At 37.7% G+C, this 72089-nt stretch overlaps 1 long non-coding RNA gene across 1 annotated transcript; it reads right to left on the bottom strand.

Annotated features, from left to right (window-relative positions):
- Positions 1 to 3829: 3829 nt before the first annotated feature.
- Positions 3830 to 52211, bottom strand: LOC144334815 (uncharacterized). Its single transcript, XR_013405055.1, has 3 exons — positions 52028 to 52211; positions 31640 to 31785; positions 3830 to 3928 (listed from the first exon to the last, which is right to left on the bottom strand). It is a non-coding gene; the product is annotated as an uncharacterized LOC144334815 (long non-coding RNA).
- Positions 52212 to 72089: the final 19878 nt, after the last annotated feature.

Here is a 72089-nt window from a genome sequence, read left to right on the forward strand (position 1 = left end):
TTACTATTAATAATAAAAGTACACTATTCATACATTTGCTGTAAATTGAATGGATGAGGAAAAATGGTAATAGGTCAGCAAAAGTACATTTCAAAATCACTGATTTAGGAAAGGCTTATTAAATAAAATTGTGGATGATAGGACTTGTATCATCAGTCTTTTAATTTTGTACATTTTGAACATCATCCAAAAATACTAACCCACTGTTGAAATTCTATGAACGGGAGAGAAAAGAAATATTCTACCCGCTGTAATCTTCCAACCCATAGCATTCACATCCTGCTGTAAATGTATCAGTACTAAATCACATTCTTTTTTTGGTTTTGCTTTTAAATCCTTTTGCAGTTTACTGTTTGGCAACATCATGTTTCTAACAGTTCTTTTCCACTTTACGTTCTGATTTACATGAACAATACCAAAAATGAAGACAGAAATGGAAAATTTCAAGCATATATTCAATTAGAAACCACAAAACTTGGATTTTAAAAAATGCTGTTTTCTGTGTTTGGTGTGTTACGTTGGTAAGTTACAAGAATTGTTGCCTATTGAGAAGCCGGAAAATTGATTAAAATTAATTATTTTTACATTCATTTTCATCCTATACCCTCTGCAGACTTTTATCAAAACTGAACAATAATAGTACCATAGCATTCTATATATGGAGGTATGCCTACGTTTTCAAGTTCTTGTATTTTTAACGTCATATCACCATCAGCTAATTATTACAATTTTGATGACAGATATTCTTATTAAATCATCTTTTCAATGTACTGAGGATTCTTTCTTAAAAGCTAATAAAAAATCTCCAATCTTTCACATTCTTCTATAAAGCAGTAAGAAGTGGAAGCATGAGTCCTCCCACAAAGAAAATGATTAAGCACTTGTGTAATGACTATCTGCCCTTGACTTCCACCGAAGTAGCAAGTGTTCCTGTCTCCTGTTTGTTGGGGGAGAAGATGAGTTTGTGTTGTATCATTCAATTGTTCTCCTAATTACAACTAACTATTCACATCAACACATTTATGTTAATCAAGTATGATCGCAGTCAGCACTGTCTTTTTCTCTACAAACTCCTTTGATTGTATAGTTTGATTATTTGTACCTTAATTTCCAATAGCAAGTCCTTTTAATTGTATTGAGGTTGCGTTTGTGAAAACTTTTTAACTTGTTCTTTTCATTGAAATTGATTTTTCATATATGAAAATAGTTTTGGGGGGATTCAAATTAATACTTGATTTTTTTATGTTACTGTAAAAAGGATTCCTCCAAAGCACATCGCCAAAAAAACTAAACACATTGGCTGCACTGTGGCATTAATTAAAATTTTTCAGTAGGTAAGCCCTAATGACATAAGAAGTTACATAAGAAAAACAAGGGGGAGTATAGGTGTGGAGAGAGCTATTGTATAAGCAAATAGGAAGACTGCTCACAATGTGAGAGAACACAAACAGGATGTATAAATTGCAAAACCAATGCCAAAGTTTTCTGGTAGCCAACATACATAGAATTAGAATGATCGTTTCACCTGGTGAGATTCCAAAAGGAAATAAGTAATGGTATTCAGAATTGTTTCTTTAATGAAAGAGGTAACTGAAATCAAAAAGTTACATAACTCTTTGCTGAACATAAACAACTGCCTGAAGGTAGCTTGTACAAATATAGAATACTTTTATTTAGGCTTTGAGAGTATAAGCTCAAATTCTCTTGAATAGTCCCTTACGTACGATTCTCGATTTCCCAATAACTTTTAATGAGTTAAGCTTAATTGTGAAGCAGGATGAAGAGAATATTGTAGGTAAAAATAACATACTATGCATATTTAAACATCACGCATTGTGCTTTATTATCTACATATTTCCCATATTGTCAGTTTCCTAGCTCTTTTCATTGTCAGATTTATAAATGATCAATTTGAGACTTCAATTTGTTTAATTTCATGCATGTCAGGAAGTAGAAATAGTATGCAATAGATAAAACATAACTGAAGTTATTTTTAAATGAAATTATCTGAGCAGCCTGAGTCCGCTTGTAATCTGAAAGGAGGGGTGAAATGGATATAATCTTAGGGTTTTTCAGATAACAAACTCCATAATGCATTCTTACTCATGATTCTATTCAACATTAGAGAAAACACGAGTAGTATCAAAGAGCTACCTTCAGACATCACTTTAAAATTGAGCCCCAGATACTTGGGTATGAAAAATGACCAAACTTTAATGTCCTTTGCCAAAGCCTAGGTGAGAAACTTAATGGAAACAATAAGCTCATCTTACCAAGAAATACTAATGGTAAAGCCAGAGAGCAAGCAGCTGACATTAACTTCTTATTGTGAGCTAGATCCCATGTGGCACTCTGGATATACAAAGACGAACTGCGCAGTCACTTAATAGCTCAGTGAAGGAGATAAAGGAGTAAATACAAATCTCAGCACAGTCATGATAAACACTATGATAAATACTATGAAAGAAATAAGCATAGAATGCAATGAAATTACATAAGAGGGGAATTGTCATAGGCTGAGAAGCTTTCATAGAATAGAAGACATTGATTAAATCTTAAAGTAGGTGCCACCAGATAGAAAACAATTTGTACTAAATTTCTTAGAGAAAATTTTCTCTTTTTTATTTTCTTTGTCATTGTCTTGAGTTCTTTGGTCTTTGTCTTTCAAATGAACTTTAACATCACCTTGTCAAGCTCTATATAAACATACTCAGAATTGGGACTGTGAATTTATCTTTAACACGCAAGTCTTTCCATTCATAAAACAGTGTATCAATTTATATTAGCCTTCCTTAGGTCTTTATACATAATTTAAATTTTTCCATGCAGAAAGACTTGTACACATTTTATTATATTTGTTGCTCTTTTGAATGGAATATTTTAACTACATTTAAAATTTGTTAAAATGAGTCATAGTGTATTACACATTATCTTTTATGTTAATCTTATTTCCAGAAACTATGTAAAAATTTTGAAACTAATTGTAATAGCTTGTTAGACTGTCTCAGACATTATATAGAAATAATCCTATCACCTTTATTTTGTTTTTATCATTCCTTTATAATCATTGTGAATATTTATTTGTTCTGATTTTTATTTTACTGATATAGCCAGGCCCTCTGAAACAATGTTGAATACAAGCCGTTATGGTGAGCATACTTGTCTACTGTACTTCAAAGAGAATGCTGCGAATCTTTCTCCATTAAGTATAATATTTACAGCTTATTTTTCCTATGACATGAATGGATGTCAAATTTTTGTCATACTCGTTTTCTAATTTTTTACTGTAAACATACCCAGAGATGTACAGATATATAGCATTTAAAAAAATAATAAAGCAAGCACCTATGTAAATACCAAGCAGGTTAAACAAAATATAACTATGACAGTATTTTTAAAGCCCCTGAATTTTCTTCTCCAATCATAATATCTTCACTAATCAAAAGCTATAAAGCATCTAGCAAAAACTGGGAAAATCATCTTTGCTGTTGGGGTCTGCCAACAATTTCTTAGACATGACAACCAAGCACAGTTATAGAAGGAAAAGTAAATAAATTTAATTAAGAATTTCTGCTGTTTGAAAAATACTTGTAAGAGAACAGAATAGAGAAGCCACAAAGTGGGCGAAAACATTTGCAGATCATATATCTAATAAAAGACTTGTATGTAGAATATATAAGGAACTCTCAAAACTCACTAACAAGAAAAGAAATTGGCAGGCAAAACATATGAACAGACATTTAACCAAAAAAGATACGTATGGCAAATAAGTACATGAAAAGATTAGGAAAGTTAGCCATTAGGAAAATGCAAACTAAAGCCACAATGAGCTACCACTACCCATCTATTTGGATAGATAAAATTTTGAAAATACTTACCATACCAACTGCTGGCAAGGACGTAGAGCAACTGGATCTTTCACACATTGCTGTGGGAATGCAACATAATATAGACACTTTGAGAAACAAATTGACAGTTTCTTATAAAGTTAAAAATATAGTTATCATACAAACCAGAAATCCCTCTCCCAGGTATTTACTCAAGTGAAATGAGAACTTGTGTTCACAGAAAAACTGTATGTGAATGCTCATAGTGGTTTTGTTATCATTCAAAACTGGAAACAGTCCAAATGTTTGAACTAGGTACTGGTTAAACAAATTCTGGTATATCTATACAACAGAATAATGCCAGGATAAAAAGAAATGAAGACCAAATGCACAAAACGGCATAGGTGAATCTCAAGTGCTTTATGCAAGTGAAGGAAGTCAGACTCAAAGACTCCATCCTGTATGATTCCATTTGTATGACATTGTGAAAAAGCCAAAATTATATGGACGTAAAACAGATCAGTGATTGCCATGGCTAGTGAAAACAAGCTGAATAAATAGGGACTGCACCACGGCACATTTGGCAGAGGGGAAGAGTGATGGACTTGTTCTGTATCTTGATTGTGACGGTGGTTAGAGGTCTGTAGCTATTTGTCAACACTCACAGAACACAGCACAGTTTTTTGAAAGGATAAATTTTACTATATCTATTTTACATCACAATAAAATTAAAAGAGCCAACTTTAATTTTAAAAGATTATATATAGTAAACTTCATTGTGGTAAATGTTTATATGATGTATCATTTTCCTTATATTTATAGAGCACTTCTTTGAAGCAGGACTTGTTTTTTCGTTTTTTCTTCTTTACATTCTTACAATCTTTATTTTTTAAGTGGTGTGTTTAGCTACTTTAACTTAATGTACTTACTAATCTAGTTTAGCTTAAATTTACCTTTTAGTTATTTTTCATTTGGTCTGTGTCTCTATTTTTTATTCTTTCCTTCTTACATTATGTTGGATTAATCAGATATTTTTAACTTAGTTCTCCTCCTATATTTGTATATATATTTTATATATTTTCAGTTATTATCCTACAATTTACAGTATGTATCCCTACATTCTATACTCTATCTTAAATATTCCAAGGAATTTACAACTAACATTTCCATTTCCCCTCTCCCATCCTTTGTGGTATTGGTGACATACATTTTGCTCCTACATACGTGACAATCCTTATAAAATATTTTAGTTGTTGTTTTAAGTAGCCAACATTCATTTATATTTACCCACATGTTTTTCTGCCCATTGTTTTTCTTTCTTCCCTGAAGTTCTATGTTATTTGGGATTATTTTTCTTCACCCTTAAGAATACACTTTAGCATTTTGGGGGATACAGGTCTGCTAGCAATCTAATCTCTCAATTTTTATTTGTCTCAAAGCATCTTTATTTTAATCTTTTATTTTTGAAAGATATTTTTGCTGCATGTAGAATTCCAGGTAAGAAGATTTCTTATTGATACTAGCACACTAATTTTTATTAAATATCTGGTTTTCCTATTTTCTATTGGAAGTCAATTCAGGCTTACTGTTGTTCCTTTGAGGATAACATGTCCCTTTTTTCTGGCTGCCTTTAAGATATTTCTCTTTGACTTTGAGTTGAGCAATTTGAATATGACGTGCCCAAGTGTGGTATTCTCTGTCTGGGGTTCCCAAAGATTTTTGAATCTTGGTTGATGCCTTTCATCTGTATGGAAAACTTTTAGTCATTACTTCTTGATACATTGTTTTTGCTCCACTTTCTCTTTCTCATTGTTTAATATTTCTTTTTCAAACGTATATCTTTTTACTGCTCACCATATGTTTCTTATTCCCTGTTCTTTTTCATTCATGTGTGTGTTCTTTAGCTTGACTCTTTTTTAATTGAACTACCTTCCTGTTTAATCTTGTTTTCTGCTGTGCCCAATAAACTGCCAAAGCCATCTAATTGATACAGAAGGGAAGTGCTGGAAAGGGAAGGGTGTGGTCCCTTTAAATAATAGGGAAGAAGGGAAGAGCCGGGTAGAGAAGGGCACGGTCCCTGGCTAGGGCTTCACCCCTGGGCCTGTGCTCATGGACCTAGGTGAGGACAGGTATTTTTGTTTTCCTGCCCAAATGTTGCATTTCCCAAGACCACTATGGCCTGCCACACCCTCATTCCTGTGCCTATAAAAACCTCAAGATCCAGCAGGCAGACACACAAGCTGCTGGATGCCGAGAGAAGGTCCAGGGGAGCACACTAGCCAAAGAGCACAGGACAGACACCACCATGCTGGCAGGCCATTGATGGGGGAACGAGGCAGAGTTTGACTGGAGCAGTCAGAGGAGAGCCCAGGCTGCCAAGCAGCCTGACTCCAGGGATAAGCCATCTCTCCTTTCTGACTTCCCCATCTGCTGGGAGCTACTTCCACTCGATAAAACCTTGCACTCATTCTCCAAGCCCACCTGTGATCTGATTCTTCCAGTACACCAAGGCAAGAACCCTGGGATACAGAAAGCCCTCTGTCCTTGTGATAAAGCAAGAGTCTAATTGATCTAGTTAGCACAAGGGGCCTACAGACAGCAAAACTAAAAGAGCACACGCCCACTGGGGCTTCAGGAACTGTAAACATTCACCTCTAGATGCTGCCGTGGGGTCAGAACCCCATAACCTGCCCATCTGTATGACCCCTAGAGGTTTGAGTAGCTGGGCAGTGAAGAAGCAAGCCACTCCCCTTGTCACACCCTGCAAGGGGGGACAAGGGAACTTTCCCATTTCACAATGAGTTCTAAATGTAGGAGACTGTATTTTTCAATTCCAGACTATCCTTTTACATTCTTAAATATTCCAAATAACAATTTGAGCAACACAGACAAAAATAGAGGATTTTCTGTGTGTCGTTTTCAGCTTTCCTATTTTCTCAAAAATACTAATTGCAATTATTTTAAAATCTGTCTGATAAGCTTCAATAATACATTACCTTTGGCTCTGCCTTTGAATCTAGTTTTTCCTCTTCATCTTCGTTCACTTAATCTTCTTCTTAGCATATGTTTACATTTTTGTTTAGTTGCTGAATATTGTGAATGAAGAATTGTAGAGGGTTTTTCTGCGGACATCTTCCACCAAAAAGAACTTTTTTATGACAGGAAAATAGGGTACTTATTGAATATATTAATTTCATCAAGAATTTGTTAGAACTGGCCTCTTCTCATTTTTATCTTATTCTTAGGATACAACTCTTTTTTTTTTTTTTTTTTTTTTTTTTGAGACGGAGTCTCGCTCTGTGGCCCAGGCTGGAGTGTAGTAGCCGGATCTCAGCTCACTGCAAGCTCCGCCTCCCGGGTTCACTCCATTCTCCTGCCTCAGCCTCCGGAGTAGCTGGGACTACAGGCGCCGCCACCTCGCCCGGCTAGTTTTTTGCATTTTTTAGTAGAGACGGGGTTTCACCGTATTGGCCAGGATGGTCTCAATCTTCTGACCTCGTGATCCGCCCGTCTCGGCCTCCCAAAGTGCTGGGATTACAGGCTTGAGCCACCGCGCCCGGCCAAGGATACAACTCTTAATCCTAAAGTATGGCCTTACTTTTAAGGCTGTTGCACTTGCATTGGGTCTCACCTAAGAAGAGCCAAGGTTATTTTCCAAAATCCCACCATCATGGCAGGATTTGAGTTTTAATCCCTGTCTTAACACACATGGATGCTGAAATCTTTGTTCAACTTTGCAGCTTCCCATGTTTTCCTTGGATTTTTAACATGCACATGTTTAGCCAAAAAGCTGACCAATTCCTTGAAGGTTATTTAAATGTAGATATTTAAACTTTGTTTCTGTGGTTCCCTACTCTCTAGAAGTTTGCCTGCCTCAGATTCGGACCTCTGTCTTTTCAGTCCAGAAATACAGCCAGTTTTGATTCAAACTCTCTTTCCCTGCGCCTTTGATAAATGTCCTTCAAAGATTGTGCGGGGAATTGGAGGTGTGTGCCTATTCTCTTAAGGATCATAGACTCTTTATGTCACGCCTCTGTTGCTCACCAATACCTTCAGACTTTTGTTCTATGTATATTTGCAGTTTTTATAACAATTTTTGGTGGAAAAGGTAGGGTGATACTTCTTCATGGCTGGAACTGAAAATCTGTGGGAACTTTGTCCTCCTTGAATCTAAGGATTCATATATTTCATCTGTTCCATAAAGCTTCATGTTTAGCAGCTTGAACGTTATTCTTTTCCATTCTTTTTATTCCCTCTTTAAATCATTTTAAATATATTAAAACTAATCATTCTATTGCTCTTTTAGCCATTTAACATTTCTTTCATAATTTTAAATCCTTATACCTTCAAGTTAATCTGGGTGACTCCTCAGCTCTTCCAGAAGCCAATTTCTCTCTTCGGATGGGCCCAAATGGATGTGTTAATTCCTTCAAGTGTGTGTGTGTGGTTTTTTTTTTTTTCCAATTTCAATTACTATATATTTTATTTCTACAAAAGTTTTTGGGTTTTTTCCCTGGAAAAAATGGTGTTTTCTATTTTTTTGTTTTTTAATAATTTATGCTCTTCCTTCCTGATAGTTTCTATTTCTTCTTGTTTACTTTTATACCTTCTTTTAGTTTAATCTCAAGTTCTTGGAATTTAAATTATCTTGTGTTTTGGTGTGCTAACTCCTCCTATAGTGAATCATTATCTTAGATGGTTTGGAATCTTCCTCAGCGCCTCTTCATTAATAATTTTTTGTTATTATTTTTGTTTTATTTTACTGTAATTCCATTCCTGTAGAGTTACAGGAGTGTCCTTAATGAGTGGTTAATATCTCCAGTCAGGAACAAATTGAAGTCTTGGAGTTTCCCCCACAACAAGGATAATGCAAATTCAGAATCAATACCCACCCATGCCTGAGGCCCGGGATTTCCGTTTCCTATGGAAACCCTTTTTTCTCAAACTGTACAAAATTTCCTGTGGCCTGTTTTGGTTGCTGGGTGGATTCTTTTGAATTTTTTTTATTATACTTTAAGTTCTAGGGTACATGTGGATAAAGTGCAGGTTTGTTACATATGTATACCTGTGCCATGTTGGCGTGCTGCACCCATCAACTCGTCAGCACCCATCAACTCGTCATTTACATCAGGTATAACTCCCAATGCAATCCCTCCCCCCCTCCCCCCTCCCCATGATAGGCCCCGGTGTGTGATGTTCCCCTTCCAGAGTCCAAGTGATCTCATTGTTCAGTTCCCACCTATGAGTGAGAACATGTGGTGTTTGGTTTTCTGTTCTTGTGATAGTTTGCTGAGAATGATAGTTTCCAGCTGCATCCATGTCCCTACAAAGGACACAAACTCATCCTTTTTTATGGCTGCATAGTATTCCATGGTGTGTATGTGCCACATTTTCTTAATCCAGTCTGTCACTGATGGACATTTGGGTTGATTCCAAGTCTTTGCTATTGTGAATAGTGCCGCAATAAACATACGTGTGCATGTGTCTTTATAGCAGCATGATTTATAATCCTTTGGGTATATACCCAGTAATGGGATGGCTGGGTCATATGGTACTTCTAGTTCTAGATGCTTGAGGAATCGCCATAATGTTTTCCATAATGGTTGAACTAGTTTACAATCCCACCAACAGTGTAAAAGTGTTCCTATTTCTCCACATCCTCTCCAGCATCTGTTGTTTCCTGACTTTTTAATGATTGCCATTCTAACTGGTGTGAGATGGCATCTCATTGTGGTTTGGATTTGCATTTCTCTGATGGCCAGTGATGATGAGCATTTTTTCATGTGTCTGTTGGCTGTATGAATGTCTTCTTTTGAGAACTGTCTGTTCATATCCTTTGCCCACTTTTTGATGGGGTTGTTTGTTTTTTTTCTTGTAAATTTGTTTGAGTTCTTTGTAGGTTCTGGATATTAGCCCTTTGTCAGATGAGTAGATTGCAAAAATTTTCTTTTTTTTGATTCTTTTGAATTCTTTTACTGAAAGGATAGTCCCTTCAGTGCCCTTGTTTTATGAAAAGGGGGATCAAACTCTAGCTCCTGGACTTAAATAGCAGTCAACACCACACCTCCTGCTCCTTTGTGAATAATTACTCTTCATAATTTTTAGGATGTATATCTATGTCCACTATCCTCTTAAGCCACCAAGGCTTTAGGGAGTTTACAATTCTGACTACAAATTCTTCTTAAGTTCTGGTACCATGTAATTTTTTTTAAAGCCTAGCATTTATTAAAAATGTTTTTAGCTGTATTTTATCTAGCATTTCTATGTGCTTACAGTAAGAGGGGCTCTTGTTAGTTTAGTTCTCCACTGTGTAAAATTCAAGTCAAAAAGGCTTTAAAGGTGTGATAGGAACACTTGGATAATTTAAAGTACTTCTCTGGTGCCAGAACATACAATTAATGGTAGAAGGAGAATGGTGGGAAGTGACAAGTTCAGCAAGAATCAGATCACAAAGGGGCTTCATATGCTGTGCTCAACACTAAGACTGTCCTGGCCAGGGGCGTTGGGGCAGGGAAAGGGGGGGGACTTTTTTTAAACATGAAAATGACATGACCAGAGTTGTAGCTAAGATTATATTGGCTGCTATAGGGATCAAAGTTAATTATCATTGATTTCTGCATGAAGTTAGGGCCTCTACTTCTCTTTTAGAAATCCTGATTCGTGGGGAAAATCTCCAGGATCTTTGCCTTCTCCTTAAATTTTCTCTATTGATTAATAATCATGAGCATGTGTCACTTATATCATCAGAAGAAAATATAAAGCTATTTCCAATTTGGAAAAAAAGAAGAAATCCAAGATAAAACCCACCACCATCACCAATAATGAAGTGTGAACTATATAATTGAAGCAGATGAATGCTGAGGAAGTAAAATAATGCCTTTGCAGGGGTAGTGTTCACAAAAACAAAGTAATCTTTCATGCGTCACTGCCCTTCGCCAAGGGAATGCAGAGGCCATTGGTGGAGCTCACATGGGTCCATTCCTATGTATGTGTAACTCCTTGGGATTTTGTGAGAAACTATTTCCTGGCACCTTGGTTTCCATTTGCCACAAGGCATCTGGTAACAATGGGTTATGAGGGTAGGTAAAGTGGCCCCTGCAGAGTTGTATAACTGTAATTCAGAGTTGCACCTTCTAGAGGAAGCCTTTCTTTTCGACTCCCACCCACAACGGTCTGCCCTTTCTCTGAACTTATATTGTACCATGAACCTTGGCATTTGTTTTCTAAATATTAAAAAATAATATTGCCAAAGTGTACAGTTTATTAGGTTTTTACTAGATTCCAGAGGTACATTGTGCCCTATGTACATATATGTAATACGTACATGGTTTCATTTATTTTTAACTACTCTGAGATTGAGCAATATTTTTTTCCCATTTTACAGATGAAGAAACAGAAGTTCATGAATAACTTGCCCAAGATCACCCAGTTTATTCATTCAGCAGCAAATATTTATCTAGCATCTATGTTTCGGGGTCTAAATTTAAGTGCCTGGCATACATATTTTATTTATTCCTTATAACATTTCTGGAAGTCGGTATTTTGATTTCCATTTTATAGATGAGGACTCTGAGTTACAGAGAAATTAAACAACTTCCTTAAGATCACATATTTAGTAAGCATAGATTTGTGACCCTTATCTGACATCCTCCAAAGCCCATGCTCTAAACCACTCCTTCTAAATCTGACTTGTCTATTCCTAAATTAACAACTGTCTAGACCTATGCTTTACATTGTGGGTTCCCACACTGCGCAACACATACTGGATATAAAGAGAAAATATATAGATACAAGAGAAGTGCCAAAAAATATCTTGATTAATAATGACCAAAGAACTTCAAGGAGAGACAATGTAGTGATGTCTCATTATCCAACACTTTGTAATAAAAATTGGATATGTATCTTTCCAGATACCTCAAACAAAAGTGCTTACTCTTTAAGCTGTTTTTGTCTGTGTTTGTTGTTGTTTTGAATAAAAGCCCTTCTATAGCAAGCACTATGTGTATTCTGGCTTTTAAATATATATCCTGTCTTCTTATGCACAGTGATCAATGTGATTTAATCCATTCTTGAGAAGTCAGAATCATTGTCAGAAAATTAGTTTTACATTTACTAAAATATAACAATGCTAATAAAATGTGTTTACAACAGCTTATCTGCACACAGAAAGTTTGATCAAATATCATTTGAGGTTTAAAAACTCAAAGAAGTGAATAGGAAATACTTTGTAATTAACATATGAAATATTCTTTTTTTTTTTTTTGAGACAGCGTTTCACTCTTGTTGTCCAGGCTGGAGTGCAGTGGCATGATTTCAACTCACTGCAACCTCTGCCTTCCAGGTTCAAGTGATTCTCCTGCCTCAGCCTCCCAGGCAGCTGGAATTACAGGTGCCTGCCACCACACCTGGCTAATGTTTGTACTTTTAGTAGAGACAGGGTTTTATTACATTGGCCAGGCTAGTCGTGAACTCCTGACCTCAGGTGATCCACCCTCCTTGGCCCCCCAATGTGCTGGGATTACAAGTGTGAGACACCACACCCAGCCTATATTCATGTTTTCTATGCTCTGTAAGACACATAATTTTGTCTTTGTTTCTTTTGACACCTAAAAATTAGACTATGAGTGTGATCTAAAGATGTAAAGTAGTAAGAATAAACCACAGGTATATTTGCACTGCCACTCCAAAAAGAAAAGTAACCTGCAATGATGCTATTATACAAATAGTACTAACATTAAAGGAATGTGGGAGGAATTTCTAGAGATCTATTTCTGCGTCTTGCTTCTAACTAGCCCTCTAAAGTAATAGTACCTCTTAGCCTCAGATTTCCAACACCTTCAACTGAAACATGGAATTATATCTAAATATTTTACACTTTGACATCTAACTTTTTTTGGTATCAACTCCATTTTGCCTACCCCCATCCTAGTACCTCCCCATTCTATTAGTAATTCAGGTTAATGAATTTTAGAAGACAGAAAAGAAAACAAGAAGGAGAACCAAGCCCAAAAGAAAACAGTTACTGTTATTATCATCATCAGGATGATAAAGTACCACCCCACTTATCAAAAATCAGATTTCTAGCAATTCCAGCAGGCTCCACCCTCCCTCTGCAACAACAAACAAAACAACCTTGAAACATTTAAAGGCTCTTGAAGAGCAAAAATGCTGTTATTACATTTATCCTCGTGACCTATTAGGAATCTTTATACACTTGCTCAGAGTCTATTTACTCATACTTTACATATAATTCTTATGTACTTAAGTCTGTTTTACCCAAACCAAATAAATTAGAAGCAGAAAAATTTAAAATATCACCTCTAGGGCATATGTACACATGTATTATCAGAATAAAAAATTGAAACTGTCAGTTCAGAGTCAAAGAGGTCAGCTGTAAAAAAGAGCACATGTTCTCCCCCATTGTGGGACTGTCAGGCTTGAGAGAAGACTGCTAATTTACATGACTAAGTAGAGGCAGGACTCAAAACTAGGTCTCTAGAAATTCATTCCCAGGTTCCTTCAATGTGACTACTATTTGCATAATGGAGTTATTGCAGATTTCATTTCCTTTGAGATTCAGCCAAACCTGGGAGCCTTGTTGGAAATGCAGAATCTAAGGTCTCACACCTCAGACCTCCTGAACCAGAATCTGCATTTTAACATGATCCTCACATGATCCATACTCATGGTAAAGTTTAAGAAGCACTGTCTAATAAACATTCCAGATATACTTAAATACTTCCAAGATATGAAACTCACTAATTCATAGTCATCCTATTCCTTTGTCGGATAACTTTTTCTTTTTTCTTCTTTTATTTTGGTGGTGGTTGTTTATTCTTTTACTCTTTTTCTTATTTTTTGTTTGTAAGCTAAGTTTTATTGATTTAAGAAAGTTTTTTCATATTCAATTTCCCCATTACTTCCACCCTTTCGTCTTCATGTTTTATTCTCAAACCACACATGCAGTTAACCACTCTTCTTATGATAACCCTTTAAGTATTTGAGCATAGCTCTCAGTTTAGATCTGACATTACCACTCCCATCCCCTGCCTGTGTCCTCATCCCTTATTCCTAACTTCGTCTTTTCCACACTTACGTCAAAATTCATCATTATCAGACAAAGCATCCAGATTTCTTTTAACCATTTTTCATAAGCCCTGCTTTCTTCCCTGGATGCATGCAGTACATCAATTCCTTCTAAAAGTGAACCAAATTTCAGGTATCATCAAACAGCCTCCCTAGCCTCCCTCATGCTAGGAGTTTTTCCTCCATCCCAGACCTTCTTACTGGGGACTTGCTTTTGCTTTTTATATTTGAGAAATAGTACTATGATGTCATTTTATGTTGCATTTAATTCTACCACTTCTCCAACTACGCTTTCCATGCATTCTCCTGCTGCTTATGGTAGAAAAGTAAAAATGTTTCACTCAATGCTGTAGGTCTTTTTCTTCTGGAGCTCTGCATTAGTGAATTAACTCAAAAACTTTTTATGCTCACTTATCACTAAACCTACTGGTAAGTTTTTTTCAAATAATCAAAAACTCCAGATCTTCCTTAGAAGCCAGATACTTACCATTGAGAATATTTCTGTTTCCTGCTATGTTTTTAAGAATTCTTACAGACACAGTTTAATACTTCAGGTGCCAGGTTGGAATCATTTCAACCACTTGAGTAAAGAATTTAGAATCTGATCTTGAAAATCATCTTTTTGTGTTTTTTTTCCAGTGGTATAAATGAAAATGAACCTCTATGTAATTTGAAATATTATTTTAAGAATCCAAGAGCTAAAGATTAATAGTCATCAAGCATTTCGGTACAGAAGTATTTGCCAAAGGAGTTGTTAAAATTGAGGTCTCCAGGCTCACAGTTAGAAATCACAGAGTCTTAGGTACATGCTAGGAATTTTCATTTTTAATCAACACCCCAGAAGACAAGTCATTCACAGACTACAGTTTGCAAGATCTAGCTCTTTCACAGGCATATTTAGATTCTTCATCAAATTTATCAGCATCTACATTGTGCATAGTATTTAATTTTATTCAGCAGGTAGTGATCATTTTTAACCAATATTGGCTAAACACCTGTGTGCACAAGGCCCCAAAACGATATACCTAACCGAAATCAGGTGTTAAAACTTTCAAAAATGAGAAACTTCAGATTGATTGTCATTGCCAATCACCTTCATCATGAAAAATGTCATCAATAGTAAAGTGAGGCCACAGGGTTCTTAGGTTCCAAGAAGTGCTCACAATACATGTCTCTTGGACCACTTTATACACACATACAGTGTCATTGTCAGTAGCTATGTCTTTTAGCACAAATAAGGAGATATAAATGTAAAATGTTGGGGAGGAGGCAGGGGAGAGGGATTGCATTGGGAGTTATACCTGATGTAAATGACGAGTTGATGGGTGCTGACGAGTTGATGGGTGCAACACACCAACATGGCACAAGTATACATATGTAACAAACCTGCACGTTATGCACATGTACCCTAGAACTTAAAGTATAATAATAATAAAAAAAAAGAAAAAGAAATGTAAAATGCAAGACTGAAAATCTTATGTACTAACTCTATGCCCATAATTTTCCATTTCCTTTCTAAGTCACGTCCCCTGATAAGAAGCTTTATGAAAGAGCTTTACTGTTTATATGAATAGCCTAAGTGTATAAACTAGACTCACATTTATTACATATCTTTCCAGATTTAAATGGGTTGAGAAATGGGTCAGTCATAAATACTAGTATGTATTTTACTATTACCTGTTTTTAGAGGTTATGCTTAAGGAACTACTGCTTTACTTCAACTCAGTAAAACTCTCGACTGAACTAAAATGAAAAACCTCTCACTTGTAAGTTAGTTCCCAGAATGAGTGAACTCTGGGATATTAAATTTATTCAGGTGTTATCCATTTATTTAATGTTGGTAAGCACAACAAAATGCACATGTGAAAGTTATGGTTTAATTGAAAAGCATATAGCATAACTTAACTAGACCCTCCTGCATCATGGTAAAAGTAGCAGCATGTGGGGCTAGGTTTAAAAAAACCTAATTACGAAAAGAACTATGGTAAAGTTTAGCCAATGCCTCCAAGCCAATATTTAGTCTTTTCAATAGGTAGTGACTATATATTTGATAATTTATAAAACCTGGCACTGCACAGCATTGATACAAACAAAAACACACACACACGTGTATACACACACACACACACACACATCTCAAGAGAACCTCCTTACAAATCAGCAGTCACTTGATTTACAAATTCTTCTGAGAATATATAATCCAGTTCATGTATCTTTTGGCTCTCATCCAGGATTTTTTACCCACAGTCTAGGACAGATAAATAAGATTTTCACCTGGTAGAAATCACCCTCCATTCATCATTGGAAGTCTAGTTGAACAGTAGGTCAAAATGTACATGCTCTGAAATTGAGAGATGACCTTGGTGTTACCAAGTTGGTAGACATCGTGAGTAACAAACACTCATCCTAGTAAGCTACAATGGTGGATTTTCATGATTGAATGGATGTTCTGTCCTGCTGGTTTCCTGTAGATTTGCAAGTTGTGAGAGTTGGGCTAAATATGGGAGCTTAAAGTAGGAGTAACTTTCATCAGGTTGCCAAGCTGGCAACTTTTTCTCAAGCTACAAAGACAGTGGACTGAATCAGCTTGCAAGAACTCACAACTGGCAAGTTTTACTTTGAACCTGCTTTCTTGTTTCCTGGCAGGTTTACTGATCTTCATTTTTGTCCAGATGTGAGTTTCAAGGTGTTTAAGGAAAATCAACCCTTTTACAAGTTAAGTGCTCCTCAAACCAGAGTAGGGCCTTCATGGGCCTTCATGGCCCTAGAGCCTGAGAGGACACTGTACTCTGTTTAACTTTGGTAGAGCTAGGACATTTTCTTATCATTACTACGCCTTTCTTTCCATAATAAACTTCCTCATTGATCAAATATGCTGAAGATTGTGCCAGTAAGAACATTTGTAAATTTTAATTGTGGAAAACCAGTCTTGCAATTCCAGCTGTGGATTTTCACAAGTATTCGCTAATCTTTTTCTTCTTGAATAAAGAATTCCTAAACTTAGCAACTGTGAGCTTGGTTGACATTCATTTTATTTAATTATCAAATATTTTTTGCTTCATAAATATTTTTTTGAACCAAACTCAGCCCCAAATTGGCTAAATATAGATACAAATATCAATATCATCACACAATATACCAGGCAATCTTGCTGCCACTGATGAGGAAAATCATTCTTAAACTCACTATGGATATGTTCAAATATAATAACTGAATTTTAAAGTTGTGAAGGGTGGGATTGGGGATTTTGCAGCAATCACATTCAGTAAATGTAGTCGGTGGAAAAGAGGAATTAACTGGATAACTGCTAAAATCTCTAGTTTGTCTGTGCATCTTCCTTTAAATTACTTCAGTTGAATCATGGCCATTTGTAACATGGCGTCCAAGGAAAGCTCCAGTTTGATATACTAAAGATGATTCTAAAACCCGGTGAAATAAATTTTCATTTCTTAGAAATACTGCCTCAAGAAATATCTCTAACAGGTCATACTGATATAGCCAAAACAGTTATTTAAAATAGTGCATATATAATGGGTTATTTTACCTAGACCCTGTTGCTGTAACCTTCATTCCACTGGCTAGTCTTTGCAGAATCTTTTAAAGGAGCTTATTAAACTAACCATTGCAATTAGATAAAAGAAACTAGAGACCTGAAAAGTGAAAACGCAGGAATGGATTATCAGTTTTCAGGCGGTATGATAGTATACCTGAAAATCCAAGAGACCCAGTAGGAAAACTATTACAAGCAATTAGGAAATCTAGATAGAGAAGTAAAAAATTAACAATCAAAAAATGATTGCTTTCATATACATAAACAAAGACCAGTTTGAATGTGTGACTGATAAGTCAATTTTTTAAAGCTGCAAATGTGTTAAAACACTTAGAAATGCCCACAGCCATATCATACTGAATGGGCAAAAACTAGAAGCATTCCATTTGAAAACCAGCTCAAGACAAGGATGCCCTCTCTCACCACTCCTATTCAACGTAGTATTGGAAGTTCTGGCCAGGGCAATTAGGCAAGAGAAAGAAATAAAGGGAATTCAATTAGGCAAAGAGAAAGTCAAATTGTCTCTGCAGATGACATGATCATATATTTAGAAAACACCATCGTCTCAGCTCAAAATCTCCTTAAGTTGATAAGCAACTTCAGCAAGTCTCAGAATACAAAATCAAAGTGCAAAAACCACGAGCATTCCTATACACCAATAACAGACAAACAGCCAAATCATGAGTGAACTCCTATTCACAACTGCTACAAATAGAGTAAAATACCTAGGAATACAACTTACAAGGGATGGGAAGGACCTCTTCAAGGAGAACTACAAACCACTGCCCAAGGAAATAAGAGGACACAAACACATGGAAAAACATTCCAGGCTCACAAATAGGAAGAATCAATATTATGAAAATGGCCATACTGCCCAAAGTAATTTATAGATTCAATGCCATCTCCATCAAGCTACCATTGACTTTTTTCACAGAATTAGAAAAAACTACTTTAAATCTCATATGGAACCAAAAAAGAGCCCGTATAGCCAAGACAATCCTAAGCCAAAAGAACAAAGCTGGAAGCATCACGCTACCTGACTTCAAACTACACTACAAGACTACAGTAACCAAAACAGCATGTTACTGGTACCAAAACAGATATATAGATCAATGGAACAGAACAGAGGCCTCAGAAGTAACCCCACACATCTACAACTGTCTGATCTTTGACAGACCTGGGGAAAAAAAAAAAAAAAAGCAATGGGGAAAGGATTCCCTATTTAAAAAATGGTGTTGGGAAAACTATCTAGCCATAAGCAGAAAACTGAAACTGGATCCCTTCCTTACACCTTATACAAAAATTAACTCAAGATGGATTAAAGACTTAAACATAAGACCTAAAATCATGAAATCCCTAGGAGAAAACCTATGCAATACCATTCAGGACATAGGTATGGGCAAAGACTTCATGACTAAAACACCAAAAGAAATGGCAACAAAAGCCAAAATTGACAAATGGCATCTAATTAAACTAAAGAGCTTCTGTACAGCAAAAGAAACTGTCAACAGAATGAACAGGCAACATACAGAATGGGAGAAAAATTTTGCAATCTATTCATCTGAAAAAGGGCTAATATCCAGAATCTACCAAGAACGTAAACAAATTTACAAGAAAAAACAAACAACCTCATCAAAAAGTGGGCAAAGGATAGGAACAGACCTTTCTCAATAGAAGACATTTATATTTATGTGGTCAACAAACATGAAAAAAGCTCATCATCACTGGTTATTAGAGAAATGCAAATCAAAACCACAATGAGATACCATCTCACACCACTTAGAATGGTGATGATTAAAAAGTCAAGAAACAACAGATGCTGGAGAGCATATAGAGAAACAGGAACACTTTTACACTGTTGGTAGGAATGTAAATTAATTCAACCATTGTGGAAGACAGTGTGGTGATTCTTCAAGGATCTAGAACTAGAAATACCATTTGACCTAGCAATCCCATTACTGGTTATATACCCAAAGGATTATAAATTATTCAACTATAAAGATACATGCATACATATGTTTACTGCGGCACTGTTCACAATAGCAAAGACTTGGAACCAACCCAGATGCCCATCAATGATAGACTGGATAAAGAAAATGTGGCACAAATACACCATGGAATACTATGCAGCCATAAAAACGGATGAGTTCATGTCCTTTGCAGGGACATGGATGAAGCGGGAAACCATCATTCTCAGCAAACTAACACATGAACAGAAAACGAAATCTATACTCGGTCAAAAGTTCTCGGTCAAAAGTGGAAGTTGAATAATGAGAACACATGGACATGGGGAGGAGCATCACACACCAGGGCCGGTCAGGGGGTGGGGGGCTGGCGGAGGAATAGCATTAGGAGAAATACCTAACGTAGATGACGGGTTGTTGGTTGCAGCAAACCACCATGGCATGCGTATACCTATGTAACAAATCTGCATGTTCTGCACATGTACCCCAGAACTTAAAGTATAATAAAAAAAAAAACCTAGAAATGAATAAGAAATATTCTAGTCCCATATAAAGAAAACTGTACTACATGACTGAAATGCCAGAGACACTTGAGTAAATAGAAAGACATATCAGGTGTGGGGACAGGAATACTCAACATCATAAGGGTAAATTTATAAATTTAGGACAATCTCAATTAAAAGACCAACATGTTTAAACTAGACGATTATAAAAATACATTTTAAAAGCCAGGAAACCTCTGACAGAGAAGAACAATGAGGGCAGATTAGACCTATAGACATATCAATGTTAAAGCATGAAGTCTTAGTAATTAAAACATGAAGCCAGGTGTGGTGGCTCATAGCTATAATCTCAGCACTTTGTGATGCTGTAGGAGGATCACTTGAGCTCAGGAGTTTGAGGCTGCAGTGAGCTGTGCTTGTGCCACTGCACTGTAGGATGGGCAACAGAGTGAGACCCTATCTGAAAAACAAACACACACACAAATAAGAAAGAAAAAGAAAAGAAAAGAAAGAATTAGGGGCACATTCACAGACAAATCACTGTAATGGAATAAACAGTTCAAATACAGATAATTCAATACATGACCAAGATAGTGTCTCCAATCAACAGGTAAGTGGTAATCTACTCAATAACTGGTGTTGGGACAACTGGATAACCACTTCTTCTCATAATATGCACCATAATAAACTAAAAATGAATACAGTAATTATAAAAATTATACAAGTGATAAAATGACAAAAGAGAAAGACTTTTGTATGTATGACTTGAAATCCAAAAGGAAAAAAAGAAAGATCAATGCAGTGATTATGACTATCAAAAACTTCTCATGGCACCAGGAGCCATCAACAATGACTAAGGAGAAGAGTACAGTGAAAGATTCTCTTTAAGCCTATCTTCCATTCATTCAGTTATCACGTATACCCTTCTCCTTACTCTCAGGAAACCATTCTTACTACTTTCTTATTTATCCTACCAGAGTTATTTTTTTATGAAAAAGACAATACAGAGGTCAATTTTTATGTATCCCCTATTTTGTATCAAAAATATATTTTACGTACACTGTTTTGTACTTTGCTTTTTTGATCCCATAATATACCATGGAAATCTTTCTAACTCAGTACATACTTTTCTCATTCTTTTTGTAAATGTGTAGTATTCTATTATTATATGGATAGCCATTATTAATTTAATAAGTATCTCCTTGAAATTTTATGTTGTTTTTAATAATTGTTCTCATATAAATATTAGAAATGCAATTAGCAATTCATTTAAAATAGTATCTTCATACAGTTCTTAGAAATGTAACATTCTCATTCAGGAAACAGGCTTTATAACAGGTGTTACAAAAATCCTAAAGGCATATCATAATTAAGCTACCAAAGGCATTGTTGATAAGATATAATAGTTTCTCCCCCCAAAACAATCTTGCAAGCAAATTTACTATGATGTGACAGGCAGTGTTAAAAGAGTATCTCATATAAAGTGAATATGAAATTATAATCATTATAATGATCAAATTACAGTAATTAGTACATAGAGCAGAGAATTTATCTGTGCCAATTCCACATACTAAAATAGTTTAGGCAATAGTTATCTTATCAGTCACAAGCCTTCCCAAAGAAGAAATAATGACAATCTTTAACATTCTATTTTCATCTTCATGGCACAGAACTTGTTAAATGTTATTTTTATTTTAAAGTGATGGTAGCAAAGATAGGATTGTGACATAATGTATTATAATGGATTCATTTACTCATTTTGGCACATTCACCTATTAATTATCTCAACCCTATTCTACCAATAGGGTTAACCTGATTACTCACCAAGGATTAGAATATTTCATGTGTATATTTCCCAATTTTTTGTCCAAAGTTTCTCTAAGATGTAAAAGACTTACATGTGTGTTTAAAAAATACATAACTTCGATCATCCTTGGCTCAGAAACCTAGTTGTTACAAGAAATTTTATCCTTTTAAATGGATACTTCATGGAATTTTATGATGATAATAATTGTAGTGTGTCTTCTGTTTCTGTCTTTTGATTTTGAGACTGCAGTAAGAAATACCTTTCCTGAAGAGCACCCAAGGAATTGGAGATCTACTGATTGGTGCCTTGCCTTAACTTTTTCACAGCTACCAGGAAAGTCATTGCTCCAGATTTTCATATAGCATCTCACATAGATGTACACTGTTTCCAACAGTGATTGAAACCATCCTTCTGAAGTTTATTTCTCTATCTTTGTGAGTTTGTTGTAACCACTTACCCTCTCCCAAAGTAGGAGACAGTTATCACCTATTTTATATTTTCAATTGATTCAGCATTAACAAGGCTTTCAGAATTTCCCAACTCCTCAGATGTTAATAAGTTAGTAAAGACTCTATCATATTTAGGGAATGTTCCCAAAGACATATTTGGCAATAACCAAACTTGAACAGTAGCTAACAATATACTGTGGATTCAGAACAGAATGGCCCATTGGCTCTCCAGAGAAAGCATTTCAGTATTTGGTGAATTGTATTCAGTTTGGTGAACTGTTCAATACTAAAATGATTTCAGAATGGTAACTAACATATTGTATAGAATTGCACAGGTCTTGGTGATTAAATCCTCCATAATTTCTCTAAAACAAGAAGAAAGTGAATTATTAAATACAAAAATTATGACAGGCTATCAGGTAGATAGAAGACAGTTCTGAAGTCAGGCTGATCTCAGTTAAAATTTCGGCTGTGCCATTTTCTAGCTACGTGATTTTGGACCAGTTACTTTATGGCTCCCAGCTGGTATCCTCATGTGTAAAATGAGGATAATGGTAACTCCCCTAGGGAGGTTTGTGTAAGGATAAATGAGGGAATTGAAAACACAAGACTGGCACATAGTAGGTAATTAAAATTTTTGTTTCCTATGTTACTCTTTCTTTACTAATTTTCCATAAAAACAGAAAGCCATGAGCAGCATCTACTTGCTTCTGGACAATATTGCTTATATTTATATACAACAGAAAGTCAACTTGATTAAATTTCTCCCTCTAGGCTTATCCAGATCTAAATCCTTATTAAATCATTCCAAACAGTTTGATTTGTGTCTCTTACTACCATTATATGGAAGATGTAGGTGAAACCAAATTCGACAACACTTGTCAGCTGGACACAGTATTTCACTATCTCCTATTTTCAATATCATAAAAGTTATTTTGCCTTCATTTAATCACATTTTTTCTCCTGTCATCAGTATAGATATTGGTCAATTGATCTTCAAACCACATAATCATTCTGCATTTTCTCTATAACAACTTTCAAATAAGAATGACAGGGCTCACCTAATTCCCAACAGAGAACATGAGAGTATTTGCACAATATTTGAGGTAGTTTACAGGCAACTGAAAAACATCTAATTTAGGAAGGATATGGAGCGGGGAGAGCTGAGATTACCAACTAGAAGTGGCCAGGAAGAACTACTCCTACTGAGTGAGACAAGGGCATCAAGTAGACTAGCATACTCTGAAAGATCTTTGCAATGAAGGGATTGAGAGTGGACAAAGAGAAGATGCAGACCCCAGGCTAAAAGGTGAGGAGGCTGGAAACCCTGCACAGGGTTCCTGAGCACCAGGACTCCTTCCTGGCCCTGAGCAAATCCTAGGGAAGGGGTGAGTGAAATAGGCATGGAGTGACGCACTCTTGCCACGGACCTCTGGGATGCTAGCTGCAGAAGACCCCATAAACCCCACTGGCATCTGAGATGACAGGGAGAACTGCCCATAGAGTTGGCAGAGGCAGAACTCCAGTCTGCATGGAACCTAGAGGGTTTGGCCTGGGAATGACTACAGTGAAGCATAGCCATGGGAGCCCATACCCCAAGGTGTGCCATATCCCTCTAAGTGGCCTAGCCTTTGTTGGCTACCAGACAGGGACAAAGCAGGGCTATCTTACCATGGGACAGGGAATGTCTGATCTGAGCACCCACCTGTCTGCCACACTCTCCCGGGGTTCCTGTCTGTTTGCATCCCCTTACAGTGCAGCCTCAGCTTGACTGCAGCCACCACCACTGCTCTTTTGCCAGAAGAGTCCATCTAACCATTGGAGTGCTTTTGCAGGTGGACCCCCATCAACAATGCACCCACCCAAACCTCACTCTGCCCACTTGATAGTAAGCACATGCAGGAGGACCCACCACTGCCCCACCAGTGTCTGTGTGCACGAGGACCTCTGCCTTCCCTGGGGATCTCATGTGCTGGTGTACGTGCACGTGGGGTCTCACCACTGCCCCACTGGAACACTTTTGCTGATAGCCTTTGTTGGGGATGTTGCTGCCAGTGGACTGGGAACACCTCGGCCCCTCCAGCACAGCAGGTGCTTAACCTTGAGGAGCCAGAGAACAAAGTTGCAGGTAGGTCCCAGCCCCTGAGAATTAGATCACACAGCCCAGGAATGCTGAACTGAGCCTTGGCCCCCTGAAAGTATCCAGAAATGAAGCCAATCGATTAAACCAAATTTATACCACATTGAAAACCTCAAGGGCATCAAAGAACATAAAAGCAAAAAGACCCATCCTAAAGACAGCAATTTCAAAAGATTAAAGGAACATCAACCCACACAGATGAGAAAGAACCAGTGCAAAAACTCTGGAAACTCTAAAAGTCAGAGTGTCTTCTTACCTCCAATGACTGCCTGAGCTCCCAAGCAATGATTCTTAACCAGACTGAAGTGGCTAAAACGACAGACACAGAATGCAGAACATGGAAGGTAAGGAAGCTCCTTGACAGCATGGGACTTACACAAAAACAGACACATAAACCAATGAAACAGGTTAAAGAACCCAGAAATAAAGCTACATACATACAACCCTCTGATCTTCAACAAAATAGACAATAACAAGCAATAGGAAAAGGACCCCCTATTCAATAAATGGTACTGAGATAACTGGCTAGCCATATGCAGAAGATTTAAACTGGACCCCTACCTTTTGCCATATACAAAAGCTAATTCAAGATGCATTAAAGATGTAAATATAGGATCTAAAACTATAAAAACGGTAGAAGAAAACCTAGGACAAAGCATTCTGGACATAGGCTTTAGCAAAGATTCCACAATGAAGTCTCCAAAAGCGATTGCAACAAAAACAAAAATGGACAAGTGGAACCTAATTATATTAAAGAGATTCTGCACAGTAAAAGAAACTATGAACAGAGTAAAAAGACAACCTAGCAATGGGAGAAAACATTTGCAAACTATGCACCTGACAGAGGTCTCATATTCAGAATCTATGAGGAACTTAAATGAATCAACAAGCGAAAAACAAACCTCATTTTAAAAAAATGGGCAAAGGACATGAACAGACACTTCTCAACACACATATGACCAACGAACATGTGAAAAAATGATCAACATCACTAATCATTAGAGAAATGTAAATCAAAACCACAATGAAATACCATCTCACACCAGTCAGAATGGTTACTATTAATAAATGAGAAAATAACATGTTGATGAGGTTGCAGAGAAAAGGGAATGCTTTTATACCGCTGGTGGAAATGTAAATTAGTTTGGCCACCGTGGAAAGCAGTTTGGAGATTTCTTAAAGAACTTAAAACAGAACTACCATTTGACTTGGTAATTATTACTGGGTATCTACCCAAAGGAAAATAAGTCATTCTACCATAAAGACACATGCACATGTATGTTCATGGCAGTACTATTCACAATAGCAAAGACATGGAATCAACCTAGGTGTCCATCAACAGTGGACTGAAGAAAATGTGGTAAATATACTCCATGTACTACTACATAGCCATAAAGGAGAACAAAATCATGTCCACTGCAGCAACATGGATGCAACTGGAGGCCAATATCCTAAGCAAATCAATATAGGAACAGAAAACCAAATACTGCACGTTCTCACTTATAAGTGAGAGCTAAACAGGAATAATAGACAGTGGGGCCTACTTGAGGGTGGCTGGTAGGAGGAGGGTGAGAGTCAAAAAATTACCTACCGTGTACTATGTTTGCTACCTGGGTGATGAAATTATTTGCATACCAAACCCCAGCAACACACAGCTTACCCATGTAACCAAACTACACATGTACCTCCTGAACCTAAAATAAAAGTTGAAAAAGAAATAAAAGAAAAAATATGTGTATGGTCTCAGCATTTGACCTCTTTTCAATAAGGAATAGATAAAATTCTAGCTATAGGAATAGCAGTGTTTTGTAAATAGTGATGCAACTGTATGCAAGGGCTACTTCTGTGGAAAAGCATTGAAAACAGACCCAAAAAATCAGCTTGACTTGAAACTACAAAGGTATATGGAAGTCAAGGTGTCAATGAAGATTCTGTAAGGAGGTAAGTTTCTGGAACGTTGCTTCCAAAAGACGATCCTGAAAAAGAACCTAAATGTTCTTAGGGCAGGGAGAACCGATGTTTTGTGAACTACCAAAACATCAGATACCAGAATCAACCTAAAATTAATTTTTTAAATGTTGAAAATGCAATTTGATCAAAAACTAGAATATCAATATCCTATAAAGGCAAAATTCTAATAATTTTGCTAGAAAGAAATGTGCAAAGGTGTCAATTTTTCTCTGGGTTTCTTCTCTTACAGTTTAGCTCCCCTCATTCCTCCAACTCCTCTCTATGCCCCTCCTTTCTTCTGCTCTCATCTTCCCTCCCCTCTCTTTTCCTCCCCTTTCTTTTCCTCTCCTCTAAGATTGTTTATTGAAAATGTCACTTGAATTGCTGTTGCAGAGAATTTGAAAACTCTTGAAGGAACCAAATGTCACTGGCTGCTGTTTAATAAATGCCTCTGGTTGGTCTGACTCCAAGTCCACCAACCTTAGCAACAATCAGAGACACTGCAGCCTTAATTGGGGAGATATTACTTTTGTGTGGGCGCTGGAATGCAGACAATACCTGATGTCTGGAAAGGGAAAATAAACAGAGGTAAATGACCAAGCTTATTTTGGCAGGATGTGCAAAAACACAAACTACATGCCTGGCCAATCTGATAGGCTTAGGAGAAGTCCTACAAGTTTATACAGTGACCAAAAGGGAAATAGGAACTGACATGTAGGAAACTAGAGAGGAAAGAAAGATGGGGTGGGAAAGGTGGCAAAACATATACACTCAGCAGTGTAGAAACAGGGCTTCAATGTCTTCTTATAGAACCTTGACTTGAACTACCCACAGGTCAAAAAGCTCTAGTCAGACAGCAAATTCTTTGCTGGGGATACACTGTATTTGGTTTCAGTCCTATCCTATTAGAATAAGCCACAAACCATTCACAAGATTTGTAGGCATACTCTCTTTTTTAAACTACAACTGTATTAAAAGAAAAAGAAGTGAACATCAGACTCAGGGAGGAAATCTAAAAGTTCATAAGTTCAATCCATTCATTCAACAAATGAGAAAATCAAAGCTTAGAGAGAAGGTCATTGATTATCCCACACCCACTTTACTAACTGGAGCAGAACTAGGCAGAGAACCTGGGAATCTTGGTTTTCAGTTTAGAGTACATTCCCTTCCATGTAGCTTCCACTCGTAATCGACCAACTCGTCTCCTCACCTCCCCGTTCCACTCCTCCTTTCTTCTCTTCTCCCTACCTATCATTTATTAAAATAGAGATTTCAGAGCTTTGTCCAGGAAGCCCCACTTACTAATTCTGCGAAGTTGCTTACTGTCTCATACACTGTCATCTCCAACCCAAATGGAATATATGCAGATAACTTGCATTTTGTGATCCTCTACTGTCTTTAATCCCACACCTTATAGTAAGGAAAAGTTATCCTACAATGGGATGACATTTTCCATATGTGTATGTGCTATTCTGGTTTCCCTATTTTCCTCTGCACTGACATAAAACTAATGCCACAATACAGCAACACATAATATTCATAGGATACTTCCTTAAGTCACAGTTTCAGGAAATTTAGTGCTTAAGCCTGCTCCTCTCCCAGGTATTTCCGGAATTCTTCAAACAATACATAGATGATGATTTAGGGATCTGACAATTTCCACTCTCCCTCGCTGATCCAGTGCTGGAAAAGTTATCACTCAGCCACTCTAAAGCCATCTCAAAGCCTCTATCTTCTGTTGCTGATCTGTACAGAGGCTTCTTAGGCCACTGAATTGAACCTGTGGAGGCCACCCCACTGCTAAAGCCAACACACACTCCCCACCTTCACCTATCTCTGCCCTGTATTCTAATATGGAAGATCCCAAGAAGTGCTCCCTTTTTCCCTCATGTTCTTCCACAGAAAATGCTTTGTTGAAACAGCTCTTTCAGTTTTTCACTCACAGAGTGACAAAAGGTCTAGAGACAGACACCATGCTGCCACTGGAATCTCCCAGTCTATTTCACTGTGATGTATTGGGGTTGGATTAAAGTTCTCTGCTTCTAATTTTTCTTTCCTTAGGATGATTTATCTGCTAGAAGGATTTTTTACTCTCTCACACAACTTAGGTTCCTGGCAGACATATCCCACAGGTCCTCAAGATATGATGGAATCCAAAGCACACAAAGATGCACAAGGGCAAGGGATAAAGGAACCAGGGAAGGCTGAAATGCAGCCACTCTCCAGTCACCAAACTGTGCAGCCATGGCCGTGACCGCCTAAGACAGCATCTCTTTTCTAATTTACAAATAAGCACTGGCCCCACCTGAATTCTTAGATGTATGCTGCAAATGGGAACTCCTGCTATACGGAGAGCAGGGACCACAGCTTATATTTATTTTCTATATACCTCAGCATATGGCCCAGTAGTTGGCATCAAAGCCACATTACAAGTATTTGCTAGATGAAATCTATGAGGGGGCCAATTATTCAGACCTATGCAAAATTCCTGCCCTTGGCAGGCTTAAAAGGTAATATAAAGGCCAGGAAAATAAAAGATTTTCTAAAGTGCAAAAATGTTGGCTTTCTCTCAAGCTCTAGAATCAAACTCAATTAAACCCCATGACATTTCTTTTCTGTTCATATACTGAATGCTTGACACAGCAGGGAGCTCAGAACCACATCCTGGTGTCATTTATCAGACTACCTTACTATTCTAGTCACTCAATGTTCCTGGACCAACACTGTATAATGTCATCTTCTGTCTTTCTCAAAATATAATAATTTCACGAGATATGGTATATTTTATAGAATGCGATGCATCGTTTTAGTGTCATTACCATTGTTACCATGAAAAGACTGAGTTATGAAGAGTTCTAATGTTCAATGACCTCCCTTAGAGGAAGGCAGGATTTCAGAATACCAAGTTACCCAGCCTCAGTTTCCATTCTTCCCCTAGGTCTGTGGAGCTAGATTGGCTAACTGGTGAGGAGCGTCAGAATGTTATCTCCAGCTGTTTGGTTCTAAACAGTATTTTACTATGTGTAGTCAGCAAACCTTCAACTTTTGTCATCTTGCTTTTTGCAAGTCCATACTTCACTTCCAAAAAAGCATTTCAGTTGATCATTAAAGTTCACCAATTCAGCACTTACCCTGACTTTTCACAAAACTCTTGGAACCCACATGCAAAGATTCATCTCTGCCTCACAGACAATCCAGAGAAGAAGCTGAAGTGGTTCCCGCCCTTCACACTTGCCACACCCCATCAACCAACAATAAATCCCCTCCTCACATGAAAGTCCCTCTCCCCACTCACCCCAGAGTAAATCCCCAGCTGGCAGGAAGCCAGGTTGAGCAGACACGTCTGCCACAGCTTCCTGGGGTGGGGTCAGGCTGCACCAGCTTTGATCAACCAAAGAAGGAATTTCCAGTGTCAAGAGCCCTCCACAGAGAATGCCCCAGGGTCTACTCTAAGGGGTAAAGGAACCAGGGATTAAAAAGCAACTTGGAGCATCCCAAATAGAGCAGCACAGATGACCTGTGAACGAGACGACCGAGGTGATGTCTTGGTCATTCTCCTTATTTCATGGACAGAAGTGAAAATGCAAGTGAGCTCACCTTTCATGGCCAGAAACTCTTTCCAAGGAAAGGAAATACCATAGTGATATTGAGTTTAGTTCTCCCTATTACTTAGTCATTCTTGCTGATAAACTAGGTCATGCTGGAAAGAATATTAACCCTTATACATCTCAAAGAGGTGTTAGAGTAATATTTATTAGTATTTACACTTGACCAGACATGAAATAGCTCCATGAATCCGTATGCTGGCTCACAGAAGGGACCATCACTGTTTTTCTCTAGAGTCATTTATCTCCAGATAAGCCATTGAAATTGGGCATATCTGAGCTCCTTGCTTGGAACTCTGGTTGCAAAGCTTCAGAACCTTAAGAAGTATCACTACATTACTCACTGAAGCTGAAGGAAACTTCATAGTGAAGTAAAATAAAAACATTTTGCCGGCCGGGCGCAGTGACTCACGCCTGTAATCCTAGCACTTGTGGGAGGCCGAGGGAGGCAGATCACGAGGTCAGGAGATCGAGACCATCCTGGCTAACATAGTGAAACCCCATCTCTACTAAAAATACAAAAAATTAGCCGGGTGTGGTGGCGGGCACCTGTAGTCCCAGCTACTCAGCCACTGCGCTCCAGCCTGGGTGACAGAGCGAGACTCCATCTCAAAAAAAAAAAAAAATTTTTGCCCAGACAGCCAAGTTTTGCTATACTCTGCCACTCTAGAAATCTATCCAACAGTGAACATTGTGATTTATTCCTAGTAGAAACCCACATGGTATTTTGTTTTGGAAATGTTGTTAATCATAATAAGTATTATAACAAAAAATACCAAACAAAACTCAATGATCCATGTCTATTACTTGTACACTTCACAGTCCTGTCCAGTTTAGTAGGAATGGAGTGGAGGGAATGAGGGAACCCTACCCCAGGCAAGAATCAGGTTCTTTCCCCACAGTGGCTCCACCATTAGGTTTTGGAGTTCTCTACTGAGTGCTCCTCATCATTTGCTCCACCATACGAGCAAAGATAGGGAAGAGGGAACATTGCTCGGAGGTAGTTGCTGTACATCACTTTCAGCCATATTCCTTTGGCCTTGTATAATGACAAAGGAGGCTAGAAAATGCAGTGAAGTTTTGTGTCTGGAAAACAAAGAAAATGTGTTGTTAGCAATTTCTACAGATTTAAAGTGTCTTATGGGTCAAAACTTTGGATAAGAATTCGCCCAATAAAAGAGAGGCCTTTTTCATTCTCAAGGAAGGGGTCAGCATATTCTACTTTCAAAAAAGCAATGTACAGCCTTTTCTTGACAGCTTAGTTTTTCAGCACTGACGTTTTCAAAACATGTAGAGGGTAGAAAATCCACAAAGAAGAAAAACAGCAATCTCTCACACATACACACACACACAGACTTTACCAGAAGTGTGAACTTGAGAAAAGTCTACAGTTACCTTCATATTCTTAACTTTCACTGGCAGTTGAAGATCTTTGCATGTGAGGTCAAGTTTTTCTAGCACCATATTTTGTATATTTTAATGTCAAATGAAGTATTGTTCTGTTGGTAAAGTTACTATGTTTGATTTAAAAAGCAAGAAGTTAAGAATATTACAGGGGATGGAGTGGATACATATAGGGATTAAGCTTTAAAAAAGACTATCTGAAGTGATAATTTTACGAAGTATTAAAGAAAATTCATATTTATGAATGTTAGTGTGCTTTGGATTGGGATGTCAAACCTTCGGGGCAGGTGCAGAGTGTGAGAATTACTGTGAGCAAAAGGAATAAGGAAAAAAGTTATTAAAAAGTTGCTGTACCTTCTGTTTCTATTTCCCCTTCTTTTTCCTTCCTTTCACTGAGGTGCAGGTCAGGAAGCCAGTCTCGGATACAGGCTGCAGCAGGGAGAAGCAGAGACCCTGGCTTGATGGCATCTCTTCAACGGCCATCGTGGTTGGAAGGTCGACTACATTTAGTAAAAAGTAAATTGATTGAGTAAATAATTAAATACATTGAGGATAATGGGAGCTAAATTTTATGCTGCTAGAGAAGATTTTACAAACAGGAAGACCAGAAAAAAAAGAAAGAAGCCTGAGGTGTTGGCTTGGAAACACCTGAGGGAAAGGAGAAAAAAAGAAAGAAGCCCGAGGTATTGGATTGGCAACACCTGAGGAAGAGGAGCAAGAAAAGAAAGAAGCCCAAGGTATTGGATTGGCAACACCCGAAGAAGAGGGGCAAGAAAAGAAAGAAGCCCAAGGTTTTGGATTGCAACATCTGAGGAAGAGGAGAACGAAAAGAAAGAAGCCCGAGGTATCGGATTGCCAACACCTGAGGAAGAGGAGCAAGAAAAGAAAGAAGCCTGAGGTGTTGGAGAAATGAACATATATATATACACACATACATACATCTATACATATATGGTTTTGTGACAAATATATACACAGAAAGATATAGAGATCACTGAAGAGGTATGTGTGTGGGAGATATATATATGTGTGTGTGTGTGTGTATTTATATGTACATATATACACATCTATTTCCTAGTTCTGTCCAATGACAACACCTAGAAGCAATGGCGTCCCAGTAACAATGAGCACACTAAACACTAGATCTTAGCTTCTAAGTGCCATGCTTCACTTAAAAAACAAAAACAAAAACAAAACCAGGGATCCTTTAAGAAATTGTAATTTCCTAGAGAGGAAAAATTATATGGGCACCATGTGGTAACTGGTAGGACTGCACCTGAGTACACATGAAACATTCTCAGTAATAAATGGTCAGGAGACACCACAATAGTGAGCAGAGTTGGGGTCATGTGGTGGTTCTTGTGGCCTCTGTCATTCCCATGTATCCCGGGGAGTGGTCTGTGATACATGAGAGAGCTATAGATATAGTGGTAACCTTCAGAATATCTTCCCAGAGATGGGAGGCTGAAAGGAGTTAGAAAGGTGGATGAAAATGATTTGGACTCATTCTTTCTTGTTACACCATTCCCTGGACACACATACAAACTCTTTCCATAGTGACAATATTCTCACTTTCCATAGACTAAGTAGCAAACATATGAGCAGACTCCTGGTATTCTCTGCAAAGTGGAGTAAACTTAACTCCAAGTTCCTTTTGAGGCCGTTTTAGGTGTTTCTATGGAAGGCCGCCAGATGCTGGCTAACTAAAACTAGACACCAACCCTCATCCTTTCAAATTATCTACAGCACCCTGAAGACCATATCTGAAGCTCTGCCTGCATGCCAATATGCCTCCAAGAAAAGAGGAGAGAACTAAGAAGTGACACACAATGGCAAAAGATCATTTTTACCACTCAAGCTCCAGGGGGAATAAAAGTTTTGACATGTTCCTGTCTTACTCACTGTCTGTATAATTTCACTTTTATAATGAAATCTTTTTAAGCCAGAGGAGGGAAAAATAAAGTCTCCCCAAATAGTCCAAAGTAGAATAGCTCTTGGCTATTTCCAAATCTAAAAGAACCAGCCAAAACAATTTCAATCAAATCTTTTTTAAAAGCAACAACAACAACAAGTTTCCCCTGAGTGTGAGGTTGGGAAGGTCAAGGTCTAGCCTGATGTAAACAAAAATGTCTCAGTAGAACAGCGTTAGAGGTTAAATAAATGTTTCTAACAACAGGGATTTAAAACAGAACCATTAAAAATAGATTTTACTGCCTGTGTAAAAAGAAAAGGTAACAACTGCCTTTCATCTTTTCTCTGAGTTCTGAGTGAGAAATACAGTTTCTTGAACACCTCTTGGAAACAGAAGAATAGATTAATGGCTAGGAGTGTGAATGAAAATATCTGGACAACAAGTAAAGAAAATATTCCATCTAAACTGTATTATATCTTAGTCATTTTGGTAGGATTATATGGTCTTTAAATTTGTATTTTCAAAGTGTATCTTTTTCCAAGATACACTGATGAAGAAAACAGTATAAACAAAAATAGAAATCATTCCTAATCCCAATGTCCATTAAAGGTTAGTTGATATTAATATTTTGGAGTATTTCTTATCTTTATTTTCTGTGAATATTTATAAATATAATTTATTCCACTTAGCATCACATTGTGTATACAACTCTGTACCATCTTTTTCACTAAGCAAGTCAAAATAAACATTACCCTGTATTATTAAGTATTGTTTAAAGCATGTTTTCTTAATTGCTACAGATAGTCTTCTTAGGTAGGTACCTTTGGAACTTCTTTCACAACTCTTTTCTATTTATCTGAACACATATTATTTTCAAACTTTTGCTCTTATAATCAAGACTGCAATTTATAATTTCTAGATGCATCTTTGCATGGATCCCAGTTTCAATTATTATACTGTGTAAATTAGTTTCTTAAGATCATTTTTAAAAGTCAGATTACTAAACCAGGTAGTAAAAACATACTGAGGGATTTAGAAACCTATTTCCAAAATGGTACAACGTCCAAAGAGGTGGTACCAGTGTCATTCCCACCAGCAGGGCAAGTGCCTCTATGTCTCTCTGTCCTCACAGACATATATATACACACACACATATATACACATATCTATACATGTGTATATATAGATATATACACATATCTATACATGTATATATATAGATATATACATATATCTATACATGTATACATAGATATATACATATCTATACATGTATACATATACATATCTATACATGTATATCAGATACATAGATATATACACACATATATGAGAGAATATATACATTTCTGCATATCTCTATTTTGATAAGTGAAATATGTTTATTTCTCTAATTTCTAGTAGTGTTAAACATTTTTCATATACCTCATGTCTATAAAATTTCTTTTCTGGTTCATTCCCTCTTCATGCTTTTTGCTTTCTCACAGCACATTTGTGTTTTTCTCATTTAATTTGTTAGAACTCATCTATTCAAAGTGGCAAATACTTTGGCCAGTTTTTCATTTGCCTAATTATTTTCAGAGTATTTTGTTGTTACTGCTCTTATACAGAAAACTTAAGTTTTTATGTGTTCAAATCTATTATGTTTTCATGAATTTGCCTGCATGTTTATAAAGGCCTATTCTATTCCCAATTGGATCTATGTTCGGTTTTGTTCCGTTGGATTTTTTTTTTTTGAGACGGAGTCTCACTGTGTCACCCAGGCTGGAGTGCAGTGGCTTGATCTCAGCTCACTGCAACCTCCGCCTCCTGGGTTCAAGTAATTCTCCTGCCTCAGCCTCCCGAGTACTAGGACTACAGGCGCCCGCCACCATGCCTGGCTAATTTTTGTATTTTTTAGTAAAGACGGGGTTTCACCACATTGATCAGGCTGGTCTCGAACTCCTGACCATGTGATTTGCCCGCCTCGGCCTCCCACAGTGCTGGGACTACAGGTGTGTGAGCCACCTCGCCCAGCCCAGTTGGATCTTTTGAATTTAAATTACATTATAGCCTAAGGAATTACAATACAGACTGGCTTAGGTATTTCTATGCGATAATACAGTACACTCCCTGGAGACAAGGTCAGGGGAAATAACCAACATATCCCAGCCTTCTGTAAACAGAGGGGATTTCTGATACTGTAATATAGAAAATAGAAAGAAGTAAAAGACCTACAAACAATGGAGAAAACTGTCTCTTTCAGGCAAAACTAAGAGTGGTCTCTGTGACTCTTTCCAGGGCCAGGGCCAACCTATAAGATCTGAGAAAAATACATTATTTTCAGGTAGGAAACCACCGCAATAAGCACCGGAAGAAAACACATCTGTACATGTGTGCAAAGGTAAATAAAAAACAATTGAAGATATGCAAAAAGTTGGTTAAGCAACTATATCGAAAGGCTGAGATTTGAATAATTGCTTTGAAAAAAAAAAAGAGGATTTGCCTTCTGCAGAAATCTGGAGAGAAGAACATGGCATTTGGGTAGGTATGAAGTCACAGAACATAATCAACAGATGACAAAGAAGGACAAAAACACTAGGGAAAGATGTGTTTTAAATAGCATCAAGGAAGAGATAGAGATGATTTTCCACTGCATTTGATTTTTTCAACCTAGTGGGTTGCAGTTGTGCTGCCATTTTAGCATGGTTCGTTAAAATTTTGCTTACACTGAAACTTTATACCATCACATGGATCCCCCCATCCTCAATATTTTTTTTCTGTTGTTTTACAGTACTTTTAATTCAAAGAACTTACTCAAAGATTATTCATGGCAATATTTCATCCCGCGTGGTCTTGTGTGACAAATGTCATCTAAATTTAGGTGCCAAGAGTGGAAGCACTAGGAAAGGAGATTCCCCTTCAGAAAAGTATAGAGGCAAAGCTGATCACCATCTGAGAATGCCATGATGGCATCAGGGAGTCAACTGCGGGATAGGTAGTAGTAAGAAAGAATTATTTGTGATATAAAGAAAATATTATCAGAAGAAAGTATAAGGTTGCAAAACATGTAGTTATTAAATGTTCAGGCATTGGTATCAGATCTGGCTTCAAATAGAGCCCTTCTACTTTCTAATTAGAAGACTTTGTGCAAGGTATTTAATTTCTCTGATCATCAGTTTCTTAATCTGTAAAATCGTGTTAATGTTCTAAACATCATGGAGTTGATGTGGGGATTAAATGAGATAATGTGTATTAGGCACTTAACAATCTTTCAACCATATAGCCACAGTTACTAGTGCAATAAGTGGGGACTATTCCTGTTCTTACAAATAGCAAATGAAAATAAGTGTTTCTGGAATGGTCCCTACATAAAAATTCAAATGAAATGATCATAGCCTAATATCTGCCTATGAATTATAATTGACAAGCAACTTATCAATCAGTATTGTTAGTGAATTTTTCTTAAAAATGCATGTAAAACTAAAAGCTGTCATGTAACATGACCTTGCCAAATTAGGAAGAAAATGAAAATATAATCAATATTGCAAGTCATTAGTAATTTCATTCGAAGTTTGGCTGTTTGTGAGGCTGGTAATAACCTTCTATTATTATACAGCAAAATTAGACATGGATTCACTACATTATCAAGCCCATATTGGGTCTTTGGAGTAATGCTAAATGTTCTCACTTAAATTCTCATTTGACCATAATATAACCATGGGGTGAACACTATTATTGGCCACAATTTATACCAAAGGAAACCAAATCACCAGATTTAAGAAAACTGTGTGAAGTCAAATAGCAAGCAAATAGTTGAGCTGAAATCTTCACCCAGGTCTTGTCATTTCAAGTTTGACACTCTGTCCATATACTATGAGGCAAAGAGGAATTAATCTGATGTCAACTGTCCAAACTCACAAGCAACCGTTCTTTTGAAAGTAACTGCAAAATATATATACGTTATATATATATATATTTTATATATATATATATTTTATACATATTATAACTATAACCCCACCCACCCAATCAGAAACCAGGGAAATAAATTCAAAGCTTCAGCTGTGTTTTTGTACAGCCAGAAGAGGAACCATTAAGAAGTGTTTGGAATCTTTAGTTTGTTTTATATTTGGTGTTCACAGAAGATTTGAGGAATGGGAGGGATCGATGAAAAGAAAAAAATTAATGTTATAATAGTACAATAACTTCCAGATTATAGGATGAGTTATATATATATTCTCTACATATATTCTCTCTCTATATATATATATATTCTCTTTAATAAATTAGATTGAAAAATTCAAATATTAATGTTAGTCTTCAGGAGAAATGTGAGTTTGATCCAAAAGTGCCTACCTAAAAACTTTCACTGATAGATACTCAAGGGGCCTGGTCTTCGGTTGGGGTTCAATGGCCACTTTGGCCTGTTCTGTAGGACATTAGTGACGCAAAGCCCACTGGGTGCTCATCCAGATTTGGAGAAATGTGCTATGGCAGGACCAAGACAGAATGAAGACTAGACCAAGACTCTGTTTTGGGGTGGAGGTTTCTTCAGGAAAGGAAGGAAGTCAGAGACCTGAGGAAGCACAGCAAGATTTAGATGCACCCAGGAGAGGATGTCAACAGATTGCAAAGGCTTTAACTGTGTGGCTTCTGGTTCTGGAACTATATGACAATAAGCCCATGTTGCATAGTTTTAAATATCATCATTTATGTTGTAACTTCAAACATAGTTTTATGTCCAGATGACAGAAGGCAGGGGTGAAGCTGTAAGAGTGAAGAGACCCACCCCATTCACACAGTTTTTAAGGTCTTCCCGTAGCTTGCAGAAATTCTTCATGAGCTGAGTCCAGAGCCACAGGGATAAAGGCTAACAGCCTAGCAGGAATAAGGCAAACTCTCCCTTTTCCCCAAATGTTTTAGAATAGGTGACCATGTATAAACAAGGGAAAAGTGAAAATTGGTTTGTACCTAGTAGAAAAATGACTAGTACTGACCACAAATAATTCTGCCTCCTCTAGATTTGACAAATGCTATCCATCAGGAAATATCTAACAGCCATGAGTTTTTACAGCAATTAATGATAATGGAAAATAAAGTTCATTTTCAAAACTGCAAGCTAAAAGGAGCATGTTAAAATTGGCTTATCGTTTTCTTGAACTGCACAGTGTTTTTCTCCATTACAAGAGACAACAAAGTTGACCCTCTGGTCACTCCCACTGAACCTAAAAGGCCATCTAAAGGAAAACAGGATGTGGCTGAGAACAATGACACCTCTGCAAATCACATACAGAGCCAACAGATGAATAAAGCCCTGGTGTTTTTCAGAAAGTCAGAAGAAAGCATGGATTCAAAAAGAGAACAATGATTGTGGAAATAATATTGTTAATTTTGCCTACAACCCAAACAGTGCTACCTTCCTACTCTTGCTAGTCCATTTTCACCTGAGGATAATGCCTGGAAATGATCTTCTATGCGTCAGATGCCCTCTTTCCTGTACTCTGAAGATCACTCTGTGTGTGTGTGTGTGTGTGTGTGTGTGTGTGTGTGTGTGTGTGTGTCTATAATGCCCATCATTATTATTGTGATCTTTTAAAGGACATATTTGTTAAATTATTCTTAACAGGGAATCCGTTGTCACATAAACCAAAGATTATATATATAGCCACAGAAAGTATACATATATATATTTAACCATAGCATATAAATTCAATAAACTAAGAGGAATGCAGTTGAGCCAAAGGGATTATTAACCAGCTCTCCAAAATAATTCATGCTTGTGCTAAAACATTTTGTAGCAAGATTTGAGGTTTCTGTTAAAATTTATGGAAAATGAATACAGAAATCTGTAAGCAGGAGAAATTTTGTGGTTTTCGCAATTGCTGTCACGATGGGAGCACCTTTGAAAATGAACAAGGGAAAGAATCGATTCCGATCAATAAAGCAATAACAATGCATTAAGATATTACTCTCTCTAACGCTCAGCTCTTTCCTGCTGCTACATTTCCTTCAAATGTCCTTAATCCAGGTACAAGGAGTTACAGAATTTGAGGCAGTTGTAAAGGAAGACGTAATCATTTAAACCTAACTAATTTAGAAGAACATTAGCTCAAGAGCAAAATATTAAGCACAATCTATTAAATTTACTATTTCTGCTATTCATCAATTTAACTGATCATTACAAATAAGTACAATATAAAGGCAATCGTCAAGGCACTTAAACTAAATGAAAGAGAAAAGTGAAACTAGGTGATTTTTAAGAGTCAATTTTTGAAGTTTTTTTTCTTTCTCACTCTCTCACCCCTTTGGTATCACTTGTGAAAAATAATTGGAAATGGTAAAAGTCAATATAGAAGTCCAGGTCCCGGCATATGAATAGGCTATTCATGAAAATGTTGGCTTGCTCCTTTTTAGGGTCACAAAGGGCTTCACAGATTCTCCTGTTAAATTTGTGAGGAAAATGGGGGCAAGAATATTTCTTCTTAAATGCTGGAAATGGTTAGGTTGGTGGTCCTATTGCATAATCTATTGTATATCAGCTATGTGATTGTGTCCTATTCCCTCATCCACATCTTCAATTGAATCTGGCAATTTTTAAAAGTTGTGCTAATGCTACTAGTCACAAAACCACTACCAAGTTATAAGTTACTTTAGGAGGTTAACTAAGTCATATTCATCTTGTTTTTATCCCTAATGATTCACAGTGTTTGGCCTACATTATTGTAACTGCTCAATAGTTGAGTGATGAAAGATATAGCATTTGCTCAAAATAGTGCTTTTTTGGTCTAATCCTCAGTTTTGGACTTGGCACTTATTTCTTTACATTTCCAACTTGTCTTCACTTAGGTAACTAACAAGCAGCTTAGTAAGTCACAATGGCATCTCTCAATAATTAGTTTGGTTATCCAAGCATGCCCCCTATTTTGAATTCTGTTTTCCTATTTATTTTATTTCCCATCTTGGCACTTGAATGTCCTCTCTGTATTTTGCTAAAATGATGTTGCTGACGTAGGTAGAAAACACTTGAAATTTATGTGTTCTGAAATTTCTTACATTTTGTTGCTGGAACACTCTGAAATTCTCTGATTTTGTACAGCAACTGTCAACATAAGGGACAAACTGATGATTTATAGATAGAAACGTGAGTCTAAATTTCTATATTGCCAAGCTGCTCATTTTAAAAGCACAGTGAATTAGACAAGAAGTAAATCCGCAGAACTGGAAAGCTTCCCCGCATTCCTCAAAGTACGAGTGATAAGCAATGTTCCTCTGCAATGAATGCTTTTTGTTTCCCTCATTGATCACTTGCACCGAAAAAAATATCTCAACCAAGTTCCTAGTCATCTCTTTTTTAAAAAAGAAATAATTACCATAATCTTTTGGGGATATTAAATATTAAATATCTAAATCCTTTCTTTTGCATTTTATGTCAGCCTTTAAATTATATGCCAATTGGTACTGTAGTCATGTTTTGGAAACTAACAGCTAAAAGAAAATATGTCGTTCATCCCAATTGAAATTATTTCAAAAGCTACATTATATAATAATGCTAGTGAGATAAGTGCCAACTAAAGAAAGGGGACTCACACCTGCCTTCTTTGTAAGATATTTACAAATCTAACTTGAAATAGTGAAAAACAGATCTATAGTTGAAGCAGTGTAATGGTACAATAACACTCCATCCACTGAGCAATAGACTAACACCAGTTTTCTAATCAGAAGGTAATAACATAGACCTCCAGAAAAGAAACCAAAATTTGACATTCTTGCTCAATATATCTTCTTCCTGTACTGCCATAATCTCTGACTATCCTTGCCTCATTCCAAAAACAACAAAATAAAAGCAGAAGTAACACAAATTCCCTACAATCTAAGGCTCAGATTCATTCTTTCTTTTTGTAATATTACTCCTCACTTCTGTAACCCATGCTCTTATTTTTTTCAACTCTTATTTCACATTTTAGCAAGAACATGCAGCTTAGCACTAACTTAAATTACTCCTGTAATCCCAGCAGTTTAGGAGGCCAAGGTGGGCAGATTTCTTGAGGCTAGGAGTTCAAGACCAGCCTGGCCAACATGCTGAAAACCCATCTCTACCAGAAATACAAAAATTAGCCAGCCTGGTGTCTCATACCTGTAATACCAGTTACTCGGAAGGCTGAGGCAGGAGAATCGTTTGAACCTGGGAGGCGGAGATTGCAGTGAGCTGAGAACATGCCATTGCACTCCAGCCTGGGCAACAGAGTGAGACTCCATCTCAAAAAAAAAAAAAAACTTTTTTCTTCCAACCAAATTGTAATTTTTTTACTATTACCAGCTAACACCAAGTGCCTGTAATGGACTGGCCTCTCATTAGAGTGTTTACAAGTGCATCTCCATTCACCCTGACACAACTCTATTAGTTTCCCCATTTTAGGGATGAAAAATAGGCTGAGAGAGAACAATGTACTTACTGAGTACAGAATCACAGCCAGCAAATTGTAGAGCTAGGATTTGGGTACAGAGTCTATATCCTTAGTCAAATTGCCATACTCCTTCAGAAACATCTATATCCAGAAGCAACTTACTCCTTCCCTGATACTAAATATAATGCTCCATGTTAGCAAGGAACCATCATATTTGGGTTCCAGGTATGTAGAGCTTGGTAAAGAGGGGGTACTTAGTTAGATTAAACCACAGACACTTAATACATTTTTTCCTCTGAATGTGGAAGGCAGAGTAGTCTCTTGGAAAATATAATGTCATTTTCTGGGTAACTACAGTTGATCCAAAAAGAGCTTGGGAGGGTCAACCAGTGTATTAGTCTTTTTCTCATGCTGCTATAAAGAACTGCCCAAGATTGGGTAATTTATAAAGAAAAGAAGTTTAATTGACTTACAGTTCTGCATGGCTAGGGAGGTCTCAGGAAACTTACGATTATAGTGGAAGGGGAAGCAAACATGACCTTCTTCACATGGCAGCAGGAGAGAGAAGTGCCGAGTGAAGGAGAGGGAAAGCCCCTTATAAAACCACCAGATCTCATGAGAACTCACTCACAATCATGAGAATAGCATGGGGGAAACTGCCCTCATGATTCAATTACCTCCCCCTAGGTCTCTCCCAGGACACGTGGGGATTATGGGATTACAATTCAAGATGAGATCTGGGTGGGGACACAAAGCCAAACCATATCAACCGGGATGAGGGAACACTGAGTAAGAAGAGAGAAGGGCCATAGAAGACAGAGATACCAACAGCTACTGACCAATAATGGTGTGCAGCCACCTGCCACCTTTTTGGGCCCAGACTTAATTTTATTGTATTAATCCCTATTAACATCCTCTGGAATGAATGCTTTGTGGAACAGGCTTTGAAAAATGATGTTAAATTTGTAAATGAGTGAGGTGTTTTCAGCATACAATGAAATAGCACATAAAGAGAAAAGCTTAGATTTACTGAGTGTCTATTATACAGATGGTCCTCTGTTAGGTGATTTGCATATGTTGTTTTGATGTAATACTAAAAAAAAACCCCTATAAAATAGATATTATTATCCCCATTTTATAAATAAGGAAACTGAGGAGGATATTTTACTTGCAAAGGTTACAATGTGCTCACTACTCTGTATCCTTCAATTTCTACTTTTCAATTACTGTGCAAGTTTGGTGTTATTTCACAGTTTTCAAATTCTTTTTAATATTTTTTATTTAAGCTGATGAAATGTAAGCTTAGAAAGGATACCTATCTTATTCAGTGTGACAGATGAACCAAGGAACCAGGATTCAAACCTAGTTCTGTCTCATTCCAACATCTGTGTTCTTAACTGAATGACTTAAATTCCTGCAAATAATTTTATTTCAAGAGCATAAATCTTTCAATAAATTTTTCTAATGTAGCAAAAGGTGTGATCATGGCCCAGGGCCATGTAGAAAAGGATGAAAATTAGTTCTTTGATTATATCCAACTGCCTATATGACATCTCTGTTAATGTCTAAATAATGAGCCTAAAACTGAATTTTTCATTATTTGCCCCAAATCTCCTCTACCTATGGCTTTCCCCATCTTGGTTGATGGCAAATCTAGTCTTCTACTTGCCCAGGCTAAAAAGTCCTTGGAATCATCCCTGACCCTCTCTTTCTCACCACTCAAATCCAAACTTTCAAGAATTCAATCTACTTTTTTCTTCATAAGCTATCCAGAATTTACTCATTTTCCATCTCCTCTATTGCTGCCTCCCTGTTCTGAGCATTTCTTGGTTGGCCTAAACATTAGGCTTCCAACATCTCTCCCTGATTCTACTCTTGTTTCACATTAGTCTATTCTCAACACAGCAGCCACTGTGATTCATTACATCAGTCACGGTCCACTTAGGAGACAGGAATCACACTAGTTATATTAATAGAGAGAATGTAATATAAATAATTGTTAACTGGAATAAAGGTATTAACTGAGTAAGCAAACAGACAAAAAAGGGTACAATGGAGGTAAAAATAGCAGAAAGCATCTTCCATAGCTGGGGACTAGAGAAAAGAGATTGGAAATATCAAAACTTAACTAGCTCAGTCCTCTAATGGGAGACACTGAGGTTTCTGAGAGAGTATAATGAGGTTAGTTCTGGACTGTTAGAAACACTGAAAACTGCTGCTAAGAGAAGGGACTCCTACTACTAGGTTGAAGAAGTATTGCTAGAAACATGATACACATAGGAAGCCCACAAGAAGCAAATAGGAACAAGTCCCTTCTCTCGCCTTCATTCTTGCGGTCCCCCTCTACTGTCTCCTGTGGACAGAGCCTAACAGGAGCAACTTGCAAAAAAGAAGTGTGGTCCGAAGAGTCCCATCCTCAGCATCACAAAATCAAGTATTAAAAGGATCAGTTTTGAGTTAAGAGACAATAGTTTAAGAACTGGCACATCGATTTGAAAAGTTAATCAGATAATGTGTCCCTTTGTTTAAAACCCTGCAAGACCTCACCATTTACTAGAGTAAAGGTCAAAGTCCTTACAGTGACCTACGGGACCTTATATGATCTGGTCGTAGATCTCTGACCTTGTGTAAAATTCCTCTGTTCCTTACTCTCTCTGCTTCAGCTACTCTGCTCTGGCCTTCTTATTCTTTCTTAAATATCTTTGGCACTTTCCTGTCTTCAAGCCTTTGCTCAAACTGTTCCTTCTTACACTTCTGGAATGTTCTTTCCCTAGTATGGCTAATTCTTCCACTTTCTCCAAGCTTTTGATGACATCTCACTTTTTCAAGAAGGCTTATCCTGACAACCCTATTTAATACAGTAAGCTGTCCATCACCTCCACACTGCACTCTCAATTCTGTGACTTGGCTATGTGTTTTTTTAACAGCACTCATCAACTTGTGTCATATTGTATAATTTATTTATACATTATGCTCATTATTATGGCCCTTTTCTTTGCTCCCATAACATAAGCTCCTTAAGAACAAGGATTTTTTTTTTTTCTCATATGGCTCAACGATAAAGAACAATGCCCAGCACAGGGTAGGCATATATTAAACATTTATTGAGGTGAAAAGATTTCACTTAGTCATCCCTGTAGCGTATTCATGGGAATGGGGAGAGTGATCTTAAAATTAGAATGCTCCAAAAGTAATTAATGCATGATATCTAGATTTACTTGGTCATTTTGCAGTAGTCTTACTTCATCAGTACAGAGAATTCTGTTTTACATACCTTAATATACAGATTCATTTACTTTTTTATGGGTTAAGCCTTGAAGAAGTAGCAGATAGCCCTAAAATATAGTAGTTTCATGAGGGAAGGTAACCTGGAGTAAAAATTCCACCTCAACCATGAAATGATTGATATACAGGCAAATAATTAAGAGTCAATTGCTCAGCAAATATATGAACTTAAAACAACAATTGCACCATTAAGATATTAAAATCCAAATCAAAGCCGTGTGTGGTGGCTCACTTGTGTAATCCCAGCACTTTGGGAGGCCAAGGCTGGTGGATCATTTGAGGTTAGGAGTTTGAGACCAACCTGGCTAACATGGTGAAACCCCATCTCTACTAAAAATATAAAAGTTAACTGGGCATGGTAGCAGGTGCCTGTAATCCCAGCTACTCGGGAGGCTGAGGCAGGAGAATCGTTTGAACCTTGGAAGTGGAAGTTGCAGTGAGCCAAGATCGCACCACTGCACTCCAGCCTGCGTGACAGAGAGAAACTCCATCTCAAAAAATTATTAAAATAAAATAAAATCCAAATCAATATTTTCACTTATGAATTCCTACTTATTTTCCATAAGTCAAAAGAGACCATGTTTTAAAGGGCCTTTTCCCCTGCATTAAAAAAGTAGCATTTTAAATAATAAAGTGGTAGTTACATAGCTATTTGCTTTTTAATATTTTCTTAACACGAACCAATACGTTTTGTGTATTTTTTCTAAATGCACGTTGCATTTCACAATAGAAAAATGACAAATGTTCTAAAAGCCACATACAACAAGACTTTCATGAATATAGAAAGATACAAAACAAATTGAGGTAAACCCTAATAACATTGTGTTTTGAGACAACCTGATAAATTTACTTCAAAATTGCACATCCTCTGCTGCTCCCACCTCTGTGAGCTCCTGGTGTGAATGGTTTGCTCTGCCTCAGAGAGGGTGACTGAGGAATGCCGGGAGGGCCTCAGGAGGCCCACCGCTGCTGCGTTGGGAGGGCAGGCAGGCAGCAAGGAGACAAAGGCCTCGCAGTGCTCTCACTCAGACAGCACAGGATCAGACTCCCTCTGAGTGATTAGCCTCTGGGGTACCCAACAATAACAGACTCACGCAGGTTTTCAAAACAGAGGAACAGCTTTCACGAAGCCAATAACTTCAGGCCTGTGTGAGTCCTGGGAATAGGCTCTCCTCCCTCCGAGAGACCTCCAAAAGCCTGCTTCCCCACAACCTAAAGCAAAGTTAAAACGCTCTTCCTCAAGGTCACCAAATAAAAACCAGATGAGTCCAGAGGGCAGATGGGACGCTCCTGGACACCTCTGAATGTGTTTTTGAAAGCGAGGTGGGAAGAGGAGAAACCGCTCAGAGAGAGGAGAGTTGGTGACACGCTGACTGAGCCGTGACAAAGCACTAACAGGAAGGGAGAGGCCCTGTTCCGCCTGAAGGCAAAATAAACTGACAACAGCCGGGAAGATGGGACAGAGAGAGAAGTCAAAAGAGGCATACCAGGAGCTGTCTCGGCAGGCCTAGGCTGAGAAAAGCCCAGCCTCCTCGCAAATCCGTGTGGGATAAAGACTGTACAGTTTAACAGGAGAAATGAATGAGAGCCATAAAAATGCTGCACATAATCCTATCTGGGTCACTTATTATAGTATATCATGTAAATATCACATGAGGATGCCGACCTTCAAAAAAAGAAAATTCCACAGAACATTTTCTTCTTCTGCAATAGGGAAGGTTTTCTGAAGCATACAGCTTTACTGAATTAATAACTTCCTTTCTGTCTCTGTCGACTCTCGGGGCCCCTGATTTCATCTTTCCTCTGTCTGTGTCCAAAATAAGTTAGAAAGAGGTCACATGGAATGGCCCTGAGAAGTAAACTTATAAAGAAAAGCTAGTTTTTCTGCCCTCCATAGCCTCCTTCCTTCCCCCATACCCTGTTCTTCCCCGATCCAAACACAAGAACACTCTCCTCTTTTTGGCTCCATTACTTGACTCCAAGGAAAAGTTACTTCTTTGGAAGCAAGGAAGGAAGGAGAGGCCAATCCAAGCATATTTTTTGAAACATTAAAACCTGGATTCCCAGTCTTTTAGTGATAGGTGCAAACCTGCTCTCCATTCAAAGCTGGAAAGCCATGTCTGCAAGGAAACCTGCTGAGAGCGTGGGTACATCAGTATCTTCTTCTTCCTCTTCTTCTTTTTTTCTTTTTTTCAGAGGGAGTCTCACTCTGTCACCTAGGCTGGAGTGTGGGCAGTGGTGCGATCTCAGCTCACTGCAACCTCCGCCTCCCAGGTTCAAGGGATTTTCGTGCCTCAGCCTCCCTAGTAGCTGAGATTACAGGCACACACTATCATGCCCGGCTAATTTTTGTATTTTTAATAGAGATGGTGTTTCGCCATACTGGCCAGGCTGGTCCCGAATTCCTGACCTCAGGTGATTGACCCACCTCGGCCTCCTGAAATGCTGGAATTACAGGCGTGAGCCACTATGCCTGGCCTGTATCTTCTTTTCTAGAGGGCTCTACCCGCTTCTTCCTAATGGTAAGTACGTTAAGCAAACTTGGCAGCTTTCAGTCAAGAATTCTTTCCCATCAGAAATATTCACCAGAAACAGAGCGTCTGAGAGCAACTGCATCTATGATTTCAGTGGCAAAACTGCTTTGGACCCTATTTCAAGAGATGGTCTTTATCTATCCTCCTCAAACCATACTGCATGAACTTCATTTTAGATACACTTTTACTTTTGAAATAGCTCATATCCCGCAAGCTCTTTTCTCAATTCTTGACATTTAAATTATATCCCATTTTAAAATTTTGAGCCCAAGATGTAATAGAATTGATCACTTCTGCTACCTAGTTAACATGTTTGGGTGGGGAGGGGAACTTAACCGCCCACAGTGCTCTCTCTGGGAAAGACGTCATCACACTCCGTGCTGAAGAGATAGGGCAAGTTCCTTCCACATGATCCTTCTCCCTAGTACAATGGACTAGACTAGAGGTGAAAAACCTGCCCCAAGGCCAGTCAATTCAGCAGCTGGCTAGAATCCCTCAGGCCAACTCTCACTGTGTCTTGAATTTAAACTAAACGACACAGACAGAGAGAATCAGTCAAACATGTCACTATGTTTTAATATTTTCCCTCATTCCCCAAGAAGATTTTGTGGAGCTTTCATTTTCAGAATTTGCATAATGAAATAATGGCTATATTTTAACTTTTCCAAATATAAAGTTATATTAAAATATGAAAGATGGATGTTCATACTGCTCATCCCCCTCCTCTCCATAATTAAAGATTGAGATATGCACACTCCATCTGGAGTAGACACGCTAGCTCAGTTGAGAATCAGGGCTGCAGTTGGCAAATGAGAGTATTGGGCCTCTAAGATGAAACACACTGCGGGTCACCATGTGGGACCATGTGTAGGCAATAGAAGCCAGTCTGGTGAAAGAGTGGGCAGACAGTCACAGATAACTAGAGCTGAAATAAAGCATGCAAACCCTGAGACATATTGTGAAGATATTTTGTGACCCTTGGGAGACCCAGAACCAATTCTATTTCTACATCTATCTAGCTGTAGTTAACAGAACTAACTCTAGTTTAATTCATGTGTTTGGAAGCTTGCTATACCATAAGTTACCCTTTTCACTTGGTGAAAAGACTTTCTCTTTTAACAGAGCTAAACATTTCTATTCCTTGAAGAAACATTTTGAAGCCAATTAGACTAAATTTAAAGTACCAATAACAGGTGATTTGGCCCTCAAATTATTACAGTCACAGAACTAAAATCCACTGTCCTTTCAGCAGAGCAATTTTTTACTTTTGTTCTTAAATATATACATTCTATCTAATCATACTGTAGACTTAGTGTATTAGATTTAAAGTAATATGAAATGTTTAATGAACTATAGCTTTGTTGTATGGTGTTTATGTTTTCTTCTTTTTGACGTCCTCCAAACATGTAAGGCAGATAATGTAGTAATAGATGTTTATAAACTTAAATTGTGCAGTCATTATATGTATGATTATAGCATTCCTGAGCAGAGAAAAAAAGATTATGATGCATGTTTTTAACAAAAGATAAATAGAGGCAAATGATGATTTGATCAATTTGCCGTGCTCACACTAAAACTGTGCAACGATAATGAAAACTAATCACAATTGTGAAACATACTCCAGAAAGAAAGCTAGAGAAATGTTTAGAGATCTCTCAGAAAATCAAATATATAGTGAAAAGGCCAACATTTAATGGCTATCCTTATGATAAATCTAATAACGTCTCCAACAGTCAACAAAACAATCTTTATTTTGGACCAGGGCAAACTTGGTCCAAAGATGTTGTCTTATCTACTTTGTAATGTGGTATCTGTAATAGCTGCTCACAAACTATTCTCCTTACAGACAGGTATACAGTATCAAATGCCAGGAGGCCAAAGCAATGTCATTGCAGATATTTCACTGGGCTTCTAACCTGAAGAGAAAAGGCATCCTGCCAGTGGTCAAGACTTAGACCAAACAGGCCATAACTTACCCTTAACTTGTGACCTTTTCCCTTTTCTCTGGGCTATTTTCTAAAGATGATATGCTTTGCACATAATCCTGACTAGAAAAAGGCAGCATTTGTGTGTGTGTTTTTTTTTTTTTGGAGGTGGGGGGTATATCTGTCTTACCTTCATTCAAACAGTTCCCCTCACCCCTACTATACACACACACACTGGTTTTCGATTTCATGTTCTCTTCTAAATGTTTCAACATCCATATCATATTGTAATAATTTTACTTTATGATCTATTCAAAAGTGAATCAAAGTGAATCAGTATTTTCTGAATAAATATCTATTTGTGGTAAATGACATATTTTGGATATTGGACTATCTGAGGGCTACTTCCTCAGAGAACTTGGGCTAAACCATGATGCAGTGTCGTGTGCCCACATTCAAATGTTGGCTCTCTCATTTATTTGATACGTGACCTTGGACAAGTTATAAACTATCACTGCCTCAGTTTCCATTATCTATAAAATGGGTGTCATAATGATGCCTGCCTCATGGGATTATTGTGAAGATTAAATAATACCGTAGATAATGTAGAACAATGTTTGGCAAATAGTAGGAATTCATGGAACGTTCAGCTATTATTGTGCTACTAGAACTTGGTTGAAAGTCCTCTACAAATTGAAACAAAGAAAAAGAGATACAAATGTAACACTTTTAATTTGGTTTCCCTTCTCTTAACTCTCATTCTAATAATATTTGACTTTCGGATGAGCTAAGCAAATAACTCCTGACTACTGAGAAGCAAAATGATTAAGTTTCTCCTTATGTCAGTGACATGTTTCTATTGCTATGCAGTAGAAGTAACCTTACTAGACACAACTAGGTCTGCTAGCTACTCATTAGTAGAAAAACTAGCTTAAGATCAACTATACTAAAACCAAAATTATCAGCTTTAATGATATTCTTTGACATGTAACTGGCTTTGATTCAAAACATTTTATATGGAGTCAAATCATTCAATTACCCAAAAGCATGGTCTTTAATCAGCTAAGCATAGAGGCCTCACAAATACTTACATTAATTAAAATTTGACATGGGCATATGTATCATTAATTTATTTTTCTTTGGAAGTAGCTAGTAACAATGCCTATTTTGAGTTTTTACTATCTACAATGTATTATAATAACTTAGTATGGCACATAACTATCCTTTCAGTTTCTATCCCTTCATGAAAATGTTGGATCTTCCTCTAAATCTTCCTTTGAAGTGGAGTGAGCATCCACTTTGGCTGTTTTCAGATTAGGCTCATTAGTTTACCTCCTCTATGCCCCGCCCCAGCTATTTGTAAAATCATAAGCATCTCCCCCGAATTGTCACCATAGAATATTCTCGTCAGAGATTACAACGACCTTGCATTTTGTGCAAGTGCATTTGAAAGAAATAATATTAATCTAAAAGTTCTAAGTATTATTCTTAGGTCTAGCTGGATTATCAGAATTATGTTCCAGAATTGCTTTTTCACTCTAATGCCAGCAGACTACACTAAGAAAGGGAGGTTTTGAATTATGGTCTTTGGAAGCAGTAACACTATTTTTGTATTGGTGAGAATCTTGTCTATTATATCCATTATATCCATGAAAAGGGCACAGAAAGACAAACAAACAAATACACTTCTAGTTGTGGTGTAATTATGTCCTCTGTATCTCCTGTGAGGTCATCAACTTTTTGTGGCCAAGTTAATCATTTAAGGTCAGTCAAAACTGAGGATTTTTGGCTCCAAGTAAGGGCTCTAAATAAAAATCTTTCCTTGTTAATGCCATTTTTTCTGTCAATCCCAATCTAATTTATCTAAAACATTTCATAAAACCCAACTGCCTTACAAGTACCATCTAATGGGTTTCACTGTTTGGTTTCTTTGACTTATCACAAGGCTGATAGCTTCTTGTGTACATTAACTAATAGGCCTCTTTCAAAGTATGCTGACATTCAGCTTAGTGTTAAATGGTTTTTAATGAACTCTGTACCATCCCCCTCTATCCTGAATTTCTGCAAATGAAACCCATTTTTTAAAAAATAATCTGGAGAACTAATGGTACTTTGCATTCCAATGAATATGAACCAAGTCTGGACCCTAACTGGATAACTTCAAACCAAATTACTATCATGAAGACAAAACATTCTCATGGTTGTTATTTATTAATTTATTTTTTACTTACTAGCCAGATATTTGGCAACCCACAGATATAGATAGCCCTCATGTCAAAGTATTTATTCCCAATGATGTGAAAAGTTTAAGAGCTATTGGAAAAATTAGAAATCTCATTTACTTGGAGTGCCGTGTAAATTTTACTAAGGATTTAGGGAATCACAGTTGCGTTTTATCAGCTTAAAGTTTCTCAATGAATGCTTCAGTTCTCTCATTCACATTTTTTCTGAACCTCAGAGAAAATGTCTCTGAAGCTAAACCAAGTGAAGTAAGAGGATAGCAATTATTTGGTCAAGATGGTGCGTATGAAGTTTATACTATACCTTAGGCAATCATAACAGGTGAGTGATTCATGTTTTGTTATGTCTTAGGTGTTGTGCATATGCATGCTTTTCTTGCTTTTTTCCTTGAAAATTTGGATGGGTGAATACTGAGTTTCTTTTCTGGCTCTTCATAGTCAACCCAAAGCACCTGATACCTGGTAGTCTTCTGCTCCTCTTGGTCACTGGCTTTCTCAGGCAGCACAGAGCTGCAGCACCCAGGCAGGTGGGAACAAGACCATCAGGAACAAAGATTTTTATCTCCTCTCTCAGTTCCATGGTAACGCCTTCCTTTTTGCTGCTTTTCCTTGATTTCAAAAACATTTTCCAGTTCACGGCATGCCTGCTTCCAGGAGGGGGAAAAAGTGGATAAAAATAATGCACTATATACAGTATCTTTAGAGAAAATCACATAAATATTTTATACACTGTACAGTAAATAATGTATATGTTTAGAAAGGCAATGTTAATATTTTATGGACTGCAGAGTAACTGTTCAGGTCGAAATGAAATCACTGTGTTTGAAGAAATATAGTGTGCTCTAAGTTGTACCAAACAATTTTACTATAGCTTAGTACAATACAGTTCATAAATCACCGCATTCTCTGCATTACCTGGGAGTTCAAGAATCCCAGCTCCCAGTGGGCTCCTCCCTTCATTCCCTACTGCTTTCAAAGACCCCCACTCTCACCTCCCTACTCGAGACCCTCCTTTGAACTATGGCAGTGATCAATACATGTTCTTGAGAAATTGAACCAGGTTGTGAATGAATTCACCCAGATCACCTACTTTTCATGGGGAGGGTGGTAAGAAAACTGATCAGGAATGGACAAAGAAAACACCTAATGAATTCCATATGTAACCTGAGTTTCTGCATATTTTTTCAGGTGCTAAGGACATATCATTTTGGTTTCCTGAAATCCACTCTTTGTGAGTCTTTTTTTTTTTTTTAATGAGACAGTCTCACTCTGTCACCCAGGATGGAGTGCAGTGGTGCAATCTCACCTCACTGCAACATCTGCCTCCCTGGTTCAAGCAATTCTCCTGCCTCAGCCTCCGGAGCAGCTGGGACTATAGGTGCACGCCACCACACCAGGCTTATTTTTTGTGTTTTAGTAGAGACGGTGTTTTACCATGTTGCCCAGGCTGGTCTTGAACTCCTGAGCTCAGGCAATCCACCTGCCTTGGCCTCCCAAAGTGCTGGGATTACAGGCATGAGCCACTATGCCTGACCTCCTTGTGAGTCTTGATTGGCTAGTTCAGGGTTCAGATATGCATTGGTGCCACTGAAATGCTTAAATATTGTAATATTCACCCGTTTTTGTGTGAAAAAGACACAGGTGTGTTATGAAAAGCAGATAATACAAATATCAAAATAGTCAGAGGAAGGTCAAGCAGATCTTTTTCCAGTTAATTGAAACAATTAAAATCAGAAAAAAATGTGATAATCTAAGTACAATTAAATGTTTCTGCCATTATAATGTCTTTGAGAGAGAAAAACTCTAAACCTCTAACAGAATCAAAAACAAATAGATCAGCAAAAAAGACACCAATAGATTTAAATATTGTATTTAGAGCCCTTGGGTTATTAGTCAGTTTAATAAATAAGAAACAAAGGAGACCTAAAATGACAGAACACAGAAATAACCCAGGAGACGAAGGGAAAGCAGATAACTTAGAAGCCACAGCAGATTAAAGCTGTTAAATGATATTAAAAGACTCACAATGTAATGCCATAATGGGGAGGGGCTAAAAGCAAGGACAGTTAAATGTTCATAAAGACAGTAATTTGAGTGTAAGATCACCTGGGAGCTTGTTTAAAATGTAAATTCCACCGGGGCGGTGGCTCACACCTGTAATCCCAGCACTTTGGGAGGCCGAGGCAGGGGGATCACCTAAGGTTGGGAGTTCGAGACCAGCCTGACCAACAGGGAGAAACCCCGTCTCTACTAAAAACTCAAAAATTAGCCAGGCGTGGTGGCATATGCCTTAATCTCAGCTACTCGGTAGGCAGAGGCAGGAGAATTGCTTGAACCCGGGAGGCAGAGGTTGTAGTGAGCCGAGATCATGCCCTTGCACTCCAGCCTGAGCAACAAGAGCAAAACTCTGTCTCAAAAAAAAAAAAAAAAAGTAAATTCCTGTGCTGCACTCCTGGGATTCTAATTCATGAAGTGTTTGATTTTAATGCAAATAGAATGTGAGCCAGACTTTGAGAAGCTTTTGATTATCCTAGCAAAATGTGAGGGCAAAGAAGAATAGATAGAGAGGGAGGAAGTTGTGTAAGCACAGAGAGGGGCCGGCTAAGCATTACACACCCCACGCTGTATGTCAACTATTGCAAATATGCGGCACTGAAAATGACCATCACTGTATGTAATGAACATGGTGCATCTTTTAAAAAAAGGTTAAATTGAATTCAATATTAGCAAGCAAAAAAGGGCAAGGTGGGAGGTGTTACATTCAAAATGGATACTCCTCTGAGACAGGGTACAGGGTACAACAAAACTCATCTTTCTTCCTTTCTTTTTTTGTAGAGATAGGGTTTTGCTATGTTGCCCAGGCTGGTCTCAAACTCCTAGGCTAAACCAATCAGCTCGCCTTTACCTCCCAAAGTAAGCCACAATGCCTGGTTCATCTTTCTTTAGAAACAAGTTGTTTGGGTTTTTCTCCTTTTTTTAATTTTTTTTTTTTTTATTTTTGGAGACAGTCTCACTTTATTGCCCAGGCTGGAGTACTGTGGCAGAATCATAGCTCACTGCAGCCTTGAACTCCTGAGCTTAAGTGGTCCTCCTGCCTCAGCCTCCCAAGTAGTAGGACTACATGGACCTCTACACCCAGCTAATTTTTTCTTTTAGTTTTGTAGAGATGGGATCTTGCTGCACTGCCCAGTTTGGTCTCAAACTCCTGGCCTCAAGCAATCCTCCTTCCTCCTAGGCCTTATTTTTTTTTTTTAAATAGTTTTTGCTTTACCAACTGATATGGTTTGGCTGTGTCCTCACCCAAATCTCATCTTGAATTGTAGCTCCCATAATCCCCATGTGTCATGTGATGGACTCGCTGGGAGATAATTGAATCATGGGGGCACTTTCCTTCATACTATTCTTGTGGTAGTGAATAAGTCTCGCAAGACCTAATGGTTTGATAAGGGGTTTCCCCTTTTGCTTGATTCTCATTCTCTCTCTTTGCCTGCCACCACATAAGACATGTCTCTCGCCTTCCGCCATGATCATGAGACTTCCCCAGCCACGAGAAAATGTGAGTCCATTAAACCTCTTTTTCTTTATAAATTATACAGTCTCAGTTATGTTTTTATTAGCAGCATGAAAACACACTAATTCGCCAACCAATAATGGATGGCTCCATTGTTCATTAAACTTCTTTTTCAACTCTGAATACAAAAGGACTTTGGAAACAAAGAAAAGACAATTTGTTTTCTTTAGTGGTGTAGACACATTGCAGCTAAATATTTGGACAACGTGAGTAATGAAAAACAAAACCACAGAAGAAAAAGTATGTCAATTAGGGTGCTCTGGTTATCGATTGCTGTGTAACAAATTATCCCCAAATTAGTGACTTAAAACCACAATCATCTGATTGCATCTCACATTTGTGTGGATCAGAAATGTGGCTTGGCTTGGGCTCAGCTAGATGATTCTTTTGCTCCACATGGTATCAATGGAGGCTACTTGGAGGTATCAGCTTGGAGGTGGGCTGGTCTAGTGAGTCCAAAATGACTTCATTCTCATATCTGGCTTCTTGGAAGAAGGGGCTAGGAGCCTGAGTTTAACTAGTCTTGTCATCTGGAGCATCTAAATGTAGCCTTGGGTCTCCCAGAAACAGAAAATCAAAGCTGCTTGTTTCTTAAGGTCTGAGACTAGCACCTGGTACAATGTCATTTCTTATTCTATTGGTAAAAGCAGTCATAATGCCTGCCCAGAATCAAGTGGAGACATAGACCCCACTTCTTAAGGAGAAGACTGTCAATGAATTTGCACCCTGAGGTCTTAAGTCTATCACACAGTGTTGCAGAAATGCATGTAAATATTTCTTTCCTTGCTAACACATCAAAGGTGGCTGAACACGTAATCATTACTTTTCCATCCTTATTCCCCATGCCACAAAGAGGAAAAAGCCTTCAAAGAAAAGTTAAATTTACAAAATCAGGATGCATTTGTTTACTTTCTTTCCTTACTTACATTGTATAAAATACTCTAAAGCAAAGATTCTAAATTTTGTTTGTTATAGTGACCAACTAGCGCTGTGTAATGAATTACCAATAATTTCTTTTGAAATGTATTACCAGTAATGTGTTGCTATTAGTAACTAAAAAAGATTTTTTAAACAATTCACTCTTAATTTTATAATAGAGTTGGGTTCACTGTCACTGTCACTCACATGTTGAGTTACATGTAGTTTCCTAGAAATCTCCCTGCAACATGGAGTAAGCCTATGGGAATGTTCCAAGCCGGTGGTAATCACCAGGCAAGAATGGTAGTCAAGAAAAAAATTCCTTGAAGGTGTAACTTTTCAGCTGAGAGCTAAAAGATGAGTAAGAGTTAACTGTACTAAGAGTTTAGAGTGTTTCAGGCAGCGGGAATATGTGTAAAGAGTGAAACAAGTTTGCCTTAATCAAATGGCATGAGAGACGATCAAGACCCAGGAGAGCGAAATCAAGTCAGGCAGTGACCTGGAGTCACTTAGAATCATTAGGGCAGAGGCCAAATATGCAAAAAAGAAAAAGAAGAAAGAAAACAAACAAACAAAAAACCAAGAAATCAAGCTTAGTAGTTCTTCACAACAATCTTCTCCAACTCAGTCTTAGTTTTGCAAATAGTTTACAGGGTTGGTAGGCTTAGTCTAATCTTTCATGTCTCCTATGTACCTTTTACAGATATACATGACCATTGCAAAACAGCTAATAAGCAGGGAATTAATTTAGAAAAGACAAGATCAAGAGTCCTGTCAACAAAATAATAAGCTGGTTTATAGTTACTTTTAATATTTCTAATGAATTTCATCACAAAATTTAAAAAAAAATTCTGGAATATCTCATTTGATTAAATTGTTCCTTACTTTACAGAAGATGAAACTGAGGGCAAAGAAGTTAAATGGCTGCCGGTGCCCCATGGCCAGTTAGGAGCAGAGGGTGGGAGAGGCTCATCATTGAGTAATATATCTAGACCATCACAACCCATCATACATCACTAGATGAAGGGATGAGATCCTGATCTTTCATTTATAGACCAATAAGCAATGGAATCACCTTCTATTAGAAATCATCACAGATTGGGTTCCCCAGGAATCAGCTTCTGAGACAGAGGTGAGCATTTATCAGAGAGAGTTTGTAGGATTGACTCCTGCATGGGGAAAGGGAGAGAAGCAGACTGGCGGAGAGGAGTGGGCTGAGCTGCAGTCACAAGGCCTCTGCCAACCCTGCAGGGAACTTGAAGGCTGGGATGGCCCTTCCAGATTGGCCACAGAGCAGGCCTTTATAGCCCTGCATCAACCTATCATTGTGTTTGGGCTGCCCCAGGAAACGAGCAAGTGGCTGTCTTCAGAAGAGACAGTTCTGAGTGCTGGCAACGAAACCTTCCCAGCAGCTGGGTCTTAAATTCTTCACACATGTCTAGGCAGATCTGGACAGAACAGCACAAAGTCCACAGCAGAAGTACCACCACTTCTCACCACCTCCACCACAATCACCTCTGCCTGGCCAACATCCGGTCTTTCCTGGACGATTGCAATAGCAGCCCCCTGGACAGTCTCCTACCTTCAGGCTTTGCCACGGACAGTTTGCCTCAAAACACAAATGAGACTGTATCACTCCTTCACTGAAAAACCTCCAGTGAATTTGCATCTCACACACAGCAAAACCCAAATCTTTTACCACAGTCTATAAAATCCTATTTGACTTGGCCTCCTCATTCTTATTTTATTCTCATTTAAAAATACAAGGTACATATTTTAAGTGTACGGTTTGATGGGTTTTGACAAATGCGCATACCCATGTAACCACCCCGATTGAGATATCAAAAAAATTCCCTTCACTACAAAAAGCTCTCTTGTATATTTTTGCAGTTGCCTGTCCTTCCATCCACCCTCAATTTTGCAGAGGTAACCACTGAATTCTTATTTTAAAGGTCTTGCCTCGGCTTAAAACAACAATAAATAGAGTTGGGTAAGGATGTCTCATTTTTCTAGGAACAAAATAAATAATTATCTCTCTCATTGAATCAGCTAGAAAGAGGCAGAGAGGACAAGGCACTAATATTCAGAATCACTTCCTTCCAAAAAGAATGCATGTTAAACTTCTGTCACCCCCAAAGCCAGTATTTTACCTAAGGTGGTGTTACAGTCATAATTAGCATTTTGCAATGGTTACCAAAAACTCCCCTCTCTTTTCCTGTGGTGAGCATATATGCTTACACTTGTGCACAATAAGCATCTCCTGCTTTGAGTTTGCTTTGCTCTTAGGAATGAAAATGTAAAACAATCAAATGTATTCTTTTAATGGCAGTCACAATGCTACAAGTAAACAAAATGGATGCCACCTCCCTTAATTTAAACAATAAGAATCACTTTAGAATGCATGACACTCATGCCAGTGCAAAAACTTGTGGCTTTAAGTAGGTGCAGATGTTTAATGGGGTTTGCTGTAGTTCTTACTGGTAATCTCTCAGCATATACCAAAATGCATTATTTCATAAGATTGATTTTGGCAAAGAAATTTCCCTTTAGCTTTTGGTGTTTCTACGAGGTGAGTTACAACTTAAAACTAAGTGAGAAATTTCAAATACTTCAACCTTATTCATCTGGATGTTTCTCCACTATAGCCAATTGTGCTAAAATAGCTTTGATTGCAACCAACAGTATGCATTTGTCAACCTTGATGGCATTCACCAAAGATCTCCAAGGTAGCTTGGATAATTTGGGGAGAAGAACAACAAAGGGGAGGACGACAGAACTGTTGGTGGTGGTTCTGGGTGCTGGAGCACCACGTTAGATGAGTCACTGAGGTTGGACTGAGACAGAATAGGGGAGGGGTTTGAGTCCTGGACTGTTTATGAATTGGAAAGCAGTAGTTGATTCTTCCTGGCAGGCAGCATCTGAAGTCACTCCTTTCAGATCTGCTGAGATGACTGTTCCATTTTGATGCCCCCTTTCATGGAGAATTCTGGAAAGTTAAGTAATGTCCTATTATTTATAGGCAAAGTTGTAACAATTCCTCAGAGGAGGTAAACCATGTATAACTATGTAAAGGCAAACTTATATAAACAATGAAATTCATTATGTTTGAATATTCAAACAGTTCCCCACCAATACACAGTTCAAACTAGCCCCTGATAACAACATGATTGGGAAAGGTGGCATGTTTGCAACTCTCAGGCTTACTAATGCACTCCTTAAACCATCACTCAGGAAAGAAGTATATGCTCAATTTCTTCTTAGGAGCATACTAGGACTCAGAGTATTTCTCAGTATTGTCCAAGGGCATGGTCCTGAGAACAAAGACTAAACTAATCAAGATGCTTATATTTAAATATAGTTATTACGCAAGTTGACTCCATGACCATTACTGTAGTTCCTTAGAAGTGAGACTGTCAAATTTATATTTAACTATAGAATGTTCACTTAGGGTTTGGGTACGAGTGTCAGGAGAGCAAACTGAAATAAAAACCCTACAGATTTAAAATGGTTTTGTTAAATTTTTGTCTAGTTTTATTTCATAAAGATCAGATCATAAAATAGTATTTACATTTTCAGCATTAGGAAGTTTCACAATTTCCACATTAAAAAGTACAGAAGGAAAATATAGGATATTATGTAGCTATATACTTCCTGCAATATAGTGTATCATTTAGCTTTTGCTGCAGAGCCACCCTAAAACGTAGCCACTTTGTTAGTTGACAATACTGCTGGGTGGGTCTTTCTCTGGTTCAGGCCAGTCTTCTGATCTCATCTGGGTTCACTTGCATGTCTGCAGTCATTTGGCGGGTCATCTGGTGCTGGCTGGTGTCAGATGACCTCATTCACAGGTCTAGAGGCTGCATGCAATATTCAGCTGGGGCAAAGGGAGTATCTTGGTTATCTGATTCTGATCTTCCAATAACTAGCCCAGGCCTATTCATATGGTGGCACTGGCAAATGTTCCAAGACCCAGCATGCAAATAGACTTTAAGTCTCATTTTCAAGTTCCATTGGCCAAAAAAATATGGTTAAACCCAGAGTGAGTGTTAAGTGGAGACCCCAAAAGGTCATGGATACAGAAAGAAGTAAAAAATTGAGAACTATTATTTTACTAATCTATCACATGTAAAAAGGTAAATTCAATTTTAATAAAATATGGAGAAACATGGAATTGAAAGATTGAACCATTAGTTTGAAGAGTTTATGATTTAAATGATAGACTTGTCTCCTAAGAGTACAGCTTCTTTGAACAATGCCATGATTTTTCTCGTATTTTCTGTTTTGTTAGGGGTTCCATCCTTCACTATTCTAAGATGTTTCCTTCCATGTGAGAAGACCTTGACGAGGATGATCCAGTGAGCAGTCCCTTACTCACTGCTCCTCAGGAGAAAGGGAATGAAAAGTTCAAAAAAGAATATATAGGGTAGTACTTCTCTTACCCCTGGAGGTGAATCTGACTGAAGACAACACATGTTCTTGGTCATAAATAAAAGTGAAAACCGGCCTGCATGACTGAGTAGGTAAGTTTGTTTAATTCTGCAATTTAATGTTATGAAGGTCTGTCAATCGACAGAATCATCCTCCAATATCAGCTTTATAGATAATTAAGGTGATATTTTTATCTTCCATCTGCCTTAATCTTTTGTCTTGTTTCTCATTTGGGTCACAGCTTGGACCCTTTCAAATTTTAAGACTGGTTGTGGGACATATAAAATTAATCCTGCCTGGCTCAGAAAAGTCAGTAATATTTGGAACACAACTTGAAAACCTACTTACTACCTTCCAGATTCTTGAATGCAGTGTCTCATACGTCTACTGCCTTAAAATCATCCAAAGCATTTGTTTAAAATTCAGATTTCTGGGCCCCACCAACAACCTACTGAATTTCTAATTTCTAGAAAACTGAACATCTTTAACAAGTCCCAAGGAGGTTATTTATTTAACTTGCTTCTTAATTATATAACGAATAAAAATACATTATTTTCAAAGTATCACTGCCTTCTTCTTTGGATATCCATATATTGCATTTTCTACCTAGTCTGCTATCCAAGGTAAAGGCTATTTTTACTTCAACATGTATCCTTGCAGATCTTTTTCTTAGATTTGCATACAGTATGTGTACTTCAGAGATTATTTTACATGGGTTTCTATGAGTTACCTCGATGACGATGTGGCTTTCTGTAAATGAATTATTATCACTCAACAATATATTTCATGGATCTTTCCATTACATATTACATTATATCTATCATTATATATTACACATTTCATAAACATTATATGTATATATACATTATGTAATATACATACTATACATTATGCATAAGTCTAGCTTCTTAATGAAACATAGTATTCCAGATTATGCATGAACATTTTTAATAATCCCCTACTGATTGACACATTATTTTCAATTGTTTGTTATTTTAAACAACATTGCAATGAATACTCACATGTAGGACTGATTATGCACATATGTATTACCCTGTTCTCACACTGCTATGAAGAAATCCCCAAGACTGGGTAATTTATAAAAGAAAGAGGTTTAATTGACTCACAGTTCCGCATTGCTGGGGGGGCCTCAGGAAACTTACAATCATGGTGGAAGGCAAAGGAGAAGCAGGTACCTTCTTCACCGGGCAGCAGGATGAAGTGAGTACAAGCAGGGGAAACACCAGATGCCTATAAAACCATCAGATCTCATGAGAACTCACTCACTATCAGAAGAACAGCATGGGGGAAATCACCCCCATGATCCAATTACCTCCACCTGGTCCCACCCTTGACACATGGGCAAATGAAGATTTCAATTCGAGGTGAGATTTGGGTGGGGACACAGAGCCAAACCATATTAACACATAAAGCATTTCTCTAGGCTAATAAGTAGTGGAATTGCTGGGCTGCTGGGGTGTTGTATGTTTTAAATGTTTGCTGTTGGTGGTTGTGGTGGTGGGTTTTTGTTTTGTTTTGTTTTGTTGTTTTGTTTTTGTTTGGTTTGGTTTGTTTTTTTGAGATAGGGTCTCACTCTGTCACCTAGGCTTGAGTACAGTGGCACCATCTTGGCTCACTGCAACCTCCACCTCCAAGGCTTAAGGGATCCTCCCACTTCAGCCTCCCAAGTAGCTGGGACTACAGGCACTTGCTACCATGCCTAGCTAATTTTTGTATTTTCTGTAGAGATGGGGTTTCACTATGTTGCCCAGGCTGGTCTAGAACTCCTGGGCTCAAGTGATCCATCCACCTTGGCCTCCCAAAATACTGGGACTATAGGTGTGAGCCACTGCCTTAAATGTAAATGCATACTGCCAAATTGCTTTGTGAAGTAAGTGTACTAGTTTATACTTCCTAGTAATTTATTAAAATACTCGCTTCCCCAATTTACACTATCAAACTTGAAAAATACTTCATTTTCATTTTAGTTTGCATTTTATTTGTTATAAAGTTATCTTTTGATAAATTCATTGCAATTTATGTTTCCTCCTTTGCGAATTTTCCATTTATGACCTTCACTCATTTTTATTTTAGGCTATTTGTCTTTTGTTTCTACCCCTTTCCACCTTTTAAATACACATTTTTTAATGGAAAATAATTTTGGATTTACAAAAAAGTTGCAGTGGTAGTGCAGACAATTTCTATGTCCCCCTTAGTCAGTTTCCCCCACTGTTAGCATCTCACATCACTATGGTACATGTATCAAAACTAAGGAATCAACACTGGCACATTACTTTAAACTCCAGGAGTTAGGTGGAATTCACCAGTTTTTCACTAGCATAGGTTATTTATTCCAGGACCCCATCAGAATACCACACTGGATTTGGTCACCATGTCTCCTTAGTCTTCTCTGGTCCATGACAGCTTCTCGGTCTTTTCCCACTTTTTATGCCCTTGGCAGTTTGAGAAGTATATGTTAGGAATTTTGTGAATGTTCCTATTTTTTCTCATGATTGGATTGGTGTTATGTGTTTCACAGAGCTAACATGTCCCCCTTTTCACATCATATCAAGGGGGTCATGATATCAACATGACTTATGACTGTTCATGTTAAATTCAGTCACCTACCACTGTAAAGTTACTTTCTCCTTTTTCCATATTATTTTCTTTGGAAGCAAGTCACTCAAGGCGAGGGGAGGAAGGTGGGAGTGGGACTGGTAGTGGCCAAGCTCCACCTTCTAGGTGGGTACTATCTACTAAAGTATTTGAAATTCTTCTGCAAAAAGACTTGTTTCTTCTCTTCTATTTATTTCTTAAATCATTTCTCTATATCAGTATGGGCTTGTGTATATTTATTTTGTAATTTAAGCTATAACCCTGTACCATGTTATTTATTTTATTACTCAAATTATTCCAGCTTTGGCCACTGTAAGCTCTTTCGGGTTAGTTTCTCTGTCCTTTAGACATACCATCATTGTTTTTGTTTGTTTGTTTGTTTGTTTTTTGAGCATTTCCTTACTTTGAGATACTACCAGATGCCCTGGGCTCAATTTGTATTTTCCTCTTTTGCTTTTATGTTTGATGAAATTTTATATATTTAGCTATTTTTTTAATATAGTATAGATATTTACAAGTGTTTTCTCAGTTTCTTGGCTTGTCATGTAGTTTTGATATTATCACAATTATGCATATTTTTCTTAAATTTTTTTGTTTCTTTTTACATTTTTATTCATTTGATCATAGAAACATGTTCACGTTTTCTTCTAATAAACATAATCTTGCTTTTACTTTTACATGTTCTAATCTATCTAGAATTTATTTTTGCAAATGCTGTGATGTAAAGATACAGCTTTATCTTTTTCCCACATGGATAGACAATTACCTTTACACCATTCCCCATTGTTTTAAAATGTCAGTGTTAAGACTTTCTTTTCTTCTCCATTAATCTATTTGTCTTGTCTATTCCCTTATCAATACCACACAGTTTCAATTACTAGAGCTTGAAATGATGTTTTTATTTCTGTGTGAGCATGAGTTTTCTTTTTTACACTAGCTTCAAGAAACCCAGTAGTCTAATTATTATTGACATTTTGGACCAGATAATTTATAGTGGGGGCTGTCCTGTACATTCTAGGATGTTTAGCAGCATCCCTGTCCCCTAATCACTAGATGCCAGTATCTCCCACCCTCCCAACAAACAAAAATATCTCCAGTCATTGCCAAATGTTTTCTAGGGGGCAAACTTGCTCCTGGTTGAGAACCACTGGCCCAATACAATGAACAAATTCTAGTGTATATGGAATGATAGACTCTTACAAATCTTACTGTATTTGCTTTTCTGTTCCAGCATTAATTTGCTTAGGATAATGGCCTCCAGCTACACCTGTGTTGTGCCAAACAACATGATTTTGTTCTTTTTTATGACTGCATAGTATTTCACAGTGTGTATATACCACATTTGCTTTATCCAATCCACCATTGTTGGGCATCTGGGTTGATTTCATGTCTTTGCTCTTGTGAACAGTGCTGCAATGAACATATGAGTGCATGTGTCTTTTTGGCAGAATGATTTATTTTCTTTTGGATATATACCCATTAACAGAATTGCTAGGTAAAATGGTAGTCACTCATAAGTGGGAGCTAGACATTGGATACTCATGGACATAAAGATAGCAAAAATAGATACTGGACACTCCTAAACGGGGTTAGGGAGAGAGGGGAGCAAGGGTTGAAAAACTATTAGGTACTATGCTCACTATCTGGGTGACAGGAGCAATCATACCGTGAACCTCAGCATCAAGCAATATACTCATGTAACAAACCTGCATGTGTAACCCCTGAATATAAAATAAAAGTTGAAATTACTTTAAAAAACTCTTGGTGAAGGAAGGGAGAATTTAATTTGTATTTTAGTTTGAACCTGACTTTTATGCTGTCATAGCTTTTCTATATTCACCTAGGCTACCACTCCATACACAAAAAAGATAAAATTACCAAAAAAAATCCTACTGTAATTTATGATGAGTGTAGACATTCTGGTACACGAAAGAATTGACCTCTCTGCCTCCCTGACTTGGGCTTAGATACATGTCTTATTTGGCCACAGAAATGGGAGCAAACATGATATGTGTTTGCATTTAGCATTAAAAGCCAGTGTTCACGTATCCTTGTTCTTCTTCCTCCCTTGCTGTAGAAACATTGGAAGCATGTGTTAAAATGCCCAAGTATCCTACAGTGATCTAGTTGAGCAGAGTCCCTACTAAGCCAAGTTGACAGTGTAGCAGAAACTACAAAATAAACTTAATATTTTAAGCCAATGAAATTTTTGAATTTTTGTTATCATGCATCATTTGGTCTATCTTGACTCATATATTTCAGTTTACACAATAAGAGAAATATAGTGCTGCCTCTGCACACTAGCTTAATTAGAAAATTATTTATTTCCTCTCTGTGTCTTCTGTTCCCTGATGCCTCGGTGCTAGGAGAAAATGTGAGCACAAAAGCTATCTAGGCAAATGAGGTTGGCAGAGCTTTTGTTTCTTTGTTAGTACTTCCAGGTGCCAATTAAGGAACTGGGAACCAAAAGCTCTGGTGATGTTGAGACAGGGTTCCATTCGGATCTCGATGAGAGGCAAAAAACACACAGTTGCTGGTTTCACTTCTGTAAAGATGCTTTCTATAACAGAATATCCTTATAGAGATACTTTATACCCACAAAATTCCTGAAAACAACAAAGCAGTGGAAAAGGAAAACAGACTAAGGCCTTCACAATTTTAAAGGAAAAAAAACCCAGAAAGCTGCATTTCAATAAAATTCAGTGTAAACTTGGGCTTGCTTTTACCAGTATTTGTTTTAATCAGCACTTCTAAAATCATCTGGTGATTTAGTCACAAGATTGATCAAATCCGAGGTCTTGCTTAATTGCTATTATTCTCAAAGTCTAGGTAATAAATAAAGTTCAACAAAACTGTCCCATGACCTTATCGGGATATTTTTCGGTAGAGGTGTACAGCATTTCATCATGTTCTTGGCACAGCCCTTCCTCCTCTAGTCATCAAAGGCATGTGTCATGTTCTGTACTTTCTGCAAATCGTTCCCAATGCCAGTGAGACAAATTCTAAGGAATACTCTGTGGAGAGTTTGGATTCTTCAAAGAGTCTCCAGCTCTCCACACACCCTTTGGAGTCAACTCCCTGGGACGGAAACTATCTCTCTAATTTTCTAAATTGGTAGGTGTGCACCATTACTCACCAAGGAAATTTATTGCCTAAGAAAGAGAGAACAAATGGAATTGGCTCATGCCAGGTGTAACTCCAGCAGGTGTACAGCTTTCCTGCCTGGCTACATCAACCTAGCTCCCTTTAGTTCTTTGCCACCCATTTCCCAGAGTTTCCTTATTTATGCCACAACCATTAGCAACACAGTTCCAGGGAGCCCTACTAGGCAATGTCATTCCCACTTTAAGTGCTTTCAGTAAACAAGTGAACTCAGTTCTACAGTGGGAGGGTTAATGGGTCAAGGAAAAGGCCAGCTGCTTGAATGTCAGCATTGGCACTTATCACCAACGTTGAATAGGTCCTTCATGTATCAAAATATTGACAGTGTTTATACCCAGGAGCAAGACAATGTCTTTGAATTTGTTCCATGAACATGGGCAGCAAAAATGATTTTAATAATTGGAAAAAGTCTCTCCAGACTCACCCCACATAAGAGTGTCTAGCACATTAGTTGGTTCTCGAGAACCTTGAAGTGAAAATGCTCAGAGTACACCAGCGCACCATCATCTTTAACTGCCAAAACAGACCTAATGGTTTTACAAAAGTATCTGCACTGAGTACACAACCAAAGTTCTACTAACCTATGCTTTTCTGGAGGGTGTCAATACCATTGTTTAAAATAACCCTTCTGTTGCTCTTCCAGATGACAGCATGGAATGTCTTCAAAAGGAAGTATAGAAATGTGACTCTGCATACGTTTATTACAGTAATTATGATAATAGCAAATTTATGGTGTGTTTAGTATGTGCCAAACACTATATCCTAAATGCTTTCCTGGATTAACAACTGTAGGCTTCATGAAAGCAGAACATAGCATTGTATGCCCAACGCTGGAGGCACATACAGTGCTTCATATTTGGAAGTGTTTTCTGAGTACTTGCTGAATGAATGAATGAATAATTACAGCATTTCATTTAATTCTCATAATGTCACTGATGAGCTGATGAGGAAACTAATTTCAAAGGTCACACATTTCTAACAGATGGAGAAGGAGGATTTGAACTCAGATTGTCCATTCATAAAGCCTTTACCCTTGACCCCTATGGTGTTCATTTACTCTTTCAATTTTAACCTGTAAAATTACAGGAAAATTCAGCGATGGCAGTTTCACAAAGACTCACTGTATCCTAGCTCCCCACAATACTGCTCCGTATTCCACTAATTACAGAGGGGCCAGTACAAGTCTAGTTCTCCTGCCTATTCAGGAAAGAAACGTAAGTGCAGGGTAAATAAAGAGTGTCATGTCTGGGGAACTAGGATGTGGGAGATGAGAAAATTATAGACACCTTATGCAACATCGAGATTTTCTTGCTATATCACACCAATTATACAGGTCCTTCAGTTCACATAAAGAGCTCATGTAATCACTGACACTTACAACTGACCTCTTCTCAGAAGATGATAAAGATTTCATTTTACAGGGTTTTTTAGATAATTACAACAGGTGAAAACTTCTGCATTCCTTTTTCATTATGTCTTTGGCACTTCTGGGAATAGGAAAGGCACTGAGTTGCTTACATACCTGACTGGCGCTATGCAATTCTGAGCCGGCCAGGGTAGCTGCTCTTGGGTTAAGCGGTGGAAAAGAATGCCTTCATTGTCAAGTGAGAAGGAAAGCCTGCAGCTGCCCTGCTGAAAGGTAAATAGGAATGGAGATTCTCTTCACATAAAAACCAATTCTAATGCACCCTACATTCCTTGGACCATCACATCAAACCACACGTGGCATGAAAAAGTGCAGATTTCAATTTAGGTAATGTACATGCCGTTGAAGGTTAGCAGAGGACCATGACCAGGCCAATCCATCTTCAGTAGATTAATGTCCGGGTTAGGCAGGTATGTCATAAAACATGGCCAATGCAGGGAGATGCTCAGGGCTGGCCTCCTTCTTCCCTAATGCATTGTGATGCTTGCCTGTAAGAAAGCTTTGGTACTTGTAGGGCTATTGCTTTTAAATGTTCCCTCTGACCCAGATAATGTCAAAATGTCTGAATGCATGTGATCCTCTTTTTCCAAAAGAGCTTCTCTAATGTAATGCAAATGCACGTTGTAGGGGAAATTCCAGCTGAGAAAATGAGGCCTTATATTTCTAAAACCATATACATGTCAATAGCCCATTATTCTCCTCTTTTAAATGTAATTGCAACCCAGCCTTGAATGAATTCCTGAAATAATAAAATACATTGGGTAGCAGCATTGGCTCTTGCAGTTATTTTATGCCTGCTCTTCCTCCCTTCTGTCCCTCCCTAGCCCCAAAAAGCAAGTAGAGGTTGCAGAGAAGGGAGAGGAGGAGAGATAAAAGTGAAAATCAGATCCCTTGTCTTGAATGTATTATCAGAACACTATGTGCAAAGAAAATATGCAGCATTACAACATCAGTACCTCTAAACCATTTTTATAAATGTATCGTGCATGGTCCAATTTTGCATGACAAATTATTTCCAGGCAATTAACAATACTTACAATTGTTTTCTTTAGTAAGAACTTTCTTCTATTCCCAATTTTGTTTAAAGTTAATGTTTCCTGTAAAGCAATCATTTTGAAAGAACCCTTTAAAATTACTTTCTTTCTTAGTCATGTGGGCTGTCCTGCCTCCTCTTGATATATTTAACATGTGTATAGTACAACCTTTATTGCCAGACTAGTGAAATTAAAGGGCTCATTATTTCATTCAGTTCCACTTCTGACACTCCACTTCTCCGCCCTTTATTTCTACCTCTTATCCTCTCTTTTTCTCAAGAATTCTCTAAAAAATACTTCTTATGGTTAAAGGTAACATTAATATATTTTATAGCTGGGAGTTGCATAGTGATCTTCTTAAGATTTTTCTCCCTTTGGAAGGTAATTGATACCATGTCTCTTTTAATAAGTAAAATTAAGATGTCCCAACTTCCTGGAACACAGGTGTGAAACTTACCAAAGAGGTTTCAAACATAGCAAATGAAAACACTTTAGAGAACTAAATCAAATGTTATTCAGCACATCCTACACTTTTGCCGGAATTTTGATCCCTCAAAATATCAGACTGACATGAAGTTCTTGAACTCACTTGTTCCTGTATTTGTGAGTTGGGTTAATTTTTACAAAAGGAAGATTGCTCTGTTTCAAATTCTTCCTATGATTTCCTGCAAGAAAAAAAAAAAAAAATCTTTGGGTAATCATTGTGGTTCTTTGGTCCAAAGGACCTCAAATCTTCCTAATAATATTCTTTAAGTCTCTGAGTTCCATGATAAAGCACTGTGTCATTCCCTGGAAGGACGCATACTCAACCAAATTGCATAAAATCTAAAACATTTATTATTTTCAGAACAAGAAGGCCAGAGGAGGTGATTGCTGGGTTGCTCTTGGGACTCAATGATATCAATAAGGGCCGGTCTCTTTCCAAGCTTCTCCTCTGCATGTCTCCAGTGGGGTGTTGAGATCTCCCCTGATGGTCTCAAAATGACTGCCAAAGTACTAATCATCAAACTTCATGAAACCACATCCCCAGTTGGAGGGGAGGTGGGTGGGAAGTAATGGCAGAAAAAAAGGCTTACTTCTTCATACTTCTGCTCATACTCCACTGACCAGAACTGGCTCTTCTATCCATGCCCATACCAATAACTAGTGGAGGAAAACAGGTTACCTGTGATTTACTTGGGACAATCAGGAATCACCGCCTGGGACTGAGCAAGTTGCCACTTAACAAAACTGGAGTTTCCTCAAATAAAGAAGAAAGGTGGGTGCAATGATAACAGACAGACACACGCTAGTGTTTTTCCTACTAAGGTAAAAAAGAAATGAAGTGCTTCCTTATTAGTCCTTTTGTTTCCTTCCAGTAAGCCATTCTGATTCTTACCAGGAAGCTTATTACCCTTCCAGGTATATATTTATAATTTTAATCAGATTTAAAACACCACAGAAGGTAGTCTGGCTATCAGGTATTTCAATCTGCAGTCAGAATCAACTTTCTGCTCCACTGGAAAACGTATGTGTGTGTGTGTGTATATATATAATTTTTGCAATGAGGAAGGCACTAGTTTGTTTTCTCTGGACAAGCCTGACATTACAAAACGCAAATTGCTTTGAAAAGCTAGTTTTTATGTTGGTTGTACAGAACTTTATATGTTTCAACAGAAATTATCAAAGATTATAGTTGGTTTTCTAGCCAGCCCCCCAAACTCTGTACCTCCCAGGAGGTCCCTGGAGTGTACTGTTGACTGCACCTCTGTATTCACTTCTTAATTGCTTCCTGAACAATAGTCACAAGTTAAGCAGCTGTAAGTCTTGGGTCACCTGTATAAGTACTTGGAATTTACCCCCAATCTCTGGTGTTATGCCAAACAATTTGTGTCCTAAAGCAATCAAATCAGTCCTTTGCTATAATTGAAACTTGTTTCTTTGATGTCTCAATGAGCTCATCCTTAAATATTTGAAAGCGATGCAGTGCCCTTCCTCAATTGTCACTTGGCACAGAGCCATATGGATTTGCTGCTTCTGATCGTGTAATCCACATAATCAAAAGTTTTTCCACCTCGAGAGGCAGCCCATTCCATTTTCATATTCCATGTTGATTGCATCAGTTGAGGAACAATTGATGCCATGTGGCATCCCTTGCTTCCATAGCAGCCATTAGGTGATCAAAAATATGAATTTTATTTCTTTTGGGTCTGTCTTATTTAAATAGTTTCAAAAATAACAATTGGAAGGCTGAAGGATATTTACAAGTTTCTTTTTTTAAAAAGGGGATCATTTTAAAATCTTGATTGTTTAATGTGATGCTATGAGAATCATTTAGAAGCATTTGGTTACCAGTAATAGGCACCTGAAAACCAGTGGTCCTGACATATTAGGGGTTATTTTTCTCTATCATAAAAGAGGTCTGAAGATAGCCCAAGATTAGTATCACAGGCATTCAATACATGTAATAGTTTCCTTTTCCCTGCTTCTGCTTCCATAACACCAATTCTGAACCCTGACACACGGTTAGAGGTGGGATGTGATAAGAGTGGAGACTGAGGATGTGCTAACAAAAAGGAAAGGAGTCAAAGAAGAGGGAAATCCCTATGGGGACAGCAGGAAGAAACAGGCATTCCCTGGTAGTTGGAGTGTGTAAAAATACATGGTTAACAAGTATGGTAAAGTTTGCTTACAGTGGAATACTTAAGCATTATTTACTAAGGTGTCACCAAAAACCTTGGAGCTTTCATCTTTCTTTAATTTATATTACAGATTGTATTCATATAAATTCTACCTCTTATCTGTTTCTTATCAAGCTGAATTTCTATCAGTGTTTGTAACCCTGAGGATAGACAAAACTAAAATTAGCTCCACATCAGTCTGAAGGGGGAAATTGTTTGTAGATAAAAACAGTCTCTTTAAGTCTATGGTAGTTGATTAGTCCCTGCAGCAGAGAAAATTAAATTTTGTGGTTGAGACCCAGCGTGCTTGGATGGTTTAATAATACTATGGCCATGGTCCAATGGCTGACAACCAAGAACTTAGGTACGCTCTGTACTTTAGTCCCTCGTGCAACACCTGAAATTCCTGGGGCGAATCAAACAGCAAATTAAAGCTCAGACAACCTTCACCTGCAAACCATGCACAGTATAAGGAACTCATTTTAATGTTTTCTGGCTGAAGTCATAGGGGATACGATAACAAAAGAATGGCCACAAAGGAATCCTGGTAAGTTCTTAAAGCATCTTAGTTTGTGAAACATTTTCCCCCTTTCTAGGTTCTTGTAACTTTAACTGTGCTTAGAAGTTAGTGAGTTTCTCCTCCTCCAAATTACAGGCTGTACAAGGGCAAAACTGAACGTTGAATAGGCAAAAAAAAAAAAAAGGT

The sequence above is a fragment of the Macaca mulatta genome, chromosome 15 (assembly GCF_049350105.2).
Source record: "Macaca mulatta isolate MMU2019108-1 chromosome 15, T2T-MMU8v2.0, whole genome shotgun sequence".
In the NCBI taxonomy this organism is placed as follows: domain Eukaryota; kingdom Metazoa; phylum Chordata; class Mammalia; order Primates; family Cercopithecidae; genus Macaca; species Macaca mulatta.